This window comes from Tachyglossus aculeatus, chromosome 2 (genome assembly GCF_015852505.1).
Source record: "Tachyglossus aculeatus isolate mTacAcu1 chromosome 2, mTacAcu1.pri, whole genome shotgun sequence".
Classification (NCBI taxonomy): Eukaryota; Metazoa; Chordata; class Mammalia; order Monotremata; family Tachyglossidae; genus Tachyglossus; species Tachyglossus aculeatus.
Window position 1 is genome coordinate 175120098 of NC_052067.1, and position 72089 is coordinate 175192186.

General features: G+C 48.9%; 1 protein-coding gene and 1 pseudogene across 1 annotated transcript; both read right to left on the reverse strand.

Annotated features, from left to right (window-relative positions):
- Positions 1-5250: 5250 nt before the first annotated feature.
- On the reverse strand, positions 5251-12231 carry LOC119939204 (prolactin-inducible protein homolog). The gene is made up of 4 exons (XM_038759057.1): positions 12137-12231; positions 9620-9725; positions 5602-5719; positions 5251-5475 (listed from the first exon to the last, which is right to left on the reverse strand). Exons 1-4 carry the CDS (start codon positions 12229-12231, stop codon positions 5348-5350), a joined length of 447 nt encoding a protein of 148 aa, XP_038614985.1. The 3' UTR covers positions 5251-5347.
- Positions 12232-15056: 2825 nt separating this feature from the next.
- LOC119944200 lies at positions 15057-54600 on the reverse strand (annotated as a pseudogene).
- Positions 54601-72089: the final 17489 nt, after the last annotated feature.

Here is a 72089-nt window from a genome sequence, read left to right on the forward strand (position 1 = left end):
GGCCTGGAATGCCCTCCCTCCTCCAATCCCACAGACAATCCCTCTCACCCACTTCAAAGCCCTACTGACTTTCTAGACTGTGAGCCCACTGTTGGGTAGGGACCGTCTCTATATGTTGCCAACTTGTACTTCCCAAGCGCTTAGTACAGTGCTCTGCACACAGTCAGCGCTCAATAAATGTGATTGATTGATACTGAAGGCCTTTCTCCTCCAAGAGGTCTTCCCAGACTAAACCCCCCCTTTCCTCTTCTCCCACTCCCTTCTGCGTCACCTTGACTCGTTCCCTTTGTTCTTCCCCCCTCCCAGCCCCACACCGCTTATGTCCGTATCTGTCATTTATTTATTTCTATTAATGTCTGCCTCCCCCTCTAAACTGTAAGCTTCTTATGGGCAGGGAATGCATCTGTTGTCGTAGTGAACTTTTGCAAGCACTTAGTACAGTGCTCTACACACATTAAGCAGCATGGCTAAGCACACATTAGAGAAGCAGCGTGGCTCAGTGGAAAGAGCCCGGGCTTTGGAGTCAGAGGTCATGGGTTCGAATCCCGGCTCCGCCACATGTCTGCTGTGTGATCTTGGGCAAGTCACTTAACTTCTCTGAGCCTCAGTTACCTCATCTGTAAAATGGGGATGAAGACTGTGAGCCCCACGTAGGACAACCTGATCACCCTGTATCCTCCCCAGCACTTAGAACAGTGCTTTGCACATAGTAAGCACTTAACAAATGCCAATTATTATTATTATTATTATTAAGCTCTCAATAAACAAGTTGGAATGAATGAATGAGAAGCAGCATGGCATAATGGATAGAGGTCAGGCCTGGGACTCAAAAGGTCATGGGTTCTAATCCTGACTCGGCCACTTGTCTGCTGTGTCACCCTGGGCAAGTCACTTCTCTTCTGTTCCTCAGTTACCTCATCCTTACGTAAAGTGGGGATTGAGACTGTGAGCCCCACGTGGGACAGGGAATGGGTCTAACTTGATTTGCTTGTATCCACCCCAGCGCTTAGTACAGTGCCTGGCATATAGTAGGCACTTAACAAATAGCATCATCATCACGAATGAATACAATGCTCGGCATATAGTAGCGCTTATCCAGTAGCACAATGGTGGTTATTTGTGGATGGTGACAGAGGCAGTTGAAGGTACCTTGCTTTGCACATAGTAAGCGCTTAACAAATGCCAATTATTATTATTATTACCTTATGGCCCTGAGTTCATTAGCTGCGGCAGAGAGTCTCAAGATGATATGGACTCTGAGTCCGTCAGATGGGTGCAGGCAGACTGGCAAAGACTATCACTTATTGCCCCAATCTGGCCTAGGCACAATGCCAGCCTGCATTATACGAATCAGCATGGCCTAGTGGCAAGAATATCCCCCCATCTTACCTCCTTCCCTTCCCCACAGCACTTGTATATATGTATAAATGTTTGTACATATTTATTACTCTATTTATTTTACTTGTACATATCTATTCTATTTATTTTATTGTGTTAGTATGTTTGGTTTAGTTCTCCGTCTCCCCCTTTTAGACTGTGAGCCCACTGTTGGGTAGGGACTGTCTCTAGATGTTGCCAACTTGTACTTCCCAAGCTCTTAGTACAGTGCTCTGCACACAGTAAGCGCTCAATAAATACGATTGATTGGTTGATTGACGTGGGTTCTAATCACAGCTCCACTACTTAACTGCTGTGTGACCTTGGGCAAGTCACTTCTCTTCTCTTTGCCTCAGTTCCCCATCTGGAAAATAGGCATAAAGATAGTGCTCTGCAAGTAGTAAGCACTCAGTGGCCTAGTGGCAAGAGCACGGGTTTGGGAGTCAGAGGTCGTGGGTTCTAATCTCGAATTTTAGTACAGTGCTCTGCACACAGTAAGCACTCAATAAATACGATTGAATGAATGAATCTGCCACTTAATAATGGTATTTGTTAAGCACTTACTATGTGGCATGCACTGTTCTAAGCACTGGGGTAGATACAAGGTGATCAGGTTGTCCCACATGGGGCTCACAGCCTTCATCCCCATTTTACAGATGAGGGAACTGAGGCCCAGAGAAGTGAAGTGACTTGCCCAAAATCACACAGCTGACAAGTAGCGGAGCTGGAATTAGATCCCACGACCTCTGACTCCCAAGCCCGGCCTCTTTCCACTTGTCTACTGTATGATCTTGGGTAAGTCACTTAATCAATCAATCGTATTTATTGAGCGCTTACTGTGTGCAGAGCACTGTACTAAGAGCTTGGGAAGTACAAGTTGGCAACATATAGAGACGGTCCCTGCCCAACAGTGGGCTCACAGTCTTCTCTCGGCCTCAGTTCCCTCATCTCTAAAATGGGGATTGAGACGGTGAGCCCCAAGTGGGACAACTTGACTACCTTGTGTGTACCCCAGTGCTTAGAACAATGCTTGGCACGTAGCAAGCGCTTAACAAAAATACCATAGTAATTATTATTGTTATTACTAAGTAAACGCCAGGAGTGATGATGACTGATGACATTTAGCACAAAGTAAGTGTTTAACAAATACCCCAGTTGTTATTGCGATGGTCGTTTCTCAGACTCTCTCCTCACGGATGAACAGATAACCAGTGTGTGCTTGGCATTTCAAGGATCACCAGACACTGACGTAACCCTGCATGTTGGGTTTCATCCGTTCAGACAGCGCCGGGGACTGGGTGAGTTTCTGGAACGATGGCAGGCTCCCTCCTCATCTCATGGAGGGGTTCCCACCCTCCCAAGAGGTCGCCGTGCCCCTTAGCTGGCACCGGCAGTCAGGCCAGACCTCCGGGCCCCCCTCGGCCTCAGCCGGACAGTCGTTCCGTTCTCTCCCGTCCGTTCAGGAATCATGGCAGAGACCGCTTCCAGGCTGGATGTCTCTGACCGTCTTCCCTTCGGGCTCCCAGCTTCCTTCCGCTGCCACTCGGGGTTGTGCTAACTGTCCTCTGCCCAGATCATCTCCTGAAACGGGCCGTACGCCACTAGCCATCATGGCCGGGGGGTGACCGATGGGTAAAGTCACTTCTTGCCCTCCTGGCCTTCCACCCTAGAAGCTCCTAAGGGCGGAGCAGCGTGGCTTAGTGGAAAGAGCCCGGGCTTGGGAGTCAGAGGTCGTGGGTTCTAACCCCGGCTCTGCCACTTGTCTGCTGTGTGACTTTGGGCAAGTCACTTCACTTCCCTGGGCCTCACTTTCCTCATCTGGAAAATGGGGATGAAGACTGTGAGCCCCACGTGGTGCGACCTGATGACCTTGTATCTCCCCCAGCGCTTAGAACAGTGCTTGGCACATAGTAAGTGCTTAACAAAGCAGAAGCAGCGTGGCTCAGTGGAAAAAGCACGGGCTTTGGAGTCAGAGGTCATGGGTTCAAATACCGGCTCCACCACTTGTCAACTGTGTGACTTTGGGCAAGTCACTTAACTTCTCTGGGCCTCAGTTCCCTCATCTGTAAAATGGGGATGAAGACTGTGAGCCCCACGTGGGACAACCTGATCACCTTGTAAATTCCCCAGCGCTTAGAACAGTGCTCTGCACATAGTAAGCGCTTAATAAATGCCATTATAAAAAAAAAAAACAACAAATACCATCATGATGATGATGATGTGCGGGGCCGGGCCGTTGGATCCCAGTCCTGGCCCCCAAGCCCCCAGTGGGTAGGGCAGGGGTGGGGGCTGAAGTTGTTGCCACCCCTGCTGCTGCAGCTTGCGGGCTGCCGCCATGGACCCCCCCTACTGTGGCCGGCCCCCGGGGGATCCAGACCAGCTGCTGGAGAGAAGCGGGGCAGGCCAGTGCCATTGGGGGAAGACCACCGGGGCTGGCACACTGGCGGGGTGGGGGAAGGGGAGGGGAGGGGGTGATGTTGAACCCTGGTGAGGGGCATTGAGACAGGGGATGGGCCAGTGGGTCAGGGGGTGGGACTTGGGGTAGGGCCATGGAGTTGGGTCAGGAGCCAGGGTTAGGAGGCTGGTCAGAATCGGGGATGGTGGAGCTGAGACTCAGCCACGTGGCGGACACGCTGACCGGGAGCCGTGCGACCGGAGGCATTTCTAATGGCGAAAGGCGTCCCGTGTCCATCGCGGCCCAACTCCTCTGGGATCCAAGTGAGTGGCTGGCCTGCGAAGCCATCTCTGGGCACTTCAGGGGGCCCCAGAAAGCTGGCCCTTCTGCTTAGATGTGGGTACTTGGTGGACGCACTTGTCAGCTGTGTGACATTGGGCAAGTCATGCCGGTCTCACCTCCACAACATTGCCAAGATCCGCCCTTTCCTCTCCATCCAAACCGCTACCCTGCTCGTTCAAGCCCTCATCCTATCACCATCTGGATTACTGTATCAGCCTCCTCTCCGATCTCCCATCCTCTTGTCTCTCCCCACTTCAATCCATACTTCACGCCACTGCCCAGATTGTCTTTGTCCAGAAATGCTCTGGGCATGTTACTCCCCTCCTCAAAAATCTCCAGTGGCTACCAATCAACCTATGCATCAGACAGAAACTCCTCACCCTGGGCTTCAAGGCTGTCCATCCCCTCGCCCCCTCCTACCTTACCTCCCTTCTCTCCTTCTACAGCCCAGCCCACGCCCTCCACTCCTCTCCCGCTAATCTCTGCACCACGCCTCGTTCTCGCCCGTCCCGCCGTCAACCCCCGGCCCGCGTCCGGCCCCTGGCCTGGGATGCCCTTCCTCCGCACATCCGCCAAGCTAGCTCTCTTCCTCCCTTCAAGGCCCTACTGAGAGCTCACCTCCTCCAGGAGGCCTTCCCAGACTGAGCCCCCTCCTTCCTCTCCCCCTCCTCTCCCTCTCCATCCCCCACGCCTTACCTCCTTCCCTTCCCTACAGCACCTGTGTATACGTATATATGTTTGTACGTATTTATTACTCTATTTATTTATTTTACTTGTACATATCTATTCTATTTATTTTATTTTGTTAATATGTTTTGTTTTGTTCTCTGTCCCCCTTCTAGACTGTGAGCCCACTGTTGGGTGGGGACCGTCTCTATATGTTGCCAACTTGTACTTTCCAAGCGCTTAGTACAGTGCTCTGCACACAGTAAGCGCTCAATAAATGCGATTGATTGACACTAGAGCAGCGGCAGACTCCGTGGCAGTGGGATCTAACACACACACATACCCCCAAGGACCCCCGGGGTGCCCAGGCAGAGCAGTGCAGGTCGGGGACACACACGTGTGTACGCACACAATGCCCACAGACACACACACACACACACACACACGACACATGAGACGATTTTGCCAGATGTTTTATGGGCCAGGCCGACGGGGAGCCCTCCCGTGTCTCTGAGCTGTGGAGTGGAGGTGGGTTGGGGGCGGGCAGGGGGAGCAGAGGGTCCCGGCTCAAGCCAGGACCTCCACCATCTTCGACTTGATGTCGTAGTCATTGGTGACGGGCACCACGGCCAGATCCTCCGTGCAGATGTCCGTCTCCCAGACCGCCTGGGCCAAGGCCACCAGCTCCATGCGGCCTGCCGGAGACCCGACCCACACCGGCCGGGTCAGCCCAGGGGCCGGCTCCCGCCCCTGCCCCCACCTGTCCCTGTCCCCATCCCCCTCCCCTCCCATGATCCGCCCCAGGCCCCGGTGGCCCTCACGGTTGGCGCTGACATCCCAGAAGTAGGTGCGCACGTCTCCCCCGCACAGGCAGGCCGTGTACTTGAAGTTCCCGTGGGGGAAGTCCACCATCGTGTAATTCCGCAGCTGGACGCGGACCTGCGGGCGGCAGGGAAACCACCTCCGGCTTCTCTTCCCACCGCCATCCCCACCACCTTCCTCTCCGCCTTCCTCTCCGCCATCCGGGAAACTGAGGCTCAGGCCGTGGAGGGGGCTCCAGGCTCCTCCTCGGGAGCCGGAGGGGGATCAGAGAAGCAGCGTGGACCAGCGGATAGAGCCCGGGCTTGGGAGTCAGAGGTCATGGGTTCTAATTCCGCCTCTGCCACTTGTCTGCTGTGTGACCTAAGGCAAGTCACTTCACTTCTCTGGGCCTCAGTTCCCTCATCTGGAAAATGGGGTTAAGACTGTGAGCCCCATGTGGGACAGGGACTGCCTCCAACCTGAGTATCATGTATCTACCCCAGCGCTTACAACAGTGCCTGGCACATAGTAAGCGTTTAACAAATACCATTATTATTATTATTGTTATTATTAATAATTAAATGAGGATTGAGACTGTGAGCCCCATGTGGATCAGGGACTGTGTCCAACCCAACTATCTTGTATCTACCCCAGTGCTTAACAGTGCCTGGCACATAGTAAGCGTTTAACAAATACCACTGTTATTATTGGTAATAAGTATTAATATTGATAATATTGGTAATAATTGGTAATTGGTAATATTGGTAATTATTGGTAATATTATTGGTATTACTATTATTACCAATTTTTATTGGTAATAATTGTTATTGGCCTCCCTTCAAGGCCCTACTGAGAACTCATCTCCTCCAGGAGGCCTTCCCAGACTGAGCCCCTTCCTTTCTCTCCCCCTCGTCCCCCTCTCCATCCCCCGCATCTTACCTCCTTCTCTTCCCCACAGCACCTGTATATATGTATATATGTTTGTACATATTTAGTACTCTATGTATTTATTTTACTTGTACCTATCTATTATATTTATTTTATTATGTTAGTATGTTTGGTTTTGTTCTCTGTCTCCCCCTTCTAGACTGTGAGCCCACTGTTGGGTAGGGACTGTCTCTATATGTTGCCAGCTTGTACTTCCCAAGCGCTTAGTACAGTGCTCTGCACACAGTAAGTGCTCAATAAATACGATTGATGGATTGATTGATTGATTAATAGTAATAATAAAATGGGGAATGAGACTATGAGCCCCATGTCGGACAGGGAGTGTGTCCAACCTGATGAACTTGTATCTACCCTAGTGATTAGAACAGTGCTTGGCACATAGTAAGCGTTATTCTCTCTCTCTCTCTCTCTCTCTCTCTCTCTCTCTCTCTCTCTCTCTCTCTCTCTCTCTCTCTTTCTCTCTCTCCCTGGATTGAAGTTGCCGCTGCCCCCTTGAACCCTCCCCATCCCCATCTCCCACGGCTCCCCCAGGTTGGCATCACCCCCTGCAGCCAGCCCGGCCGGTCCCCAGCTTCCCCTGCCTTCGAAGCCTCCCCAAATCTGCCCCCGGCAGCCGGGATTCTCCAGTTGATTTCCAACCCTTGTCTTCTTCATCTAAGGCCTTCTGAGCTTACAGGCAGTGTGGCCTAGTGGAAAGAGGCCGGGCCTAGGAGCCAGAGTGCCTGGCTTCTCTACCCAGCTCTGCCTCGGCCTGCTGCGTCACCTTGGGCAAGTCACTTCATTTCTCTGGGCCTCAGTTTCCTCACCTGTGAAATTTATTTATATTTATTATTTATTTATTACTCCATTTATTTTACTTGCACATATCTATTCTATTTATTTTATTTTGTTAGTATGTTTGGTTTTGTTCTCTGTCTCCCCCTTTTAGACTGTGAGCCCACTGTTGGGTAGGGACTGTCTCTATATGTTGCCAACTTGTACTTCCCAAGCGCTTAGTACAGTGCTCTGCACACAGTAAGCGCTCAATAAGTACGATTGATTGATTGATTGATTGAAATGGGGGGTTCAATTCCTGCTCTCCCTCCTACAGTTCACAGTCTTCTAGATGGTAAGCTTAAGTCACTCTTAGTGACTACCAATTCTGTGGTATTGAACTCTCCCAAACACTTAGTACAGTGCCCTGCACACAATTGGTGCTCAGTAAATACCACTGTTTGACTGAGTGCCCAGCGAGAGACAGGGACTGTGTCTGACCTGATCATCTTAGAGAAGCAGTGTGGCTCAGTGGAAAGAGCCCGGGCTTGGGAGTCAGAGGTGGTGGATCCTAATCCCGGCTCTGCCACTTATCAGCTGGGTGACTTTGGACAAGTCACTTAGCTTCTCTGCGCCTCAGTGTCCTCATCTGTAAAATGTGATTAAGACTGTGAGCCCCACATGGGACAACCTGATTACCCTATATCTAACTCAGCGCTTAGAACAGTGCTTAGCAAATAGTAATCTCTTAACAAATACCATCATTATTGTTATTACTATCATCTACCTATTCCAGCCCTTACAACAGTGATTGGCAAATAGTAGATGCTCAACAAATACCGTATTATTATTTTGCTCTTCAATTAGAGTCAGTGATTTCACCGTGATGTACTCCCCTTCGGTCCTATCATACCCCCCGTCTTCTTCCTGCTTCCACTAGCTGTAAATCCCTCGTCTGTTGGTCTGCCCCATGAGGGCAGGGAGCCTGGGTTGGGCTTTAGGGGTCGACTCAATATGTCCAAGACTGAACTCCTTATCTTCCCTCCCAATGCCTGCCCTTTCCCTGACTTTCCCGTCACTGTGGACGGCACTACCATCCTTCCCGTCTCACAAGCCCACAACCTTGGTGTCATCTTCGACTCTGCTCTCTCGTTCACCCCTCATCCAATCCATCACCAAAACCTTCTGGTCTCACCTCCATAACATCGCCAAGATCCGCCCTTTCCTCTCCATCCAAACTGCTACCTTGCTGGTTCAATCTCTCATCCTATCCAGACTGGATTACTGCATCAGCCTCCTCTCTGATCTCCCATCCTCCTGTCTCTCCCCACTTCAGTCTATACTTCACGCTGCTGCCCGGTTCATCTTTGTGTAGAAATGCTCTGGGCATGTTACTCCCCTCCTCAAAAATCTCCAGTGGCTACCAGTCAACCTACGCATCAGGCAAAAACTCCTCACTCAGCTTCAAGGCTGTCCATCACCTTGTCCCCTCCTACCTCACCTTCCTTCTCTCCTTCTCCAGCCCAGCCCACACCCTCTGCTCCTCTGCTGCTGATCTCCTCACCGTGCCTCGTTCTCACCTGTCCCGCTGTCGGCCCCCAGCCCACGTCATCCCCCGGGCCTGGAATGTCCTCCCTCCCCACATCCACCAAGCTCGCTCTCTTCCTCCCTTCAAGGCCCTACTGAGAGCTCACCTCCTCCAGGAGGCCTTCCCAGACTGAGCCCCTTCCTTCCTCTCCCCCTCGTCCCCACTCCATCCCCCCCATCTTACCTCCTTCCCTTCCCCACAGCATCTGGATATATGTATATATGCTTGTATATATTTATTACTCTATTTATTTATTTATTTATTTTACTTGTACATATCTATTCTATTCATTTTATTTTGTTAGTATGTTTGGTTTTGTTCTATGTCTCGCCCTTTTAGACTGTGAGCCCACTGTTGGGTAGGGACGGTCTCTATATGTTGCCAACTTGTACTTCTCAAGTGCTTAGTACAGTGCTCTGCACACGGTAAGCGCTCAATAAATACGATTGATTGATTGATTGATTGATTTTGCTTTACTTCTATTTATTCTGATGACTTGACACCTGACCAGATGTTTTGTTTTGTTGTCTGTCTCCCCTTTCTAGACTGTGTGCCCATTGTTGGGTAGGGACCATCTCTACATGTTGCCAACTTGTACACCCCAAGTGCTTAATACAGTGCTCTGCACACAGTAAGCGCTCAATAAATACGATTGAGTGAATGAATGAAGGACTCCCAGGCCCAGAGACCAGCTGGGGGTTCTTCCGGTGGCCCCCCCACCCTCCGGGTTGCCGGCTGATTCAACTCACCGCCATGCACTCGCTCAGGTCCACGGTCACGCGCACTTTCACCGAGACCACCTGGCCCTGTGTCACCGACTCGGGCACAATCATTTCCAAGCTCAGGGGCTTCCTCCTGGCAGCAGCGGGAAGAAGGACGGACAGTCTGTCAGAGTAGGCTGGGGCCCGGGGCGGGGGGTGGGGGTCTAGCGGACAGAGCTCGAGCCTTAGAGACCGAAGCCATGGGCTTTCACCCCCACCCTACCATCGGCCTGCTGGGAGACCCTGGCCGAGTCACTTAACATCTCTGGGGGTCTCAGTTTCCTCTTACATAAACTAGGTATAATACAGGTGATCGGCTCCATGTGGGACAGAGACCGTGTCTGGTCCCAAAGCTTTGAATCAACCCCACAGTAGTGCCTAATGGCTGTGCTCATTCATCACTATGTTACCAACTTGTACTTCCCAAGCGCTTAGTACAGTGCTCTGCACACAGTAAGCGCTCAATAAATACGATTGATGATGATGATGATGATCTGTTCATCGAACAGCAGCGTGGCTCAGTGGAAAGAGCCCGGGCTTGGGAGTCAGAGGTCATGGGTTCTAATCCCGACCCCTCCACTTGTCAGTTGTGTGACTTTGGGCAAATCACTTAACATCTCTGTGCCTCAGTTTCCTCAACTGTACAATGGGGATTGACTGTGAGTCCCACGTGGGACAACCTCATCACCTTGTATCCCCCCCCCCCCCCCCAGTGCTTAGAACGGTGCTTTGCACATAGTAAGCGCTTAACAAATACCATCATTATTATTATTAGGACTGAGCCCCACGTGGGACAACCTGATTTCCTTATATCCCCCTCGGTGCTTAGAAACAAGCAGCATGGCTCAGTGGAAACAGCATGGGTTTTGGAGTCAGAGGTCATGGGTTTGAATCCCGACTCCACCACGTGTCTGCTGTGTGGCCTTGGGCAAGTCACTTAACTTCTCTGAGCCTCAGTTACCTCATCTGTAAAAATGGGGATTAAGACTGTGAGCCCCACGTGGGACAACTTGATCACATTGTATCCCCTCTAGCTCTTAGAACAGTGCTTTGCACATAGTGAGCGCTTAACGAATGCCATTATTATTATAATAATAATAATAGTCCGCTATGTGACCTTGGGCGAGTCTCTTATTTCCCTGGGCCTCGGTTCCCTCATCTGTAAAATGGGAATTCAATACCTGCTCTCCCTCCTAGTTAGATTGTGAGTCCCTTATGGGACAAGCACTGTGTCTGACCTGATTAGCTTGTCCCTACCACAGAGTTTAACAAAGCACTTAGCAAATACCGTTATTATTATAATTATTATTGTTATTATTATTATGAACCATTGAAGAAGCAACTGCCAGGCGTCTTCTCCCTGGAGCGAGCCGGAGAATTTATGTGTGGAACTGGTCTGTCGGAGGCTCGCTGTCCCCAGGGGAGAGGGGTGATGGGTCCGTCCCGGAAGGCCCAGCAGCGGGCCGGCCCTTGGGCCGGGCCTGGCATGGCTAATGGACTGAGCCCATTCCTTCCTCTCCCCCTCGTCCTCCTCTCCATCCCCCCCATCTTACCTCCTTCCCTTCCCCACAGCACCTGTATATATGGATATATGTTTGTACATATTTCTTACTCTATTTATTTATTTATTTATTTATTTTACTTGTACATATCTATTCTATTTATTTTATTTTGTTAGTATGTTTGGTTTTGTTCTCTGTCTCCCCCTCTTAGACTGTGAGCCCACTGTTGGGTAGGGACTGTCTCTATATGTTGCCAATTTGTACTTCCCAAGCGCTTAGTACAGTGCTCTGCACATAGTAAGCGCTCAATAAATACGATTGATGATGATGATAATGGAACCCAAGGTGGGCGATCCCCACACCTCACCCAGGCTGGGAGGTGCCTTGAACCCTGAGTTCCAGTGACTCACCCCCTTCCTCTTAGAGAAGGGCCTTCCCCCACCACCACTGGTCTCCCCACTGGGCTCCTCTCCCTGCCCCCTCCCTAAGAACAAAGGACTGCTTCATCTCCCAGGGAAACTAGAAAAGCAAGAGTCTGTGTGTACCTGGCAGGGGGTGGGGGGAGCGGACGGGGGCCAGACTACTCTGGCCAGGAAGCTGGCTGGGACGATGCCTGGATCCCCTTCCCAGCACTGCTGCCCTCGCTGAGTCCCTGGCCCTGCCTCAGTTTCCCCTCCCCTGACGTGGGAGGACCTGTTCGCCTCCTCTGCTTCCCTCACCTAGGTGAGAGGCACTGTGAGTAGGGGGACCAAGTGGGATCAGCAGGAGAGAGGCTGTGGGGGGAATTCAGCAGGCCGAACTCAGGAGCCAGGGAGCAGGGGAGGGCGGGGGGAGCTGAAGAAGAGGATAGAGCCCAGCCCAGCCCCCTCCTTTCTCCTGGGTGGCCCTTGGAGAGGAAGAGAAAGCAGGGGGTGGCCCCTCGCCCCTCGGAGGCTGGCACCGAGCTGAGCTCTCAGACGGGCCCCCTCGTCATGGAGTCGGTGGCGGGCCCCGGGGGTCTTACCCTTGGATAGGGCCCTGAGCCGTCAGTTGCAGGCAGAGCCCCAGGAGCAGAGCCGACCCCCACAGGGGTGTCACAGGGAGCCGCAGTCGCCACATCCTGGAGGTTCAGAGGCGGTCGAGATCCGGGGAGCCTGGCGCCCCTGAGGCCTGTGCCCACACTTATAGGCAGAGGAGGGCCCGGGCATGGCCAGGAAGGGTGCCCTTGGGGGGGTGGGGGTGGGGGGTGGGACCCACTGGCCTCAGGCAACCAATCACACCAAGTGTGGCGACCTGGGGGTGGGTGGGTGCTTGTCTTTCCACTGGAAAACTCTGAGATGGGAGCCCGATAAGATGGGCAGAGCCAGGCCCCTGCCCAAAGGGATCGGCTGTTCTTCCTTGTTCTCAGAAAACAGAGGCTTGAATAATAATAATGGTGGTCATTGTTAAGCACTTACTATGTGCCAAGCACTGTTCTAAGCACTGGGAAAGAATACGGGGAAATCAGTTTATCCCACGTGGGGCTCACAGTCTTCATCCCCATTTTACAGATGAGGGGACTGAGGCACAGAGAAGTTAAGCGACTTACCCAAAGTTACACAGCTGACAAGTGGAGGAGCCGGGATTAGAACCCACGACCTCTGACTCCCAAGCCGGGGCTCTTTCCACTGAGCCATGCTGCTTCTCATGGAAGGCCTACAGCACAAAGCCCAGGGACCTGGCCCCACCGAGCTACCCATCCGACCTTCCGCTCAGGCCAGGGAGGGGCGTCTCCTCCACTCCCCTTCACTTCCAGGAGGAGAAAGACCCAGCGACTGTCCGTCTCCCTCCACATCATCTGCTTCAAAGCTATCCCTCCTTACCAATCTACTCCCTTGACCCAGTCATCCCCAGATCGCACTCTTCTTTCCTCCCAAATCCACAGCCTAACTGTCCCTCGCTCTCGCCTCTATCGATCGATCAATCAGTGGTGTCTGTTGAGCATTTACAGTGTCAGAGGACTGTACTGAGCACTTGGGAGAGCACAATTCAACAGAATTGGATAGACATGACCCCTGCCCTCAAGGAGCTTTTATAGTCTAGTGCCTCTCCCACCTGAACAGTGCTTGGCACATAGTAAGCGCTTAACAAACACCATAATTATTATTACCTCTGTCCCTCACTCATGCTGTTCCAAGGTCAACCCTAGAGCATCTTTGGCATTATATATTTTATCACCCTTAACCTCTCTGAATGTGGGCATTTTTTTAATGGTAATTGTTAAGTGCTATTTTATCCTAACCAAACTACTTCCTCCAATATCCCTTTATGTGGGGGGGTTGCTAAGTGCTTACTATGTGCCCAGTACTATACTAAGTGCTGGGGTAAGTACAAGCTAATCAGATTGAACATAGCCCTTGTCCCACATGGGACTCAATCTTAATCCCCATTTTACAGATGAGGTAACTGAGGTCCAGAGAAGTTAAATGACTCGTCCAAGGTCACACAACAGACAAGTGGCAGAGCCGGGCTGAGTCCCAGGCGCAGGATCTATCCATTAATTAATAACAATAATAATTATGGTATCTGTTAAGTGTTTACTATGTGCCAGGCACTGTACTAAGCACAGGGGTGGATACGAGTAAATCGGGTTGGTCAGTCCCTGTCCCAGGTAGGGCTCACAGTCTCAATCCCCATTTTACAAACGAGGTAACTGAGGCCAAGAGAAGTGAAGTGACTTGCCCAAGGTCACACAGCAGAGCCGGGATTAGAACCCATGACTTTCTGACTCCTAGGCTAGTGCTCTATCCACTACATCGTGCTGCTTCTCAAGGATTATCATTGTTCTTCCTCCTGCTCCCACTATTTGTAAATCATTTTTGTCTGTCTCTCTCATTGGATTGTAATCATAATTGGGATATTCGTTAAGCCCCTACTGTATGCCAAGCACTGGATTACACGCTGGAGTAGACACAATTTATCAAGTTGGGCACAGTCCCTGTCCCAGGTGGGGCTCAAGTCTAAGAAGGAGAGGAAACAGGTATTGAACCTCCGTTTTACAGTTGAGGAAACTGAGGCACAGAGAAGTTAAGTGATCGGCCCCAGGGTTACACAGCAGGCAGGTGGCAGAGCTGGGGTTCAAAACACATGCTCTTCTGATTCCCAGGCCCGTGCTCTATCCACTAGACCATGCCGTTTCCTACTCCTCCTGGAGTCGCTGCCCGGCAACCCTCCCGCATAGTAAGCAGCATAAGAAGTGGATAGAACCCAGACTTGGGAGTCAAAGGGTCATGGGTTCTAATTCCGGCTCCTCCACTTGCCTGCTCTGTGACCCTGAGCACATCACTTCTCTGGGCCTCAGTTCCCTCATCTGTAAAATGGGACTGAGACTGTGAGCCCCATGTGGGCCAGGGACTGGATCCAACCCAAGCGTGGCTCAGTGGAAAGAGCACGGGTTTGGGAGTCAGAAGTCATGGGTTCAAAGCCCGGATCCGCCGCATGTCTGCTGTGTGACCTTAGGCAAGTCACTTAACTCCTCTAAACTTCAGTTACCTTACCTATAAAATGGGGATTAAGACTGTGAGCCCCACGTGGGACAACCTGATCACATCGTATCCCCCCAGTGCTTGAAACAGTGCTTTGCACATAGTAAGAGCTTAATAAATGCCATCATTATTATTATTATCCACCCCAGCACTTAGTACAGTATCTGGCACATAGTAAGCACTTAACAAATACCAGAATTATTATTACTATTATTATTATTGTTATTATACCACTTCCAGGCTCCCCTCCTGGGAACTCCTCCCGGGCTCCCTGCCCCAAACCCCCACCCTCGCCCCCTCCCCAGGGACCCCGGGGGCCCTCAGGGCCCTGCCATCCACTGTCCCCAGCCCCTCTGCCCTCACCTGCCCGAACCAGAGGTTATGAAAATGCAATCATCGATCCGATCGGACAAGCTGTTTTCACTGCTTCAGGAGCCAAGCCGAGCTCCGTGTTTTCCCAGTCAGCGGCCCCACCTGCCCCGTGCCCGAGGACGTCGAGTGGGCGAGGGAGGGGGACCCTGGGCAGGGGGGAATAATGATGGCATTTGTTAAGCGCTTACTACGTGCCAAAACTGTTCTAAGCACTGGGATACGTACAAGGTAATCAGGTTGTCCCATGTGGGGCTCACAGTCTTCATCCCCATTTTACAGATGAGGTAACTGAGGCCCGGAGAAGTTAAGTGACCTGCCCAAAGTCACACAGCTGACAAGTGGTGGAGCCGGGATTAGAATCCACGACCTCTGACTCCCAAGCCCGGGCTCTTTCCATCAAGCCACGCTGAAGGGGGACAAGGGACTGACCTTCCTAACATCGCTCCAAAAACCACGTCAATTGCGGAGGGCTTTGACCCATGACCGTGATTTGACAGTGGAGAGCTTGGAACTTGTGGTTGGCTCCTTACCAAGGAGAGAGAATCGTCCCGTTCCTCGACAGAGGCCTCCGATCTCTCAACCCCCTCCGCTTCTCCGGAGTCGTCATGCCCCATTTGGTCTTTGTACACGACCTGCCTGGGAAGGGTGTTAAATGTACGGAATGGCTGACGGAGATGATGGGCATGGGTGTCAATAAGGGAGGAAAGATAGTTTTGCTTGGCAGAGGGGTAGTCAGAGTTAAGGCAGGAAAGGATAAACTTGAAGTGAACAAGGTTGGCTTGGTGGTTAGACTTTCGCCAGCAGCGTTCGGCAACTTGAGCATAAGAGTGAAGGAGGCGGACAGTGGCAGTGATCCAGGGCTGTGGGTTAGTGGTGCGAGAGCGGCGAAGGGAAAGGGGAGAGAGTGAGCTGAGTTGAGTAGAGAGGGTGGAGTTGAGAGCAGTCATTTGGTCATCAAGATTGGGCAGAGAGCTGGGTGGGAGAGGGGAAGGGGAAGGGAAGGGGAGGATTGGGAAGGGCAGAAGGGATCAGGGGAATTGATAGTTCATGGTGAGGTCAGCGAGGTAAATGACAGCACAGTGAGTAGTTAACAATTAACACGCAGTAATAATAATAATAATAATGTTGGCATTTGTTAAGCGCTTACTATGTGCAAAGCACTGTTCTAAGCACTGGGGGGGTTACAAAGTGAACAGGTTGTCCCACGTGGGGCTCACAGTCTTAATCCCCATTTTACAGATGAGGTAACTGAGGCTCAGAGAAGTTAAGTGACTTGCCCAAGGTCACACAGCAGACATGTGGCGGAGCCGGGATACGAGCCCATGACCTCTGCCTCCAAAGCCCATGCTCTTTCCACTGAGCCACGCTGCTTCTCTGAGTAGCAGAGTATTGCGACTCTGCTGCAGTAGCAATAATGCAGTAGCACTAAGAAAATAAGTAGATGATGACACCACAGAGAGCAGTTAACAATTAACATGTGAGGGCAGCAATAAAATAAGCAGACAATGACATCACAGAGAGCAGTTAACCATTAACATGCGATAGCAATAATAAGCAGATGGTGACATCACAGAGAGCCGTTAACAGTTAACATTTGATGGCAATAAAACAAGCAGATGATGACATCACAGAGCAGTTAACAATTAACATTCGATAGCAATGATAAAATAAACAGATGATGACATCACAGAGAGCAGTTAACATGCGATAGCAATAACAAAATAAGCAGATGATGACATCATAGAGGGAGTTAACAATTAACATGCAGAAGCAACCATAAAATAGGCAGATGATGCCTGCAGCGGAAGGATGAATTGTCCATGGGTCAGTCAAATCAAATTAAAAAGGCTAATGGCAAGGAAAGTCCAGGGGCTCTTGGCAGAAATGTCTCAGAGGTAGTGGAGGATTCATTCATTCCCCACAGCACCTGTATATATGTATATATGTTTGTACATATTTATTACTCTATTTATTTATTTATTTTGCTTGTATATATCTATTCTATTTATTTTATTTTGTTAGTATGTTTGGTTTTGTTCTCTGTCTCCCCCTTTTAGACTGTGAGCCCACTGTTGGGTAGGGACTGTCTCTATATGTTGCCAATTTGTACTTCCCAAGCACTTAGTACAGTGCTCTGCACATAGTAAGCGCTCAATAAATACGATTGATGATGATGATGATGATAATAAATACGATTGATTGATTGATTCATTCATTCATTCATTCAATCGTATTTATTGAGCACTTACTGTGTGCAGAGCACTGTACTAAGTGCTTGGGAAGTACAAGTTGGTAACATATAGAGATGGTCCATACCCAAAGTGGGCTCACAGTCTAGAAGGGGGAGACAGACAACAAAACAACACATATTAACAAAATAAAATAAATAGAATAGTAAATATGTACAAGTAAAATAAATAGAGTAATAAATCTGTACAAACATATATACAAGTGCCGTGGGGAGGGAAAGGAGGTAGGGCTGGGGGGATGGAGAGGGGGAGAGGAAGGAGGGGGCTCAGTGTGGGAAGGCCTCCTGGAGGAGGTGTGCTCTCAGTAGGGCTTTGAAGGGAGGAAGAGGGCTAGCTTGGCGGATGGGCAGAGGGAGGGCATTCCAGGCCCGGGGGAGGATGTGGGCTGGGGGTCGACGGCGGGACAGGCGAGAACGAGGCCTTGTGAGGAGATTAGCGGCAGAGGAGCGGAGGGTGCTGGCTGGGCTGGAGAAGGAATGAAGGGAAGTGAGGTAGGAGGGGGCGAGGTGATGGACAGCCTTGAGACTTGTCCCACATGAGAAGCATCGTGGCTCAGTGGAAAGAGCCCGGGCTTTGGAGTCAGAGGTTGTGGGTTCAAATTCTGGCTCCACCAACTGTCAGCTGTGTGACTTTGGGCAAGTCACTTAATTCCTCTGTGCCTCAGTTACCTCATCTGCAAAATGGGGATTAAGACTGTGAGCCCCCTGTGGGACAACCTGAATGAATGCCCTCGATGGGCACCTTCCACAGGTCGATGAGGTGAGTCTGGGGGCGGACGTGAGGAGGGGAGTCAGGTTCAGCCCGGAAGGTGCCCTGTCTTCATGTTTTGTCACCTTTCTGCACGTTTTGTTTTGTTGTCTGTCCCCCTTTTCTAGACTGTGAGTCCCTTGTTGGGTAGGGACCATCTCTATATGTTGCCAACTTGTACTTCCCAAGCGCTTAGTACAGTGCTCTGCACACAGTAAGTGCTCAATAAATATGTCTGAATGCATGAATGAATCACTTTGTATCCTCCCCAGTGCTTAGAACAGTGCTTTGCACATAGCGCTTAATAAATGTTATTATTATTATTATTATTATTATTGGGCTCACAATCTATATTCCACCTAAACAGAGCTAGAGATCTTTCTCTGACCTGATCTTAGATAAAAACATTAGTCAAATGGAGGATGGAGTCCCATGGATGGCAGTTCTGGAGTAGGGCAGAACTGTTAAGTGGGGTCATGGAAAGCAGCGTGGCTCAGTGGAGAAAGCACGGGCTTTGGAGTCAGAAGTCATGGGTTCAAATCCCCGCTCTGCCAACTGTCAGCTGTGTGACTTTGGGCAAGTCACTTAACTTCTCTGTGCCTCAGTTACCTCATTTATAAAATTGGAATTGAGACTGTGAACCCCCGTGGGACAACCTGATCACCTTGTAACCTCCCCAGAGCTTAGAACAGTGCTTTGCACATAGCAAGCACTTAATAAATGCTATTATTATTATTATTATTATTATTATTATTATTATTGGAGAGGAGACGCCTGGGATGAGGAATAAACAGCCAAGTAGCATGGGTGGGCTGACTAGGTGCAAATGGTACTTCCCAAGCGCTTAGTACAGTGCTCCGCACACAGTAAGCGCTCAATTAATACGATTGATGATGATGATGATGGGGTTGAGTTAAAGTAACTCGGTGATAACAAAGGCCTTTTTCCCCGGGGAGGGGAGCGGGGGAATGGGGTGGGGGTGGAGGGCTCCTCAAAGAAAGTCGCTTATGAGGTTGGGGGGGATGGAGGCAGGGGGACACAATGTCTCACGATCAAGCAGGAGGACACAATGTCCCACGATCCCAGTTGGCTACTTGGACAGAGTGGAGGTGGCTTCGAGGGGTGAGTGTAGTGATGCTGGTGGGGGGCAGCCCAGGGGCCTCGGTGTCCTCGGGCGGGTGGGGATGCAGATGTCCGGGTGGGGGACGGCCAGGAGCCCGGCCAAGGGGCATGGGCACCCCATAGCAGGCTGCTCGGGGACAGAAGGACGGACCGATGGACAGAGGGAGGGAGGGAGGGAGGGTGAGGGAGCCCCGGCCCTCACGACGACGCCTGGAGGAGAGGGATCCTACCGGGAGCAGCAGGAGCCCAGTGCTTAGTATAATGCTCTGCACAGAGTAAGAGGTCAATTAGTACCACTGATTAGATAAATGCCTGGTAAATATACACCTCCCTTCTTTCCTCCCTGATCATCATCTTCAACCAGTCACTTTCCAGTGGCTTCTTCCTCACTGCTTTCAAACGTGCCCACGTATCTCTTATCCTAAAATCCCATGTTTCCCTTATCCTGAAATCCCATCCCTTGATGCCATGGCTCCTCCAGTTATCACCCCATCTCCCTCCTGTCATTTCTTCTCCAAACACCTGGAGTGAGTTGTTTACACCTGCCGCCTCCACTTCCTCTCCTCCAATTCTCTCCTCTACTCCCTCCAATCTGGCTACTGCCCCTGTCACTCCACAGAAACCGCACTCTCTAAGGTCACCGATGACCTCTTTCTGGACCAATTCAACCACCTCTACTCCAACCTAATCCTCCCTGGCCACTCAGCTGCCTTCGACACTGTGGACCTATGTTTTATCAATCAATCGATCATATTTATTGAGCGCTTACTGTGTGCAGAGCACTGTACTAAGCGCTTGGGAAGTACAAGTCGACAACACATAGAGACAGTCCCTACCCAACAGCGGGCTCACAGTCTAGAAACAGCGGGCTCACAGTCTAGAATGTTTTATCTCTCCAATCAACCCGTGCATCCATTCAGACACCAAATCCTTTCAGTTCTTCCTTCCCAACATCTCTGGAATGTTGTTCTCTCTGTCCAAACTGCTATTCATTCATTCAATAGTATTTATTGAGCACTCATTGCATGCAGAGCACTGTACCAAGTGCTTGGGAAAGTACAGTACAGCAACAGAGAGTAGTAGTAGTGATGGCATTTGTTAAGCGCTTACTATGTGTGAAGCACTGTTATAAGCCCTGGGGGAGATACAAGGTGATCAGGTTGTGCCAAGTGGGGCTCACAGTTTTAATCCTCATTTTACAGATGAGGTAACTGAGGCCCAGAGAAGTTAAGTGACTTGCCCAAAGTCACACAGCTGACAAGTGGCAGAGCAGGGATTAGAACCCATGACCTCTGGCTCCCAAATCTGCGCTCTTTCCACTGAACCACGCTGCTTCTCGTTAGCCACACTGCTTCTCATTACAGTCCCTGTCCACAACAAGCTATCACCCTGGTCCAATCATTTGTCATATCCACATCGACTATTGCATCAGCCTCCTCATGGGCCTCCCTGCCTCCTGGTTCTCCTCATTCTAGTCATTCATTCATTCGATCATATTTATTGAGCGCTTACTGTGTGCAGAGCACTGTACTAAGCGCTTCGGAAGTACCAGTTGGCAACATATAGAGACAGTCTCTACCCAACGACGGGCTCACAGTCTAGAAGGGGGACACAGACAACAAGACAAAACGTGTAGACAGGTGTCAAAACCATCAGAATAAATAGGATTATAGCTATGTGCACAGCATTAATAGAGTAGTAAATATGTACAAGTAAAATACATAGAATAATGAATATGTACAAATATATACAAGTGCTGTGTGGAGGGGAAGGAGGTAGGGCATAGGTGGGGGTGATGGGGAGGAGGAGAGGAAAAAGGGGGCTCAGTCTGGGGTCTATACTTCACTCTGCTGCCTGTATGATTTTTCTAAAAAATTCATTCCATAGGTCTTCTAGATTATGATAAATTTGTTGTGGGCAGGAAATGTGTCTAGCAACTCTGTTGTACTGTACTTTCCCAAGGGCTTGGTAAAGTGTCCTGCATGCAGTAAGTGCTCAGGAAAAGCCACTGATGATATATCCTGAAAAAGCCACATGGCCTACTGGAAAAAGCCAGGGCCTGGGCATCAGAGGACCTGGGTTCTAATCCCAGATATGCCAATATTTTGCTGTATGACCTTGGTCAAGTCACTTCACTTCTCTGTGTCTCAGTTCCCTCGACTGTAATACCCATTCTCCCTCCTACTTGTGAGCCCCATGAGGGACAGGGACTGTGTCTGACCTAAGTTCCTACCTAAGCGTGTAACAAATACCATTAAAAAAAATCCAATGGTTGCCCATCCCCTGCTGCATCAAAGAGAAACTCCTTACCATTGGCTTTAAAGCTCTCAATCAGCCCTCCCTTTCCTAGCTCACTTTACTGCTTTCCCACTTCAACCCAGCCCACACACTTCACCGCTCTTGCGCCAACCTACTCACTGTACCTCCATCTCGTCTTTCTCATCACCAACTCTGCAGCGTGCGGCAGGACTGACACAGAAGCAGAATGAATCAGAAAACAGGAAGCTCCTGGGAGAAATTGTAAAATGCATTGACGTCATACAAGCAAGTCCCTCCAAGTTTTTTCAAGTGAATATAGTTTGATAAAAAGAATACCAGAATTTACCAAGATATAAAAATGGAGAGTACTCATTTGCGGAAAATTTTGGCGATATTTTGGTATTTGACACAGTTTCCATTTGTGGACAGGAGCAAATACCTTTATCTGTATATATAATTTTAAATGCTCCTATCAGCATTTAAGCATGGTATAGTAAGAAGCGGTATAACATAGTGGAGAGACCAAGGGCCTGGGAGTAAGAAGGTCATGGGTTCTAATCCCGGCCCCACCACTTGTCTGCTGTGTGACCTTGGGCAAGTCACTTCACTTCTCTGGGCCTCAGTCACCTCATCTGTAAACTGGGGATTGAAACTGTAAGCTCCACATGGAACAGGGACTGTATCCAACTTGATTTGCCTGTATCCACCCCAGCACTTAGTAGAGTGCCTGGCACATAGTAAGTGCTTAACAAATACCACAATTATGATTATTGTTGTTATCATCTTGCATGTCTATGTGTATTTACCAGGCATTTATCTAATCAGTGGTATTTAGCATTTTTCTAAATCAGTGGTATTTACTGAGCTCTTACTCTGTGCAGAACATTATGCTAAGCACTTGGGGGAGTACAATACAACAGAGTTGGTAGGCATGTTCCCTGTCCACAAAGAGCTCACCTTCCAAAGGGGGACTAGATTATAACCCATTACTCCCATAATATAGAGATAGTTGGACTGAAACTTGATGGAAAAATAGCACCATTCTACCTTGGGACAATGGTTTAAAAATTTAGGGGATATAATCAATTTTCTCTTTTTGACAAGGCTTTGGGAGATGCAAGTTCTCAAGCTCTACTGTTCTCCATCCTCCCATCTCTACTCCATCCTAATCCTCCTCGACCTCTCAGCTAGCTTCGATACTGTCGACCACCCCTTTCTCCTGGAAACAACCAACATCGGCTTCACTGACACTGTCCTATCCTGGTTCTCTTCTTATCTCTCTGGCTGCCCATCCTCAGTCTCTTTCATGGGCTTCTCCTCTGCCTCCCACCCCCTAACTGTAGGGTTCCCTCAAGGTTCAGTTCTGGGTCCCTTTCTATTCTCCAACTACACCCACTCCCTTGGAGAACTCATTTGCTCCGATGGCTTCAACTACCACCTCTACAAAGATGGCACCCAAATGGACATCTCCAGCCCTATTCTCTCTCCCTCTCTGCAGATTCACATTTCCTCCTGCCTTCAAGACATCTCTGCCTGGTTGTCCTCCCAACACCTCAAACTTAACATGTACAAAACAGAGCTCCTTATCTTCCCTCCCAAGCCCTGTCCTCCCCGTGACTTTCCCATCATGTAGATGGCACCACCATCCTTCCTGTCTCACAAGCCCATAACCGTGGCATTATCATTGACTCCTCTCTCTCATTCAACCCACATATTCAACCCATCATTAAATCCTGTTGGTCCCACTTTCACAACATCGCTAAAATCTGCCCTTTCCTCTCCATCCAAAATGCTATCAAGTTAAATGTAATTATTCATCCTATTCCTCCTGGATTACTGCATCAGCCTCCCCGCTGATCTCCCTGCTCACTGTCTCTCCCCACTCCAGTTCATACTGCACTCCACTGCCACAATCATTTTTCTACAGAATCGCTCAGGACATGTTTCCCCACTCAAGAAATGCCAGTGGTTGCCCATCCACCTCCACATCCAACAAAAACTCCTCACCATTGGCTCTAAAGTACTAGATCACTTTGCCCCCTCCTACCTCACCTCGCTACTCTCCTACTACAACCCCATCCACACACTTCGTTCCTCTAATGCTAACCTTCTCACCTTCAAATCTCGATCTTGTCTCTCTCGCCGCCGACCTTTCGCCCACATCCTACCTCTGGCCTGGAATGCCCTTCCTCCTCGTATCAGGCAGATAATTGCTCCCCTCACTTCAAAGCCTTATTGAAGGCCCACCTCCTCCAAGAAACCTTCCCCGGCTAAACCCTCCTCTCCTCTTCTCCCACTCCCTTCTAGGTCTCCCTGACTTGCTCCCTTCATTCATCCCCTGTCTCCAGACTTCCAGGCCCTCAATCCCCACCAGGTCACATCCTCCCAGTACCCCCAGCTTCCCCACCACCCTCTTTCATTCAACTTTATTTATTGAGTGCTTACTGTGTGTACAGTAATGTACTAAGCACTTGGGAGACTATCACATAACAATGAACAGACATATTCCCTGCCCAGAAGGAGCTGGCTTCCATCTCCAGACCTCCAGTCCCACAGCCCCTGACATGGCACATCCTCCCACCTCCCATTTCCACTTCCATCCTCACAGCTCCCACAGGGCTTCTGTACCAATTGACTCACACCCCTCACCATTCCCGCCACTATCTCAGCATTTCCTTTTCCACATATCCCTTTTACCTTTCTCTTCCTCCTCCTACCTGGAATGTCTGCCTGCCTGTCCAGACTGGAAGCTCCTTGAGGGCCAGGACCATGTCTACTGTTGTCCTCTCCCAAGCGCGTAGTAAAGTGCTTGGCATACCATAGACTGGAAGCTCCTTGAGGGGAGGGATTGTTTCTTTTAACTCAATAGTGCTCTCCCAAGCACTCAATGCACTGCTCTACATAGAAATGGCACTCAGAGTCTCTCATTGATTGATTGGTTTGTTAGTTGGTTGGTTAGTTGGTTGTTTGAACGCCCAGAAGAAATTATATCTCCAGAGCACCAAGTCCTTCGAGTTGGAGATGATTTTCTCAGCCTTCTGCTCTCCACAGGCTCCTGACGTGGGGTCCAGTACCTTTTCTGGACATTGAGAGTGATCTCACCTCTCCTAAACCTGGTGACATAGCTGTAGGCCATTAGGCATTAGCGGGGTCACGTCCCTTTTAGCATGTCCCTGTCTCTTTGTATTTATCTAAGCAGCATGGTGTAATGGCTAGAGCATTGGCCTAGGAGTCAGAAGGTTGTGGGTTCTAATCCCGGATCTGCCACTTGTCTGCTGTGTGACTTTGCACAAGTCACTTCACTTTTCTGGGCCTCATTTGCCTCATCTGTAAAATGAGGATTAAGACTGTGAGCCCAGTGTTGGACAGGGACTGTGTCCAAACTGATTTCCTCGTGTCCACCCCAGCACTTAGAACTGTGCCTCACACAGAGTAAGCACTTAACAAATACCACAATTATTATTATTATTATTATTATTATTATTATTATTATTATTATTATTATTATCATTGTTATGTATAAATTCAAGGTGACACTACGGTACTATCCCAAGCATTTAGTACAGCGCTCTGCACATAGTAAGTGCTAAATAAATACCATTTATCCAATGTGTCCAAAAATTTCCAGACCCTGTGATACAAGGCATGCATATGTGACTTTTCCACAAATTTTATGTTAGAGACCTTTATTTAAGATGCTAAGAAGTGGTAGCATCTGAAAAAATCCTTCATTTCAACTGAAATTTTCAAGTATCCCATATAGTTGAAGATTTGGGGATTTTCCGTTAGCCCAACCTCAGATTGGTACCATGTTTAGAGAAGCAGCGTGGCTCAGTGGAAAGAGCCCGGGCTTTGGAGTCAGAGGTCATGGGTTCAAATCTCAGCTCCGCCAATTGTCAGCTGTGTCACTTTGGGTAAGTCACTCAATTTCTCTGTGCCTCAGTTACCTCATTTGGAAAATGGAGATTGACTGTGAGCCCCCTGTGGGACAACTTGACCACATTGTAACCTCCCCAGCGCTGAGAACAGTGCTTTGCACATAGTAAGTACTTCATAAATTCATTCTCAATCTCTTTTGCAGGCTCCTCCTCCCCCTCCCATCCCCTTACTGTAGGGGTTCCCCAAGGTTCAGTGCTTGGTCCCCTTCTGTTCTCGATCTACACACACTCCCTTGATGACCTCATTCGCTCCCATGGCTTCAACTACCATCTCTACACTGATGACACCCAGATCTACATCTCTGCCCCTGCTCTCTCCCCCTCCCTCCAGGCTCGCATCTCCTCCTGCCTTCAGGACATCTCCATCTGGATGTCTGCCCACCACCTAAAACTCAACATGTTGAAGACTGAACTCCTTGTCTTCCCTCCCAAACCCTGCCCTCTCCCTGACTTTCCCATCTCTGTTGACGGCACTACCATCCTTCCCATCTCACAAGCCCACAAGCTTGGTGTCATCCTCGACTCCGCTCTCTCATTCACCCCTCACATCCAAGCCGTCACCAAAACCTGCCGGTCTCAGCTCCGCAACATTGCCAAGATCTGCCCTTTCCTCTCCATCCAAACCACTACCCTGCTCGTTCAAGCTCTCATCCTAGCCCGTCTGGACTACTGTATCAGCCTTCTCTCTGATCTCCCATCCTCATGTCTCTCCCCACTTCAATCCATACTTCATGCTGCTGCCCGGATTTTCTTTGTCCAGAAACACTCTGGACATGTTACTCCCCTCCTCAAAAATCTCCAGTGGCTACCAATCAATCTGCGCATCAGGCAGAAACTCCTCACCCTGGGCTTCAAGGCTCTCCATCACCTCGCCCCCTCCTACCTCACCTCCCTTCATCAATCATCAATCGTATTTATTGAGCGCTTACTATGTGCAGAGCACTGTACCTCCCTTCTCTCCTTCTCCAGCCCAGCCCGCACCCTCCGCTCCTCCGCCGCTAATCTCCTCACGGTGCCTCGTTCTCGCCTGTCCCGCCATTGACCCCCGGCCCACGTCATCCCCCGGGCCTGGAATGCCCTCCCTCTGCTCATCCGCCAAGCTAGCTCTCTTCCTCCTTCAAGGCCCCACTGAGAGCTCACCTCCTCCAGGAGGCCTTCCCAGGCTGAGCCCCTTCCTTCCTCTCCCCCTCGTCCCCCTCTCCATCCCCCCCATCTTACCTCCTTCTCTTCCCCACAGCACCTGTATATATGTATATATGTTTGTACATATTTATTACTCTATTTATTTATTTATTTTACTTGTACATATCTATTCTATTTATTTTATTTTGTTAGTATGTTTGGTTTTGTTCTCCGTCTCCCCCTTTTAGACTGTGAACCCACTGTTGGGTAGGGACCGTCTCTATATGTTGCCAACTTGTACTTCCCAAGCGCTTAGTACAGTGCTCTGCACACAGTAAGCACTCAATTAATACGATTGATTGATAAATGCCATTATTATTATTATTATTATTATTATTATTATTATTATTATTATTATTATCATTATGAAGTTTGTAAGTGCAGCCTGGGACTGGGGTGGATAGGTTTCTATGCACAAACACACACACACATACACACATATGTGGACCTGAGTCTGAACGTTCCCATGGACTTGTGCCCGGGTGGGGGCAAGTGCAGTTGGTTGCCACTGGAAAACTTGGTCTGTCCTCGTGTGCTGGCCAGGTTGGACCCTGGGGCCTTGGGAGGGGTAAGGAGAAGGAGCCCACGGAGTTTGAGGGTCCCAAGCCCAGCTGGAGGGGGGCAGGACAGACGGATGGATGGATGGAGGCGGGGGGCGGGGGTGGGAAGGCCACATTCTCCCAGGGTGGTGCCAGGATAATAATAATATCCCAGACTTCCCAGACTGAGCCCCCTTTTTCCTCTCCTCCTCCCCATCCCCCCTGCCCTACCTCCTTCCCCTCTCCACAGCACCTGTATATAGGCTTGTACAGATTTATTTCTCTATTTATTTTACTTGTACATATTTACTATTCTATTTATTTTGTTAATGATGTGCATCTAGCTCTATTTCTATTTATTCTGATGACTTGACACCTGTCCACATGTTTTGTTTTGTTATCTGTCTCCCCCTTCTGGACTGTGAGCCCGTTGTTCATTCATTTATTCATTCAATTGTATTTATTGAGCGCTTACTGTGTGCAGAGCACTGTACTCAGCGCTTGGGAAGTGCAAGTTGGCAACATATTGATATGGTCTCTACCCAACAGCGGGCTCACAGTCTAGAAGGGGGAGATAGACAACAAAACAAAACATGTTAATAAAATAGAATAAATATGTACAAGTAAAATAAATAAATAAATAGAGCATTAGATACGTACAAACATATATACATATATACAGGTGCTGTGGGGAGGGGAAGGAGGTAAGGTGGGGGGGGATGGGGAGGGGGAGGAGAGAAGAGGGAGGAGGGGGCTCAGTCTGGGAAGGCCTCCTGGAGGAGGTGAGCTCTCAGTAGGACTTTGATGGGAGGAAGAGGGCTAGCTTGGGGGATGTGCGAAGGGAGGGCATTCCAGACCAGGAGGAGGATGTGGGCCGGGGGTCGATGGCGGGACAGGTGAGAACGAGGCACGGTGAGGAGATTAGCAGCGGAGGAGTGGAGGGTGCGGGCTAGACTGTAGAAGGAGAGAAGGGAGGTGAGGTAGGAGGAGGCGAGGTGATGGACAGCCTTGAAGCCGAGCGTGAGGAGTTTTTGCCTGATGCATAGGTTGATTGGTAGCCACTGGAGATTTTTGAGGAGGGGAGTAACATGCCCAGAGAGTTTCTGCACAAAGACTATCCAGGCAGCGGTGTAAAGTATGGATTGAAGTGGGGAGAGAAACGAGGATGGGAGATTGGAGAGGAGGCTGATGCAGTAATCCAGTCAGGACAGGATGAGAGATTAAACGAGGAGGGTAGCGGTTTGGATGGAGTGGCAAGGGTGGATCTTGGTGATGTTGTGGAGGTGAAACTGGCAGGTTTTGGTGATGGATTGGATGTGAGGGGTGAACGAGAGAGCGGAGTCGAGGATGTCACCAAGGTTGCGGGCTTGTGAGACGGGAAGGATGGTAGTGCCATCAACAGTAATGGGAAAGTCAGGGAGAGGGCAGGGTTTGGAAGGGAAGATAAGGAGTTCAGTCTCGGACATGTTGAGTTTTAGATGGCGGGCAGACATCCAGATGGAGATGTCCTGAAGGCAGGAGGAAATGCGAGCCTGGAGGGAGGGAGAGAGAGCAGGGGCAGAGATGTAGATTTGGGTGTCATCAGCGTAGAGATGATAGTTGAAGCCGTGGGAGCGAATGAGTTCACCAAGGTTGTGAGTGTAGATAGTAGGGGACCGAGAAGGGGACTGAGAACTGAGCCTTGGGGAACCCCTACAGTAAGGGGATGGGAGGGGGAGGAGGAGCCTGCAAAAGAGACTGAGAATGAATGGCCGGAGAGATGAGAGGAGAACCAGGAGAGGACGGAGTCTGTGAAGCCAAGGTCGGATAGCGTGTTGAGGAGAAGGGGGTGGTCCACAGTGTCGAAGGCAGCTGAGAGGTCCAGGAGGATTAGGATAGAGTAGGAGCCATTGGATTTGGCAAGCAGGAGGTCATCGGTGACCTTTGAGAGGGCAGTTTCCGTGGAATGTAGGGGACGGTCAAGGAGAGAGTTGGCGTTGAGGAATTCGAGGCAGCGCATGTAGACGACCGTGGGTAGGGACCGTCTCTATTATGTTGACAACTTGTTCTTCCCAACGCTTAATACAGTGCTCTGCACACAGTAAGTGCTCAATAAATATGATTGAATGAATGAATGAATGAATAATAATCATAATAATGATGGTATTTGTTAAGTGCTTACTATGTGCAAGGCACTGTTCCAAGTGCTGGATTAGATACAAGATAATCGTGTTGGACCCAGCCCCTGCCCACATAGGGCTCAGGGTCTTAATCCCCATTTTACAGATGAGGGAACTGAGGCCCAGAGAAGTGAAGTGAGTTCACCCAGCAGACAGATGGCAGAGGTCCTTCTGAATCCCAGGCCTGGTCTTATTCCAGTAGGCCATGCTGCCTTCAAGCCCCATCTGCAGCCCTGCTCTAGCTTCCCTTCTGGCCGCCCTCCAGCCCCCTCTGCACCGCCCCCCCCGACTTCCTCTCCCCCACGACCTGGCCCTCTCTCGACCCCCGCTTTGTCCCACCGTCCAGTTCCCCTCTCACCCCCCTGGCTCCATTCATTCATTCATTCAATCGAATTTATTGAGCACTTACTGTGTGCGCAGCACTGTACTAAGCGCTTGGGAAGTACAAATCATCAACATATAGAGATGGTCCCTACCCAACAACGGGCTCACAGTCTCTACCTCTCCTCTGGCCCCTCTCCGGTCCCCTTGTCTGCCCCCGCCCCGGGCACCACCTCCTGTCTCGCCATGGTCTGGGTTTTGGAGAAGAGCAGGGGCCGCCCAGCCCGAGCTGAGGCCCTTCTGACCGGGCCAAGCTCACCTTGCCTCTGGACCAGGGTGGAAGCCAGTGCCCACCAGCCTGCCAGCCTGCCAACCTGTCAGCTGGCCCAGAACCAGAGATTGAAGCCCAGGGACCCAGCGTCCCAGCTCAGAGACTGGGGGAACTGGGGGAGCGAGACAGGTGTCTCCCCCCTGGGTTCCTGGAGAGGGGGGCAGGATGCCACCCCGCTCTCTCCCCTCCAACCTTCACATGTGCCTGTCCCGCCATCGACCCCCGGCCCACGTCATCCCCCGGGCCTGGAACGCCCTCCCTCTGCCCATCCGCCAAGCTAGCTCTCTTCCTCCCTTCAAGGCCCTACTAAGAGCTCACCTCCTCCAGGAGGCCTTCCCACACTGAGCCCCTTCCTTCCTCTCCTCCTCGTCCCCCTCTCCATCCCCCCATCTTACCTCCTTCCCTTCCCCACAGCACCTGTATATATGTATATATGTTTGTACGTATTTATTACTCTATTTATTTATTTATTTTACTTGTACATATCTATTTATTTTATTTTGTTAGTATGTTTGGTTTTGTCTCCCCCTTTTAGACTGTGAGCCCACTGTTGGGTAGGGACTGTCTCTATATGTTGCCAATTTGTACTTCCCAAGTGCTTAGTACAGTGCTCTGCACACAGTAAGCGCTCAATAAATATGATTGATTGATTGATGATTGATGATGATGATGTGCCACCCCCACTCCTCCTCCCCACCACTTCCTGCTCTGCCTGATTGCCCGAAGGGTGGATGGAGCCCCAGGCCTGCTCTGACTGACCTGCTCAGTGCATCTGTACCCAATGGATGCTCAATAAATAATAATAATAATAATAATAATAATAATGGCATTTATTAAGCGTTTACTATGTGCAAAGCACTGTTCTAAGCGCTGGGGAGGTTGCAAGGTGATCAGGTTGTCCCACAGGGGGCTCACAGTCTTCATCCCCATTTTACAGATGAGGTAACTGAAGCACAGAGAAGTGAAGTGACTTGCCCGAAGTCACACAGCTGACAATTGGCGGAGCCAGGATTTGAACCCATGAACTCTGACTCCAAAGCCCGGGCTCTTTCCACTGAGCCATGCTGCTTCCGCGTGGTGGATCGAGCCCGGGCCTGGGAGTCAGGAGGTCATGGGTTCTAATCCCGGCGCTGCCACTTGTCTGTTGTGTGGACCTGGGCAAGCCACTTCACTTCTCCGGGCCTCACTTACCTCAGCTGTAAAATGGGGATGGAGACTGTCAGCTCCACGTGGGACAGGGACTGTGTCCAACCCGATTTGCTTGTATTTACCCCAGCGCTTAATACAGTGCCTAACACAGAGTAAGCACTTAACAAATACCATTATTATTTGCTGCACATCACACCCAATGGAAACTCAATGAATTCCATTTACTGCCCATCGCACACACTGAGTGCTCAAGAAATACCATTTCCTTCCAGTTCTTTATGCCTCCTTAAATCCCAGCTCCCCCAACAAGCTTTGGACTCTCTCCTGAACCAAATCATTCCTTCAGTTGTCTCGAGCCCACACCACCTTACTTCCACCCTCTTCAGCACTCAGGCAGAGATGCCTGCTCAATTTATTTATTTTGAGCCCTTGTGGTACAAATTTTCATTCTGGTCTACCCAGTTGGAGTATAAATTCCTTGCGGGCAAGTACCTATGTCACTTTTTTATTCTGTTCTTTTTAAATGCCTAGTGCCGAGTACCACACCAAGTGGACACTCAATAAATGCAACTACTACCACGATGATGACGACAATGACTACTACTACTGAGCCCGTTGTTGGGTAGGGACCGTCTCTATATGTTGCCAACCTATACTTTCCAAGTGCATAGTACAGTGCTCTGCACACAGTAAGCACTGAATAAATACGATTGAATGAATGAATGGCCTAGCGGATAGAGCACGGGCCCAGGAGACAGAAGGTCATGGGTTCTAATCCCAGCTCCTCCAACAAGCCTTCCTTGATAACTCTCTCCTCAAACATATCATTCCTTCTGCTGTCTCTAGCCCTCACCACCTTACTTACACCCTCAATCAATCAATCAATCGTATTTATTGAGAGCTTACTGTGTGCAGAGCACCCTCCTTCGCACTCATGCAGAGATGCCTGCTCAATTTATTTATTTTGAGCCACTTGTCTGCTGTGTGGCCTTGGGTAAGTCACTTCACTTCTCTGGGCCTCAGTTACCTCATCTGTAAAATGGGAATTGGGACCGTGAGCCGCACATGGGACAGGGACTGTGTCCAATTGCATTTGCTTGTATCCTCCCCAGCGGTTAGTACAGTGCCTGGCACGTAGTAAGCACTTAACAAATACCACAATTATTATTATTATTACAACTACTACCGCTTGTGCTTCTCTCTGCCCTAAGAGCCTGCCCCTGTGGAACTAGTACCTCCAGTCTCCTTCTGTGTGACCACAACCCATCAACCAGTGGTATTTATTAAGTTCCTACTGAGTGCAGAGCACTGTACTAAGTGCCAGAGAGAGAGCCCAGAAGCAAAATGCTCTGCGCTTCCTGACCCTCAAGAAGCTTAGCATCTAGTTAGCATCCAGCATGGGGAGACAGTCAGGCACTTTCTTGAGGGTAGGGATCTTGCCTTGAACTCTCCTAAGTATTTACTCACAGTAGAAGCTCAGTTAGTGCCACAGATTGGTGAATTATTTATGAAAGGAGAGAACAAGCTGGCTGTGGGCAGGGAATGAGCTTACCACATGGAGATGAAGCGTGGCTCAGTGGAAAGAGCCCGAGCTTTGGAGTCAGAGGTCATGGGTTCAAATCCTGGTTCTGCCAATTGTCAGCTGTGTGACTTTGGGCAAGTCACTTGACTTCCCTGGGCCTCAGTTCCCTCATCTGTAAAATGGGGATTAAGACTGTGAGCCCTCTGTGGGACAACCTGATCACCTTGTAACCTCCCCAGCGCTTAGAACAGTGTTTGCATGTAGTAAGCGCTTAATAAATGCCATCATTATTATTATTATTACCAGTTCTTGGTTGGTAGCACTTAACCCAAGCACAGTACAGTACTCTGCATGCAGTAAATGCTTAATAAATATGGTACAAGAAACAAGGAAATGGCAGGATGCAGTACAACCATGTCAGGAGGAAATCACGGAATAAGTGATTCTATGTATGGATTTACATATGAGAAGCAGCGTGTCTCAGTGGAAAAAGCACGGGCTCGGGAGTCAGAAGTCATGGGTTCAAATCCCAGCTCTGCCAATTAATAATAATGATGGTATTTGTTAAGTGCTTACTATGTACCATCCCCCTCATCTTACCTCCTTCCCTTCCCCAGAGCACCTGTATATATGTATATATGTTTGTACATATTTATTACTCTATTTATTTATTTATGTATTTTACTTGTACATATCTATTCTATTTATTTTATTTTGTTAGTATGTTTGGTTTTGTTCTCTGTCTCCCCCTTTTAGACTGTGAGCCCACTACTGGGTAGGGACTGTCTCTATATGTTGCCAACTTGTACTTCCCAAGCACTCAGTACAGTGCTCTGCACACAGTAAGCACTCAATAAATACAATTGATGATGATGATGTACCAAGCACTGTTCTAAGTGCTGGGGGTGGGGGTTACAAGGTAATCAGATTGTCCCACATGGGGCTCACAGCCTTAATCCCCATTTTACAGATGAGGACACTGAGGCCCAGAGAAGTGAAGTGACTTGCCCAAAGTCACACAGCTGACAATCGGTAGAGCCGGAATTTGAACCCATGACCTCTGACTTCAAAGCCCGTGCTCTTTCTACCAAGCCACACTGTTTCTCGTGGTCAGCTGTGTCAGCTGTGTGATTTTGGGCAAGTCACTTAACTTCTCTGTGCCTCAGTTACCTCATCTGTAAGATGGGGATTAAGTCTGTGAGCCTCATGTGGGACAACCTGATCGCTTTGTATACTACCCAGCGGTTAGAACAGTGCTTTGCACATAGTAAGCACTTAACAAATGCCATCATTATTATTATTATTAGTTAAGGGCCCACATGTGCCGGGTGCTAGAAGATGGGAGCCACATGGATGCTGGGCTGAAGGGACAGGGCTTCTGGGTTCATTCATTCATTCATTCATTCAATCGTACTTATTGAGCACTTACTGTGTGCAGAGCACTGTACTAAGCTCTCGGGAAGTGCAAAATGGCAACAGATAGAGATGGTCCCTACCCAACAGTGGGTTCACAGTCTAGAAGGGGGAGACAGACAACAAAACAAAACGAGTAGACAGTTGTCAATACCATTAAAATAAGTAGAATTATAGCTATATACATGTCATTAATAATGTAAATAGAGTAATAAGTATGTACAAATATACACAAGTGCTGTGGGGAGCGGAAGGTGGTAGGGCAGAGGGAGGGAGGGGGTGATGGGGAGGGAAAAGGAAGAGAGGAAAAAGTGGGGGCTTGGTCTGGGAAGACCTCCTGGAGGAGGTGAGCGCTCAGTAGGGCTTTGAAGGGAGGAAACTTGGAGGACGTGAGGAGGGAGGGCATTCCAGGCCAAGGGAAGGACGTGGGCCGGGGGTTGACGGCGGGACAGGTGAGAACAAGGCCCAGTGAGGAGGTTAGCAGCAGAGGAGCGGAGGGTGTGGGCTGGGCTGGAGAAGGAGAGAAGGGAGGTGAGGTAGGAGGGGGCGAGGTGATGGAGGGCTTTGAAGCTGAGAGGGTTTGAAGGGTTTTGAAGGCTCTTGCCAACGTCTCCCCCTTCTAGACTGTGAGCCTGTTGTTGGGTAGGGACTGTCTCTATATGTTGCCAACCTGTACTTCCCCAAGTGCTTAGTACAGTGCTCTGCACACAGTAAGCACTCAATAAATATGAATGAATGAATGAATGAATGAATGGATGGTTGAAGGGAATTTGAAGGGTTGAGGGGATGGAGTGTTGGGCTGACGGGACAGGGGTGCTGGGTGCTGGAGCCCAGATTCTCCCCCTGGCTGGGAGGAGGTTTACACTTTCAAAGGGGCAAGATATTATATAAAGTAAGTCACCCAAGGGCTTTGGGTGTTGGGTTGGTGTTTTATCAGGGCAGTGTGGCTTAGTGGAGAGATCCCAGGCTTGGGAGTCAGAGGTCGTGGGTTTTAATCCCGACTCCCCCACCTGTCAGCTGTGTGACTCTGGGCAAGTCACTTAACTTCTCTGTGCCTCGGTTACCTCATCTGTAAGATGGGGATGAAGACTGTGAGCCCCACATGGAACAACCTGATTACCTTGTAACCGCTCCAGTGCTTAGACCAGTGCTCTGCACATAGTAAGCGCTTAATAAATGCTATCATTATTACCCCAGTGCTTAGAACAGTGCTTGGCACATAGTGAGCACTTAACAAAAATCATCAAAAAAAAATTAATCTGTGTCCTTGACGGGGCCCTGTTGGTTGAACTTGTGTCAGGCGCTGGGGCTGGGGAGGCCAGTTGGCAGGATTGTCTTCCCGGTGGTTAGTCAGTTGATGTCAAATGTTTTTGTTGCGCATCATTTCCTCCTGCCAACGCTTCCTGGAGTGGCCAGATTTGTTGGCATGTGAGAAGCAATGTTGGCACCCTGCAGAGGCCCGAGTCCTGGGGGGCTCCCCAGTTCAGCTGGATTAGGGAAATCAGGCCCGTGAGGCGCGGGCAGGAGAACATGGGGCATGAGTCGGGGCGTGGCGTGAGCAGTATGGCCTAGTGCCTGGAGCCTGGGCCTGGGAACCAGAAGGACCTGGGCTCTGTTCCCGGCTCTGCCACGTGTCTGCTGGGTGACTTTGGGCTGGTCACTTCACCTCTCTGGGCCTCAATTACCTCATCTGTAAAATGGGGATTAAGACTGTGAGCCCAATGTGGTAAACTCGTGCTCTAGATCATAAACTCGTTCTGGGCAGGAAATGTTTCTGTTTACTGTTATGTTGTAGTTTAGTCCCTTTTAGACTGTGAGCCCACTGTTGGGCAGGGACTGTCTCTGTATGTTGCCAACTTGTACTTCCCAAGCGCTTAGTACAGTGCTCTGCACACAGTAAGCGCTCAATAAACACGATTGATTGATTGATTGTACCCTCCCGAGCATTTAGTAGGGTGCTCTGCACTCGGAAAGCATTCAATAAATCCGACTGAATGAATGAACCAATGGGATGGGGTGCTGGAAGGAGTTGGGAGGGCAAGATCATCCCGAGGTCCATCATCCTGAGCTCCCCAGAGCCTTTTGGCCTTGGCTCTGCCTTGGTCTCCTGAGTGACCTTGAACAAGTCACTTCCTTCTTGGGACCTGTCCCATTTTAATAACAATAATAATAATAATAATAATAATAATAATAATAATAATAGTATTTGTTAAGTGCTTACTATGTGCCAAGCACTGTTCTAAGCACTGGGTGGGGGGGATACAAGGTGATCAAGGTTGTCCCACGTGGGGCTCACAGTCTTTGTCCCCATTTTACAGATGAGGGAACTGAGGCCCAGAGAAGTTAAATGACTTGCCCAAGGTCACACAGCTGACAAGTGGTGGAGTCGGGATTCAAACCCATGACCTCTGACTCCCAAGCCCAGGCTCTTTCCACTGAGCCACACTGCAAGCGCCATGTGTGATAGCAACTGTTTCTGATCTCAAAAACTTGATCTTACCCCACTGCTTGGCACACAGAAAGCATTTAATAAGTGTGCCAATTATTAGGTATACATCTATAAATTATATATTATTTACTTATATCAATTTCTGCCTTCCCCCTCTAGACTGTAAGATCATTGTGGACGGGGGACTTGTCTACCAACTCTATTATACTCTCCCAAACACTTAGTACAGTGTTCTACACACAGTAAGCTCTCAATAAATAGCATTGATGTTGATGTTGATGATTAAATTCAGTCCCTCAGGCTTAGGCATAGACTGCACATCTACTGTGTGCAGAACATTGGACTAAGCACTTGGGTGGGAACAATGGAAGGAGAAAATGTGATAACCACTCAGTCAGTGGCATGAATACTTACTTTGTGCCAAATCATAATAATTTGTTCGTCATTTACTATGTCAGGCACTGTTCTAAGCCCTGGGGTGGATGGATACAAGCTAATCAGGTTGAACACAGTCCGTCCCACGTGGGGCTCACAGTCTCAATCCCCATTTTACAAATGAGATAACTGAGATACAGAGAAGCGAAGTGACTTGCCCAAGGTCACACAGAAGATGTGGCTTCTAGCTTCCAGACCTGGGCTCCATCCACTAGGCCACACTGCTCTTGGCCACGCTGCTTCTCTTCATTCAGCAGAACACTCCACTAAGCAGCTGGGAGATTACAGTAGAGTTAGTAGACATGATCCCTGCCCTCAATGATAGTTACAATCATTTTGGTATTTGTCAAGCATTGCACTAAACCCTGAGGTGGACACAAGATCATCAGGATGGACAGAATCTCTGGTCCACATGGGGTTCACAGTCCAAGTAGGAAGGAGAACAGATTTTGAATCCCCATTTTCAGATGAGGAAACCGGGCCCCGGAGAAATGAAGTGATTTTCACAAGGTCGCAGAGCCAGAATTATGAATCGATCAATCACTCAATCAGTGGTATTTATTAAGTGCTTATTATGTGCTTATTATCTTGTATCTACCTCAGCGCTTAGAACAGTGCTGGGCACATAGTAAGCGCTTAACAAATACCAGCATTATTTGGGACCTGTCCCATTTTACAAATGAGGATAATAATAATAATAATGGTGGTATTTGTTAAGTGCTTATTATGTGCCAAGCACTGTTCTAAGCACTGGAGGGTTACAAGGTAACCAAGGTTGTCCCACGTGGGGCTCACAGCTGACAAGTGATGGAGCTAGGATTTGAACCCACGACCTCTGACTCCCAAGCCCGAGTTCTTCCCTCTGACCCATGCTGCTTCCCATTATTATGTGCAGAGCACTGTACTGAGTGCTTTGGAGAGGATGATACAGCAGAGTTGTTAGAAAGGTGCAGACCTCAGATCTTCTGTCACTCAGGCATGTGATCTTTCCACTTGTCCACATTGCTTCTCTAAGGTGATGCCCCAGGGAACGTGGGACAGGACAAAAGAGTCGGTGGACACAGTCCCTGCCCTCAGGGAGCTCTCAGTCTAATGAAGGAAACCAACACTGAAATAAATTACAGGTAGGAAAAGCAGCAAAATTTAAAGATCAATCCACCAATCAGTCAATGGAATTTATTGAGTGCTTATTACATGCAGAGCACTGTACTAAGCATTTGGAAGAGTAAAATACAGCAGAATTAGCAAACGTTCCTTGCCCATAGTGAACTTACAGACTAGAGGGGGAGACAAAGATATGGATAAAATTGCTGTGGAACAGAGAGAAGTGGATACTATGAAGCAGTGTAGCTCAGTGGAAAGAGCAGGAGCTTTGGAGTCAGTGGTCATGGGTTCAAATTCCAGCTCAACCAATTGTCAGATGTGAGACTTTGGGCAAGTCAGTTAACTTCTCTGTGCCTCAGTTGCCTCATCTGTAAAATGGGGACTAAGACTGAGAGCCCCCCCGTGGGACAACCTGATCACCTTGTAACCTCCCCAGCGCTTAGAAACTGCCCTCTCAAAGGTCACCAATGACCTCCTGCTTGCCAAATCCAACAGCTCCTACTCTATCCTAATCCTCCTCGACCTCTCAGCTGCCTTGGACACTGTGGACCACCCCCTTCTCCTAAACACGCTATCAATCCTTGGCTTCACAGACTCTGTCCTCTCCTGGTTCTCCTCATCTCTCCGGCCATTCATTCTCAGTCTCCTTTGCGGTCTCCTCCTCCCCCTCCCATCCCCTTACTGTAGGGGTTCCTCAAGGCTCAGTTCTTGGTCCCCTTCTGTTATCTATCTACACTCACTCCCTTGATGAACTCATTTGCTCCCACGGCTTCAACTATCATCTCTACGCTGATGACACCCAAATCTACATCTCCGCCCCTGCTCTCTCTCCCTCCCTTCAGGCTCGGGTCACCTCCTGCCTTCAGGACAACTCCATCTGGATGTCTGCCCACCATCTAAAACTCAATATGTCCAAGACTGAACTCCTTATCTTCCCTCCCAAACCCTGCCCTCTCCTGACTTTCCCATCACTGTTGACGGCACTACCATCCTTCCCATCTCACAAGCCCGCAACCTTGGTGTCATCCTTGACTCTGCTCTCTCATTCACCCCTCACATCCAATCCATCACCAAAACCTGCCGATCTCACCTCCGCAACATTGCCAAGATCCGCCCTTTCCTCTCCATCCAAACCGCTACCCTGCTCATTCAAGCTCTCATCCTATCCCGACTGGATTACTGCATCAGCCTCCTCTCTGATCTCCCATCCTCCTGTCTCTCCCTACTTCAGTCTATACTTCACTCTGCTGCCAGGATCATCTTTGTCCAGAAACGCTCTGGGCATGTTACTCCCCTCCTCAAAAATCTCCAGTGGCTACCCATCAACCTACGCATCAGACAAAAACTCCTCACTCTCGGCTTCAAGGCTCTCCATCACCTCACCCCCTCCTACCTCACCTGGCCCCCTCCTACGTCACCTCCCTTCTTTCCTTCTACAGCCCAGCCTGCACCCTTCACTCCTCTGATGCTAACCTCCTCACTGTGCCTCGTTCTCACCTGTCCTGCTGTCGACCCCTGGCCAGCATCCTCCCCCTGGCCTGGAATGCCCTCCCTCCGCACATCCACCAAGCTAACTCTCTTCTTCCCTTCAAAGCCCTACTGAGAGCTCACCTCATCTAGGAGGCCTTCCCAAACTGAGCCCCCTCCTTTCTCTCCCCCTCCTCCCCCTCTCCATCCCCCCGCCTTACTTCCTTCCCTTCCCCACAGCACCTGTATATATGTATATATGCTTGTACATATTTATTACTCTATTTATTTATTTATTTATTTATTTTACTTGTACATATCTATTCTATTTATTTTATTTTGTTAATATGCTTCGTTTTGTTCTCTGTCTCCCCCTTCTAGACTGTGAGCCCACTGTTGGGTAGGGACTGTCTCTATATGTTGCCAACTTGTACTTCCCAAGCGCTTAGTACAGTGCTCTGCACACAGTAAGTGCTCAATAAATATGATTGATTGATTGATTGATTGATTGTCTGTCTCCCCCTTCTAGACTGTGAACCCACAGTTGGGTAGGGACTGTCTCAATATGTTGCCAACTTGTACTTCCCAAGCACTTAGTACAGTGCTCTGCACACAGTAAGCGCTCAATAAATGCGATTGAATGAATGAATGAATGAACAGTGCTTTGCACATAGTAAGTGCTCAATAAATGCCATCATTATTATTATTATTACCCAAGTGTTCAAGTGACAGCAAAAGGGTTCTAATCCCGGCTCCTCCACCTCTCTGCTGTGTGGCATTGGGCAAGGCACTTCACTTCTCTGGGTCTCAGTTTCCTCAATAGTGAAATGGGGCTAATACTGTAAACTCCATGCGGGACAGGGACCGCGTCCAACCCGATTCATTGTATCCACCCCAGCACTTAGTACAGTGCCTGGTGCATAGTAAGCACTTAACAAATACTCCACTTATTATTATTAAGATGAGGAGAGCAGTGGTGTGAAGGGGGTGGGAGGGAAGGTGAGGGCAAAGGGTCGACAAGGAGACAGAGGAGACGGAGTGACCGAACAGGGACGGATGACGGCAGCGCTGACTCCGGCAGATGGCCGGGTGGACCAGGTGACCCGACGAGGTGACGCAGGGCCACCGTGGCCACTGCCAAGGACAATCTTGTGGTCACGGAGCTAATCCCGGGCCCCGCCCTGCTGGAAGCAGCAACAGCAGAGGAGTCAAAGGCCGCAAGTCGGGCAGGGCCGCAGAGCGGCCCTCTGGTTACCAGCCTGCCCCCTGAAGCAGTGGCCTGCTCCACCCCAGCCCGGCAGAATGTGCAGGATTTCTCATGCCCCTGCTTCCATCTTCCCTCCACCCCCTGCACCCCTGACCTGGTGGTACCTCCTCCTCTGCACCCCTGCTCCCCGGGGTTAGAGGTGGAGGGGCTTCCTGGGATAGGGGGCAGGGAGATGTTGGGACAGGGAATGGCGGGGATGGGATGTCAGAATGGGGTGGGTGGCGGGACGGGTGGAGGGTGGGATGGGAGCTGGGGTGAGTGAAGGGCAGGATGGGGAATGGGATGGGTGGATTGTAGGGGAGGCAGGACGGGTAGAGGGCAGAATGAGGGAAGGGGTGAGTAGATCATAGGGGAGGTGAGATGGATGGAAAGAAAAATGGGAGATAATAATGGCATTTATTAAGCATTTCTATGTGCAAAGCACTGTTCTAGGCGCTGGGGAGGTTACAAGGTGATCAGGTTGCCCCATGGGGGGCTCACGGTCTTAATCCCTATTTTACAGATGAGGGAACTGAGGTACAGAGAAGTTAAGTGACTTGCCCAAAGTCACACAGCTGACAAGTGGAGGAGTCAGGATTTGAACCTATGACCTCTGACTCCAAAGCCCATGCTCTCCAAAGCCCAGACTGAGCCCCTTCCTTCCTTTCCCCCTCGTCCCCTCTCCATCCCCCCATCTTACCTCCTTCCCTTCCCCACAGCACGTGTATATATGTATATATGTTTGTACATATTTATTACTCTATTTATTTATTTATTTATTTTACCTGCACATATCTACTCTATTTATTTTATTTTGTTAGTATGTTTGGTTTTGTTCCCTGTCTCCCCCTTCTGGACTGTGAGCCCACTGTTGGGTAGGGACTGTCTCTATATGTTGCCAACTTGTACTTCCCAAGCGCTTAGTACAGTGCTCTGCACACAGTAAGTGCTCAATAAATACGATTGATTGATTGATTGATTGATTTCCACTGAGCCACGCTGCTTCATGATGGGGTGGTGGATTGTAGGGGAGGCAGATGGGTGGAGGGCAGGATTGGGGATGGGGTGGGTGGATTGAAGGCAAGGAGAGATGGAGGGAAGGTGGGCCTGGGGGACAGGAGATCGATGATGGAGGGTGGTTCATTCATTCATTCAATCGTATTTATTGAGTGCTTACTGTGTGTAGAGCACTGTACTAAGCGCTTGGGAAGTACGAGTCAGCAACATATAGAGATTGTCCCTACCCAACAACAGGCTCACAGTCTAGAAGGGGGAGACAGACAACAAAACAAAACATGTAGACAGGTGTCAAAACCATCAGAATAAATAGAATTATAGCTATATGCACTTCATTAACAAAATAGAGTAGTGAATGTGTACAAGTAAAATAAATAGAGTAATAAATCTGTACAAATACATATAAGTGCTGTGGGGAGGGGAAGGAGGGAGGGCAAAGAGGGGGATGGGGAGGAGGAAAGGAAAAATGGAGCTCAGTCTGGGAAGGCCTCTTGGAGGGGGTGAGTTCTCAGTAGGACTTTGAAGGGAGGAAGAGAGCTAGTTTGGTGGATGTGTGGAAGGAGGGCATTCCAGGCCAGGGGAAGGATGTGGGCTGGGGGTCGATGACAGAACAGGCGAGAATGAAGCCCAGTGAGGAGGTTAGTGGCAGAGGAGTGGAGGGTGCGGGCTGGGCTGTAGAAGGAAAGAAGTGAGTTGAGGTAGGAGGGGGCGAGGTGATCGAGAGCCTTGAAGCCAAGAGTGAGGAGTTTTTGCTTAATTCGTAGGTTGACAGGCAACCACTGGAGATTTTTGAGGAGGGGAGTGACATGCCCAGAACGTTTCTGTACAAAGATAATCCGGGTAGCAGAGTGAAGTATAGACTGAAGAGGGGAGAGACAGTAGGAAGGGAGATCAGAGAGGAGGCTGATGCATGGTGGTGGTAGTGGAAGGTAGTGGTGTGGCGGGGGAGAGGCGGGCTCTCTGGGCTCTGGAGGGCAGCAGGCAGGGCCGCCATCAAGGGTGGGCTCAGCTGAGCCAGGGACTACGCCGGGGCCTGGCCTGGCTCTCCTCCTCACCATATACAGGTCCTGAGCCAGCACGGCTGGACGACGGTTCCCGGGAGGGGAGGGAACGACTCCTGTGCTGGAAGGATCTGCTCCCCCCTGGGTGATTATTATTATTATTATTATTATTATTATTATTATTATTATTATTATGTTATTCGTTAAGCACTTACTATGTGCCTCACGCTGTTCTAAGCACTGGGGTAGATACAACGTAATCAGGTTGTCTCACGTGGGGCTCACAGTCTTAAACCCCATTTTGCAGATGAGGTCACTGAGGCACAGAGAAGTTAAGGGGCTTGTCCAAGATCACACAGCAGACAAGTGGCAGGGCAGGGATTAGAACCCACATCCCCTGACTCCCAAGCCCCTGCTCTCGCCACTAAGCCATGCTGCTTCTTGCTCAGCACTCAGGGGGCCTCACCACTCAGACCCCGAGTGCAGGTGGTCAGGAGGGACTGCCTGTCCCCTGCTGTGGAATCCCCTAGGACCAGCCAGGTGACCCTCCCCAAGTTTGTACATATTCATTACTCTATTTATTTATTTGTTTATTTATTTTACTTGTACATATCTATTCTATTTATTTTATTTTGTTAGTATGTTTGGTTTTGTTCTCTGTCTCCCCCTTTTAGACTGTGAGCCCACTGTTGGGTAGGGACTGTCTCTATATGTTGCCAACTTGCACTTCCCAAGCGCTTAGTACAGTGCTCTGCACATAGTAAGTGCTCAATAAATGCGATTGATTGATTGATTGGCCACTGGCCATCAACATCCTCTAGCTAGGGGCTGATGGGAAATTCCAGCCTCCAACACTCTGCTCCCCCATCCTGGCTCAGCCTGGGATTGCCCCCTGGCCCCTGCCAGTCCAATAGTATTCAATCAATCGATCAGCTTATTGAGCACTTACTGTGTGAAGAGCGCTGTACTATGTGCTTAGGAGAGTACACTACAACAGAATCTGCAGACATGTTCCCTGTCCATAACGACCTTACTGTTTAGGAGGGGAGACCCCTCCTACCATCTGTCCCGTCTCATAGGCCCACAACCTTGGTGTCATCCTCAACTCCGCTCTCTCGTTCACTCCTCACATCCAAGCCGTCACCAAAACCTGCCGGTCTCAGCTCCGCAACATTGCCAAGATCCGCCCTTTCCTCTCCATCCACACCGCTACCCTGCTCATTTAAGCTCTCATCCTATCTCAGCCTCCTCTCTGATCTCCCATCCTCGTGTCTCTCCCCACTTCAATCCATACTTCATGCTGCTGCCCAGATTGTCTTTGTCCAGAAATGCTCTGGGCATGTTACTCCCCTCCTCAAAAATCTCCAGTGGCTACCAATCAATCTGCGCATCAGGCAGAAACTCCTCACCCTGGGCTTCAAGGCTGTCCATCACCTTGCCCCCCTACTACTACTACCTTGGGTTCCCCAAGGTTCAGTGCTTGGTCCCCTTCTGTTCTCAATCTACACTCACTCCCTTGGTGACCTCATTCGCTCCCATGGCTTCAACTATCATCTCTACGCTGATGACACCCAGATCTACATCTCTGCCCCTGCTCTCTCCCCCTCCCTCCAGGCTCGCATCTCCTCCTGCCTTCAGGAAATCTCCATCTGGATGTCAGCCCGCCACCTAAAGCTCAACATGTCGAAGACTGAGCTCCTTGTCTTCCCTCCCAAACCTTGTCCTCTCCCTGACTTTCCCATCTCTGTTGATGGCACTACCATCCTTCCCGTCTCACAAGCCCGCAACCTTGGAGTCATCCTCGACTCCGCTCTCTCATTCACCCCTCACATCCAAGCCGTCACCAAAACCTGCCGGTCTCAGCTCCGCAACATTGCCAAGATCCGCCCTTTCCTCTCCATCCAAACCGCTACCCTGCTAATTCAAGCTCTCATCCTATCCCGTCTGGACTACTGCACTAGCCTTCTCTCTGATCTCCCATCCTCGTGTCTCTCTCCACTTCAATCCATACTTCATGCTGCTGCCCGGATTATCTTTGTCCAGAAATGCTCTGGGCATATTACTCCCCTCCTCAAAAACCTCCAATGGCTACCGATCAATCTGCGCATCAGGCAGAAACTCCTCACCCTGGGCTTCAAGGCTGTCCATCCATCACCTCGCCCCCTCCTACCTCACCTCCCTTCTCTCCTTCTACTGCCCAGCCCGCACCCTCCGCTCCTCCACCGCTGATCTCCTCACCGTACCTCGCTCTCGCCTGTCCCGCCATCGACCCCCGGCCCACGTCATCCCCCGGGCCTGGAATGCCCTCCCTCTGCCCATCCGCCAAGCTAGCTCTCTTCCTCCCTTCAAGGCCCTGCTGAGAGCTCACCTCCTCCAGGAGGCCTTCCCAGACTGAGCCCCCTCCTTCCTCTCCCCCTCGTCCCCCTCTCCACCCCCCCGCCTTACCTCCTTCCCTTCCCCACAGCAACTGTATCAGCATGCTCACAGTCTAGAAGGGGGAGACAGACAACAAAACAAAACATATTAACAAAATAAAATAAATAGAATAAATATGTACAAGTTGGGTAATAATTATGTACAAACATATATACATATATACAGGTGCGGTGGGGAGGGGAAGGCGGTAAGGCGTGGGGGTGGGGAGGGGGAGAGGAAGGAGGGGCCTCAGTCGGGGCCCCCTCAGTATTGCTGTACCGTGCCCTCCCAAGCAGTACTCTGTACACAGTAGGTACTCAATAAATATTGAATGGAGCTCAGGAATGGAAAGATCCGCCCAATCAGGTCTATCCCGTTATAGGTCTGCCCATCTGCCCAGCCCACAGCCGCCAACTGAGGCAGCCTGGCTCCTGGCTCCAGCTCGGTGGGCTGACAATAATAATAACAATAATAATAATAATAATAATAATAATAATGGTATTTGTTAAGCGCTTACTATGTGCAAAGCACTGTTCTAAGCACTGGGGGGATACAAGGTGATCAGGTTGTCCCACATCGGGTTCACAGTCTTAATCCCCATTTTCCAGACGATGCATCAATCAATGGTATTATTATGCACTTACTATGTGCAGAGCACTCTACTTAGTTCTTGGGAGAGATGGTAGATCCAATCCTTGCCCATAAAGGAATTTACAATCTGGTTTTGGGTGGGGGGGGCCAGAGGTTAAAATTGAGAAGCAGAGTGATGATGATGATGATGGTATTTGTCAAGCGCTTACTATGTGCCAAGCACTGTTCTAAGCACTGTGATAGATACAAGGATATCAGGTTGTCCCAAGTGGGGCTCACTGTCTTAATTACCCATTTTACAGATGAGGTAACTGAGGCACCAAGAAGCTAAGTGACTTCCCCAAAGGCAAACAGCTGACAAGTGGTAGAGTCAATAATGGTCTAGTGGATAGAGGACAGGCCTGGGAGTCAGGAGGACCTGAGTTCTAATGCCACTCTACCACTTGTCCCCTATATAACCATGGGCAAGTCACTTAACTCCTCTGTGCCTTAGTTGCCTCATCTGTAAAATGGGGATTAAGAGCCCGTTGTTGGGTAGGGATTGTCTCTATCTGTTGCTGAATTGTACTTTCCAAGTGCTTAGTACAGTGCTCTGCACACAGTAAATGCTCCATAACTATGACTGAATAAATGAATGACCGGGATCGGGTCCAATCTGAATGGCACATAGTAAGCACTTAACAAAAACCACAGTTATTATTCCTAGAGCCTAGTACAGTGCCTGGCACATAAAAATCACTTCACAAATACCACAATTGTTATTACTATCACTATTAGGGGCAGCCACAGTGTACAGGGATATGGACATAAGCACTGTGGGGCTGGGGGTGGGGTGAGCATCAAAGTGCTTAAGGGGAACAGACCCATTTGCGATGTAGAAGAGGGGGGAATATGGTGGGGAAATAAGAGGTTAGTCAGGAAAGACATCTTGGAGGAGATGGGATTTTAGGAGGACTTTGAAAATGAGGAGAGGGCTGTGTCTGACAGATATGAAAGAGGAGGGAGTTAAGGCATTCATTCATTCATTCATTCAATCGTATTTATTGAGTGCTTACTGTGTGCAGAGCACTGTACTAAGCGCTTGGGAAGTACAAGTTGGCAACAAGTTGGCAGAAGGGAAGATGTGGCCAAAGGGTCAACGGTGAGATGGATGAGATTGAGTTATAGTAAATTCATTCATTCATTCATTCATATTTATTGAGCGCTTACTGTGTGCAGAGCACTGTACTAAGCACTTGGGAAGTACAAATTGGCAACATATAGAGATGATCCCTACCCAACAGCAGGCTCACAGTCTAGAAGGGGGAGACAGACAACAAAACAAAACATATTAACAAGATATAATAAATAGAATAAATATGTACAAGTAAAACAAATAAATAGAGTAATAAATATGTACAAACATATATACATATATACAGGTGATACATAACCCAGGCCTGTGTTCAGTCCATTAGACTACAACTGTTTACATAGGATGAGTAGAACTGATGCAGCAGGGGGGAGAAACTTCCTAAATAAAAACCTATGTTTTCCTACAAGCAAACACTAAAATTTGAAAAAGACATGGAATCATCAACGTACTCAGTAGCCACCTAAAAGGCAAACACTTCGGGCGTGTTGACTTGTTTCCAGGTGACTCACCCGTAACCAATAATCATCCACAGTCCATATCCTTAGTACGGTCCAAGCGCTTAGTACAGTGCTCTGCACATCGTAAGCGCTCAATAAATACGATTGATGATATCCTGCTGGCAAAATCACTTGAGGCTGCTAAGAGGTAAGAGCCAGCGCTATCAAATTCAATGCTTGTAATTCCTGCATTACTGCCGGCAAAGGAGTCCTTTAACTCGCACCTATCTCCAAATACTTCCTAAAGTTTAACCCTCCTGTCCATGCCTCCTGTTGCCAATAACCTGGAACTGGGATTGAACTGCACAGCATTCACCTCTCCGTCATGTGCATTAAAATAGTACGCTGCTTTTGTGGGCACCCTCACTTCTTTCCTGGAACCAGGACGTGCACCCGTGTTATCTTGGGGGACAGGAGAGGAAGACATAGAACGTCTCCCGAAGATATTAGTGAGAGAATCCAGCCTGCTGGAAGAGTCGCTTAGTGGTCATTCGACTGGAGGCTCGTGCCGGAGATGTCTCCTCGGCTGGGTCCGTCACTTCATCCACGAGCAGCGTGGCTCAGTGGAGAAGAGCCCGGGCTTTGGAGTCAGAGGTCATGGGTTCAAACCCCAGCTCCGCCAATTCTCAGCTGTGTGACTTTGGGCAAGTCACTTAACTTCTCTGTGCCTCAGTTGCCTCATCTGTAAAATGGGGATTGAGACTGTGAGCCCCGCGTGGGACAACCTGATCACCTTGTGACATCCCCAGCGCTTAGAACAGTGCTTTGCACATAGTAAGCGCTTAATAAATGCCATCATCATCATCATCATCATCACGAGCACTTCAATATCATCCTCCTGTTCGACAGGAAGTGGTTCCTTTGCAGCTTCCGCTAGCTCTTTCTGAAGCTTGGCTTGCTGTCTCCTTGAGTCCTTTTTATTTTCCGCATTTAAGCGATTGGCTTCCTGGGCCTTCTCTGCCACCCAACGGGTGACCAGCTCTCGGTTGTCTTCAGTAGTTTTCCTCAGCTTCTCTTCCAAAGCTGGGAACGTGATCTGCAGGGCGTCATACTCATCCTTTAGGGTCTGGTTTGCTCTTTCATGGTCCTGCAGCTTGTTGCGAAGCTCCTGGCACTCTGTCTCTAATTCGGCGATCTTCCGCAAATATTATGAGGAGCAGCATGGCTCAGTGGAAAGAGCACTGGCTTTGGAGTCAGAGGTCATGGGTTCAAATCCCGGCTCTGCCTATTGTCAGCTGTGTGACTTTGGGCAAGTCACTTCACTTCTCTGGGCCTCAGTTACCTCATCTGTAAAATGGGGATGAAGACTGTGAGCCCCCGGTGGGACAACCTGATCACCTTGTAACCTCCCCAGCACTTAGAACAGTGCTTTGCACATAGTAAGCACTTAATAAATGTCATTATTGTTATTATTATTAAATATTCTGCAATTTTGGCTTCATTTTCTTGCATCTCTTTGTCCTTCTGTTGCATTTGGTTATTCAGGTCAATTACTGACTGGGCCCACTCCCCACGTTTCTTATGAAGTTCAGTTAGTTCTTCTTGATGTTTTATCCTCATTTGAGCCATTTCTTGCAGTTGTCTATTTTTCCACATTCCATCATGCCCCTGGCTGATTTCATGCTTGCTTTGTACGTCATACTTTTCAGCTTGTAGCTTGCCAGCCAATCCTGACTGGAGATCAAGGCCCTACTGAGAGTTCGCCTCCTCCAGGAGGCCTTCCCAGACTGATCCCCTTCCTTCCTCTCCCCCTCGTCCCCCTCTCCATCCCCCCCATCTTACCTCCTTCCCTTCCCCACAGCACCTGTATATATGTATATATGTTTGTACATATTTATTACTCTAATTTATTTTACTTGTACATATCTATTCTATTTATTTTATTTTGTTAGTATGTTTGGTTTTGTTCTCTGTTTTCCCCTTTTAGACTGTTAGCCCACTGTTGGGTAGGGACTGTCTCTCTATGTTGCCAACTTGTACTTCCCAAGCGCTTAGTACAGTGCTCTGCACACAGTAAGCGCTCAATAAATGTGATTGATTGATTGATTGATTGATTGATTGAGATCTGATTCTCCAGCAGCTTGTTGTACTGCAGGATGATCTCCTCGAAGGCTTACCTGTGCAGCTGGTCCCTCTGCCACAGCTCGTCCGCAATGTGGTGCCTCCAGCCAGGGAGGCTGGTGGCCCTGAGCCCGGCCGCCACGTCGCCGAGGCCACGGGCCCGTGGGCAGGGAGGGCGGACGGTCACTGGCGCCGGGTCTCCCTCGGCCGGGGCCCGGCCTCCCCAGTGCCACCTTAGCCCTCCCTGTTTAGTTAGCCCTAAACTAAATAGTTTAGTGTTCCCACAGACAACGACTCTCCCCGCCTTCAAAGCCTTCTTGAAAGCCCAACTCCTCCAAGAGGCCTTCACTCACCAATGCCCCCTTCCTATTCTCCCACTCCCTTCTGCATCGCCCTGACTTGTGTGGTTCAGTGGAAAGAGCACGGGCTTGGGAGTCAGAGGTAATGGGTTCTAATCCCGGCTCCGCCACTTCTCAGCTGTGTGACTTTGGGCAACTCACTTAACTTCTCTGTGCCTCAGTTACCTCATCTGTAAAATGGGGGTTAAGACTGTGAGCCCCCTGTGGGGCAACCTGATTACACTGTATCCCCTCCAGCGCTTAGAACAGTGCTTGACACATCATCATCATCATCATCATCAATCATATTTATTGAGCACTTACTGTGTGCAGAGCACTGTACTAAGCGCTTGGGAAGTACAAGTTGGCAACATACAGAGACAGTCCCTACCCAACAGTGGGCTCACAGTCTAAAAGAGAAGCAGCGTGGCTCAGTGGAAAGAGCACGGGCTTTGGAGTCAGAGGTCATAAGTTCGAGTCCCACTCCCCCACACGTCTGCTGTGTGACCTTGGGCAAGTCACTTAACTTCTCTGAGCCTCAGTTACCTCATCTGTAAAATGGGGATTAAGACTGTGAACCCCACGTGGGACAACCTGATCACTTTGTATCCCCCCCCAGTGCTTAGAACAGTGCTTTGCACATAGTAAGCGCTTAATAAATGCCAACATAATAAAAGGGGGAGACAGGGAACAAAACCAAACAGACTAACAAAATAAAATAAATAGAATAAATATGTACAAGTAAAATAAATAGAGTAATAAGTATGTACAAACATATATACATATATACAGGTGCTGTGGGGAAGGGAAGGAGGTAAGATGGGGGGATGGAGAGGGGGACGAGGGGGAGAGGAAGGAAGGGGCTCAGTCTGGGAAGGCCTCCTGGAGGAGGTGAGCTCTCAGTAGGGCCTTGAAGGGAGGAAGAGAGCTACCTTGGTGGATGGGAAGAGGGAGGGCATTCCAGGCCCGGGGGATGACGTGGGCCGGGGTCGATGGCGGGACAGGTGAGAACGAGGTACGGTGCTTTACAAATGCCATTATTATTATTATTATTATTATTATTATTATTATTATTATTATTCATCCCCCTTCCCAGCCCCACACCACTTATGTCCAGATCTGTCATTTATTTATTTATGTTAATGTCTGCCGCCCCCTCTAGGCTGTAAGATCATTTACTGTGGGCAGGGAATGTGTCTGTTTATTGTTATATTCATTCATTCATTCTTTCATTCAATCGTATTTACTGTGCACTTACTGTGGGCAGAACACTGTACTAAGTGCTTGGGAGAGGACAATACAACAATAAACAGTCACATTCCCTGCCCACAATGAGTTTACAGTTTGAAGACATCAATGCAAATAAATAAAATGACAAATATGTACATAAGTGCTGTGGGCCTGGGATGGGGGAAGAATAAAGGGAGCAAGTCAGGGGGTGCAGAAGGGAGTGGGAGATGAGGTTGTACTTCCCAAGCACTTAGTACAGTGCTTTGCACACAGCATGAAGTATGGATTGAAGTGGGGAGAGACATGAGGATGGGAGATCAGAGAGAAGGCTGAGACAGTAGTCCAGACGGGATAGGATGAGAGCTTGAACGAGCAGGGTAGCAGTTTGGATGGAGAGGAAAGGGCAGATCTTGGATACTGCCGGGAAGGATGGGAGAGTAGCAGAGAGTGTTGAGAGCTGGAGGGTTGTAGAAAGTGGGGGAGTGACTTTGGGGAGGTCGGACCTGATGGATTTAATTTTGTTAATGAAGTAGGAGGCCAGATCGTTGGGGGTGAGGGAAGGAGGAGGGGGGTTGCAAGATGATCAGGTTGTACCACGTGGGGCTCACAGTTTTAATCCCCATTTTACAGATGAGGTAACTGAGGCACAGAGAAGTTAAGTGACTTGCCTGAAAGTCACACAGCTGACAATTGGCGGAGCAGGGATTTGAACCCATGACCTCTGACTTCAAAGCCCAAGCTCTTTGCACTGAGCCATGCTGCTTGTATTATCTTCTCCCAAGCACTTAGCACACTGCTCTGCACAGAGTAGACTGTAACCCTTTACCATCAATCAGTTCACCCCCTATCATACCTCACTGATTTCCCACTACGACCCAATCCGCACACTTTGCTCCTCCAATGCCAACCTACTCTCTGTACCTCATTTCGTCTATCTCGCCGCCAACCCCTCACCCACGTCCTGGCTCTCTCTTGGAACTCCCTGCCCCTTCACATCTGACAGATGATCACCCTCCCCACCTTCAAAGCCTTATTAAAATCACATTTTCTCCAAGAGACCCTCCCCAACTAAGCCCTCATTTCCCCTTCTCCCTCTCCCTTCTGCATCACTCTTGCACTTGTATCTGAACCCTTAAAGTACTTTATAGTCACCTCACCCTCAGCCCCACAGGATTTAAATACCTACCTGCAATCTATTTTAATGTCTGCTTCCCCCTGTAGACTGTAAGCTCCTTGTGGGAGAAAACTTGTCTACCACCTCTGATGCTTTTTCCCAAATGGTTAGTACAGTGCACTGCACACAGTAAGTGCTCAATAAATGCCACAGATTGATTGATTGATAATAGTAGTAGTGGTAGTAGTAGTAGTAGTAGTACTAGTAGTAGTAGTAGTAGTAATGCTATTTACTGAGAACTCCCTGTGTGCAATGCACTGTACTACTCCCTTGGGAAGTGTAAAAAGAACCACGAGACACTTAATCTGCCCAAAAGGAGCTGCCACTCAATGTAGGACTCTGAGACAGAGATGGACATTCCCCTGGTTTCTGTTTAGAGTGGGCCTGGCACCATTGTCTCCCTAAGGTGTCTAGAGGTGTAGTCAAGCATTTGGTACAGTGTTTGCCCACAGAAATATTCAATTTATCCCACTGATTGGTTAATTAACAGGGCCTGTCTCACAGCCAACCCCTGGCCCACATCCTACCTCTGGCATGGAATGCCCTTCCTCCTGAAATCTGCCAAACAATAACTCTTCCCCTCTTCAAACCCCTACCGAAGGTGCACCTCCTCCAAGAGGCCTTCCTGGACTAAGCCCCGCTTTTCCTCAGCTCCCCCTCCCTTCCGTGTCACCACGACTCGCTCCCTTTGCTCTCGCCTCCTCTCCCTGCACTACAGCACTTATGTATATATAATAATAATAATAATAATAATGATAATAATGGCATTTGTTAAGCCCTTTCTATGTGCAAAGCACTGTTCTAAGCACTGGGGAGGATACAAGGTGATCAGGTTGTCCCACGTGGGGCTTACAGTCTTAATCCCCATTTTACAGGGGAGGTAACTGAGGCACAGAGAAGTTAAGTGACTTGCCCAAAGTCACACAGCTGACAAGCGGCGGAGCCGGAATTTGAATTCATGACCTCTGACTCCAAAGCCCGGGCTCTTTCCACTGAGCCATGCTGCTTCTCTAGATGTATGTATCTATAATTCTATTTATTTATATTGATGCCTGTTTACTTGTATTGATGTCTGTCTCCCCACCTCCCCAGACTGTGAGCCCACTGTAGGCAGGGATTGTTTCTCTTTATTGCTGAATTGTACTTTCCAAGTGCTTAGTATAGTGCCCTGCACACAGTAAGTGCTCAATAAATATGATTGAATGAATGAATGAATGAATGAATGAATGAATGAATGAACAGGGGCTAGGCCTGGGTGTCTGAAAGGGAAGGAGAAAGGCAGGGAGTTAGGGAGAGAGGGAGGGAGGAAGGAGTGGGGCTGGGGAGAGGGCCTGGTTGGAGTGTCGAGGCCAGGGTATCCAGAAGGATATTAACCTAGGTGTCGCTGGGCTCTGGGTGACCTGGGCCCTGGCCTTCATCATCATCATCATCATCAATTGTATTTATTGAGCGCTTACTATGTGCAGAGCACTGTACTAAGTGCTTGGGAAGTACAAATTGGCAACATATAGAGACAGTCCCTACCCAACAGTGGGCTCACAGTCTAAAAGGGGGAGACAGAGAACAAAACCAAACATACTGGCCTTCAAGCTCTCCTGGGGGCAGCGAAAGTGAGGAAAGGCCTGCTGAGGAGCAGCATGGACTTGTGGATAGATCATATAGAGCCCGGTCCTCAGAGTCAAAAGAACCTTGGTTCTAATACCCGGCTCCGCCACTTATCTGCTGTGTGGCCTTGGGCAAGTCACTTCACTTCCCTGGACCTCAGTTACTTCATCTGTAAAATAGGGATGCGTTGCCTCATCTGTAAAGTGGGACATGGTCTGTGTACAATGTGATTAGCTTGCATCTAACTCAGAGCTTAGTACAGTGGCTGGCACATAGTAAATGCTTAACAAACGCCAGAATGAAGGTAGGGGCTGGGGTGACTGACTGGGGCCCTGCTCAGGGCATGGATGGACAGGGGGTGCCCCTAGGACCTGAGGGAGATTGGAGAGGGGCTGAGTGTGAGTGGCCAGGGTGGAGGAGACCCACAAAGGGCTGGGTGTGAGAGAGACTGGAGAGGGGCTGGTTGGGAGGGACTGAGGTGAGGGAGGGCGGGAGGGGCTGGGTGTGAACTGACAGGGTGAGGCAGGCTGGCAGGAGGCTGGGTGTGAGGGGCTGGCATAACAGAGGCTGGTAAGGAGCTATACTACTAATAATAATAATGGCATTTGTTAAGCACTTACTATGTGCAAAGCACTGTACTAAGTGCTGGGGAGGTCTCACGTAAGGTTCACAGTCTTAATCCCCATTTTACAGATGAGGTAAATGAGGCACAGAGAAGTGAAGTGACTTGCCCAACGTCACACAGCTGACAATTGGCAAAGCCGGAATTCGAACCCATGACCTCTGACTCCCAAGCCCGGGCTCTTTCCACTGAGTAAGGAGCCAGGGTGAGGGAGGCTGGCGAAGGACTGGATGTGAGGGGCCCAGGTGAGGGAGGCCGGCAAGGGGTTGGGCATGAGGGGACAGGTGGGGCCGCGGAGAGGGCAGGGGCAGTTCCCACCTGGCGCAACTTTGGGCGCTGGGGACGGGGCCTGAGGAGCCGCGACCTGGCCTCCCGTCATCATCATCATCATCATCAATCGTATTTATTGAGCGCTTGCTGTGTGCAGAGCACTGTACTAAGTGCTTGGGAAGTACAAATTGGTAACATATAGAGACAGTCCCTACCCAACAGTGGGCTCACAGTCTAAAAGGGGGAGACAAAACCAAACATACTACAAAATAAAATAGAGTAGATATGTACAAGTAAAATAAATGAATAAATAGAGTAATAAATATGTACAAACATATATACATATATACAGGTGCTGTGGGGAAGGGAAGGAGGTAAGATGGCGGGGATGGAGAGGAGGAAGAGGGGGAGAGGAAGGAAGGGGGACCTGCCATTGGTCCGAGCCCTGGAGGGGTTCCCCTCTGGGAGCACTCGCCCCAGGGCTGTGCACGGGAATTTGTGGCTTCTCTCAAGTCAGGCTGCTAGACGGGGGGGCCTGGTTTCCCCCACTGCGGCCATCAACCCAGACTTGTGGTAGAGAAGCAGCATAGCTTAGTGGCTAGAGACCAGGCCTGAGAGTCAGAAGGACCTTGTCTCCTGTGTAACCTGGGGCAAGTTGCTTCACTTCTCTGAGCCTCAGGTACCTCATCTGTACAATGGGGATTAAGACTGCAAGCTGCACGTGGGACAGGGCCTGTTTCCAACCTAATTAGCTTTTATCTACAGCAGCGCTTAGATAATGTGCTTAACACATCGTTAGTATTTAAAGAATACCATCATTATTATGAATCACTATGTGTCCCCAGCATCGATCTTAGCCCCGGAGAGGGCCCTCCAGAGGCTCTCCCCCAAGGGCTCCGCACGTGTCCTTGTAGTATCCATGCCTGGCCCGAGCTGAATATCAGACCTGGGGCTCGGTCGTGGCAGGACACTGACCCCCTGCCTGGCTTTGGGCAGTCCACAGGACCTAAAAGGGGATTGTTCCGCAGAGCGACCTCAGGCCTGGTGCCCTCCCCAGCCTCAGCCCTGCCGACAGCCCACCCCCAGGACGGTGGGCAAAGAGTTAAGCGAGCACCTGGGATCTGGGCTTTTCTGGAAATGCAGGATCCGTGGTGGGGGCCTCCCCATGTGGACCTCATCCCGAAAACATTCCCTGGCAGCGGCTCCAGCCAGATGTCATTCCCCCCCAGCCCGCTCTGCCAGTTCCCCTGGTGCTGCCCGGCCTGGCTTGGCCCCGGCCCCAGTGCAAAGGCCCACTCTGCGTGTGCATCCGGACCCCTGGCAGGGCATACCCCCCCGTCTACACCACTGTGCCCGTGGGCATCCAGACCCACAGGTACACACTCCTACCTAATAATAATAATAGTGATTCTGGTATTTGTTAAGCGCTTACCCCATTCCAGGCACTGTACTAAGCCCTGGGGTGGATACAAGCAAATGAGGTTAGACCCAATCCCTGTCCCACAAGGGGCTCACGGTCTTCATCCCTGTTTCACAGATGAGGAAACTCAGGCATAGAGAAGTGAAGTGACTTATCCAAGGTCACAGAGCAGAAAAATGGTGAAGGTGGGATTAGAACCCACTACCTCCTGATTCCCAGGTCTATGCCATCCTCTACACCGTATACTCCGTTGTGCATGTTTGGACATGCACACTCCTGGGCACACATGCGTACCCATCATAGTGTGCATGAGTGCATCCAGACACACAGGCACACACCACGTGTAAACTGTTCTCCATCTACACTCACTCCCTGGGAGAACTCATTCGCTGCCATGACTTCAACTACTATCTCTACGCAGATGATACCTAAATCTACACTTCTCCCTGATCTCTCTCCCTCCCTCCAGGCTCGCATCTCTACCTGCCTTCAAGACATCTCTACTTGAAATGTCCAAAATAGAGCTCCGAACCCTGTCCACTCCCTGACTTTCCCATCACTGTAGACGGCACCACCATCCTTTCGGTCTCACAAGCCTGTAACCTTGGTGTTATCCAAGAGCAACGAGTAGCAGCGTGGCTTAGTGCCTTACTTAACGTCTCTGAACCTCAGTTACCTCATCTGTAAAATGGGGATTAAGAATAATAATAATGGTATTTGTTAAGCACTTACTATGTGCAAAGCACTGTTCTAAGCACTGGATTAAGACTGTGAGCCCCATGTGGGGCAACCTGATTACCTTGTATCTACCCCAGCGCTTAGAACGGTGTTTGACACACAGTAAGCACTCAACAAATACCATTATTATTATTATTATTATTATTATTATCCTTGACTCCTCTCTCTCATTCAATCCACATATTCAATCCATCACCAAATCCTGTTGGTCCCATCTTCACAACATCGCTGAAATCTATCCTTTCCTCTCCATCTGAACTGCTACTGTATTAATACAGTCACTCATCCTATCCTGCCGAGATAACTGCATTAGCCACCTTGATGACCTTCATTCATTCTTTCATTCAATCATATTTATTGAACGCTTACTGTGTGCCGAGCACTGTACTACGTGCTTGGAAAGTATAATTCAGCAATTAAGAGAGACAACACCTGCCCATACCAGACTTACGGTCTAGAGGAGGGAGACAAACATCAAAACAAGTAAACAGGCATCAAAATAAATAAATGGAATTCTAGATCTATACTTAAGTGCTGTGGGGTGGGGAGGGGGGGAGAAGAGCAAAGGGAGCAAGTCGAGGTGACATGGAAGGGAGGGGGAGCTGAGGATGAGGGGGCTTAGTCTGGGAAGGCCTCTTGGAGGAGGCATGCATTCAGTAGGGCTTTGAAGGGGGAAAGACTGATTGTTTGGTGGATTTGAGGAGGGAGGGCATTCCAGGCCAGAGGTAGGATGTGGGCCAGGGGTGGACGGCGGGACAGGCAAGAACAAGGCACAGTGAGTAGGTTAACGGCAGAGGAGAAGATGGTGTGGCCTGGGATGGAGAAGGAGAGAAGGGAGGTGAGGTAAGAAGGGGCAAGGTGATAGAGAGCTTTGAAGCCACTAGTGAGGAGTTTTTGTTTGATACGGACGTTGATAGGCAACCACTGGAGATTTTTGAGGAGGGGGAGGGGACATGCCCAGAGCGTTTCTGTACAAAGATAATCTAGGCAGCAGAGTGAAGTATGGTCTGAAGCGGGAAGAGAGCGGAGGTTGGGAAATCAGAAAGAAGGTTAATGCGGTAATCTACTCGGGATAGGTTGAGAGATTGAACCAGCAAGGTAGCGGTTTGGATGGAGAGGAAAGGGCAGACCTTGGCCATGTGAAGGTGAGACCGGCAAGATTTGGTGACGGATTGGGTATGTGGGCTGAATGAGAGAGTGGAGTCAAGGATGACACCAAATTTGCGGGGTTGTGAGATGGGAAGGATGGTTGTGCCATCCACAGTGACGGGAAAGTTCGGGAGAGGACAGGGTTTGGGCAGGAGCAGTAATAACTTGACACCAGTCCACATTTTGTTTTGTTGTTTGTCTCCCCCTTCTAGATGGTCAGCCCGTTGTTAGTTAGGGACCGTCTCTATATGTTGCCAACTTGTACTTCCCAAGTGCTTAGTACAGTGCTCTGCACACAGTAAGCGCTCAATAAATACAATTGAATGAATGAATAATAATAATAATAGTAATAATAGCTATGGTATTCGTTAAGTGCTTACTATGTGCCAAACACTGTTCTAAGCGCTGGGGTAGATACAAGGTAATCAAGTTGTCCCATGTGGGGCTCACAGTCTTAACTCCCATTTTACCGACGAGGTAACTGAGGCACAGGGAAGTTAAGTGACTTGCCCAAGGTCACAAAGTAGACAAGTGGTGGAGCCGGGATTTTAACCCACATCCTCTGACTCCCAAGCCTGTGCTCTTTGTCCTGAAAGCAGGAGGAGATGCAAGCCTGGAGGAAGGGAGAGAGAACAAGGGGAGGAGATCTAGATTTGGATGTCATCCACATAGAGATGATCATTGAAGCTGTGGGAGCCAATGAGTTCTCCAAGTGAGTGAGTGTAGATGGAGAATAGAAGGGGACCAAGGGATCCCTACAGTTAGGGGACTGGAGGGGGAAGGGGAGCCCTCCAAGCCTGCTGTCTCTCCCCACTCCAGTTCATAATTCACTCTGCTGCCTGGATCATCTTTCTACAAAAGCATTCAGGACACATTACCTCCCTCCTCAAATATCTCCAGTGGTTGTCCATCCACCTCTGTATCAAAAACCCCTCACCATTGGCTTCAAGGCTCTTCATCACCTCGCCCCCTCCTACCTCACCTGGCTTATCTCCTTCCCCATCCCAGCCTGCACCCTCCATTCCTCTGGTGCCGCTAACCTTCTCACTGGGCCTCCATCTCGCCTGTCTCACCATCGACCACTGGCCCACATCCTGCCTCTGTCCTAGAACGCCCTCCCTCATCAAATCCTACGGACAATTATTCTCCCCCCTTCAAAGCCTTACTGAAGGCCCATCTCATCCAAGAGGCCTTCCCAGACTGAGGGCCACTTTTCCTCATCTCCCACTAATAATAGTAATGATTTTGGTATTTGTTAAGCACTTACTATGTGCCAAGCACTGTTCTAAGCACTGGAGGGGGGCAGTACAAGGTAAACTATGTTGTCCCACATGGGGTTCAAAGTCTTAATCCCCATTTTACAGATGAGGTAACTGAGGCACAGAGAATTGAAATGACTTGGCCAAAGTTACACAGCTGACAAGTCGCAGAGCCGGGTTAGAACCCACAGCCTCTGACTCCCAAAGCCATGATCTTTCCACTGAGCCACACTGCACCAACTCCCTTCTGCATCTCCCTGACTTGCTCCCTTTGCTCCTCCCCCGACTCCCAGCCTCACAGCACTTATGCCCAGAACTGTCATTTTATTTATTTGTATTGATGTCTGTTTTCCCACTTCTAGACTGTGAGCTCATGTGGGCAGGAAATGTCACCGTTCATTGTTGTATTGTACTTCCCCAAACATCTAGTACAGTGTTCTGCACACAGTAAGCACTTAATAAATATGATTGAATGAATTAATGTACACCAGTTTGCATGTGTGCCTCCAGAACAGTGAGCACATACATATCTAAGCAGCGTGGCTCAGTGGAAAAGAGCCCGGGCTTTGGAGTCAGAGGTCATGGGTCCAAATCCCGACTCCGCCAATTGTCGGCTGTGTGACTTTGGGCAAGCCACTTAACTTCTCTATGCCTCAGTTACCTCATCTGTAAAATGGGGATTAAGACTGTGAGCCCCCTGTGGGACAACCTGATCACCTTGTAACCTCCCCAGTGCTTAGAACAGTGCATTGCACATAGTAAGTGCTTAATAAATGCCATCATTATTATTATTATTATTATCTACATGAGTGTCCATGTGTGTTTCCAAATCCACAGGCACACCCATAAATATGTGCGTGTGTGTGTGTGTGTGTGTGTGTGTGTGTCTGTGTGTGTGTGTGTGTGTGTGAGACTTGAGAAGAAAAATAAATCAGGGAAGACCTCCTGGAGGAAATGGGAGTCCAGATTTCAGAACAGTTTCAAATCAATCGATCAGCGGTATTTACTGAGCACTTAGTGTGTGCAGAGCACTGTACCAAGTACTTGGGAGAGTACAGTACTACAGAATTGGTAGACACGATCCCTGCCCACAATGACGAATCAATCAATCAATCAATCAATCGTATTTATTGAGCACTTACTGTGTGCAGAGCACTGTACTAAGCGCTTGGGAAGTACAAGTTGGCAACATATAGAGACAGTCCCTACCCAACAGTGGGCTCACAGTCTAAAAGGGGGAGACGGAGAACAAAACCAAACATGCTCACAAAATAAAATAAATAGAATAGATGTGTATGAGTAAAATAAATAAATAAAAAATAGAGTAATAAATATGTACAAACATATATACATATATACAGGTGCTGTGGGGAAGGGAAGGAGGTAAGATGGGGGGGTGGAGAGGGGGAAGAGGGGGAGAGGAAGGAAGGGGCTCAGTCTGGGAAGGCCTCCTGGAGGAGGTGAGCTCTCAGTAGGGCCTTGAAGGGAGGAAGAGAGCTAGCTTGGCGGATGGGCAGAGGGAGGGCATTCCAGGCCCGGGGGATGACGTGGGCCGGGGGTTGATGGCGGGACAGGCGACAACGAGGTACGGTGAGGAGAGTAGTGGCAGAGGAGCGAAGGGTGTGGGTTGGGCTGTAGAAGGAGAGAAGGGAGGTGAGGTAGGAGGGGGTGAGGTGATGGACAGCCTTGAAGCCTTGAATCAAGCAAAAACTCCTCACTCTCAGCTTTAAAGCTCTCCATCACCTCTCCCCCTCTTCCTACCTCACCTCCCTTCTTTCCTCCTACAGCCCAGCCCGCACCCTCCACTCCTTTGACACTAACCTCCTCACTGTACCTCCTATTCGCCTGTCCCGCCGTCGACCCCCGGCCCACGTCCTTCCCCTGGCCTGGAATGCCCTCCCTCCACACACTGCCAAGCTAGCTCTCTTCCTCCCTTCAAAGCCCTACTGAGAGCTCACCTCCTCCAGGAGGTCTTCCCAGACTGAGCCCCCTTTTCCCTCTCCTCCTTCCCATCCCCTCCACCCTACGTCCTTCCCCTCCCCACAGCACTTGTATATATTTGTACAGATTTATTACTCTATTCATTTTACTTGTACATATTTACTATTCTATTTATTTTGTTAATGCTGTGCATATAGCTTTAATTCTATTTGTTCTGATGATTTTGACACCTATGTGTTTTGTTTTGTTGTCTGTCTCCCCCTTCTAGAGTGTGAGCCCGTTGTTGGGTAGGGACCGTCTCTTTATTTTGCCGACTTGTACTTCCCAAGTGCTTAGAAAATGTGTGCAAAATAAAATGGGAAAACAGTTTAAAAGAGAAACTTGAACCAAATGTCCATCTCCCTGAGACAGCCATACCTACTTCTCAGATTTGTCCTGGTGGAGAACATGTAGGGGCTTTGGAAGAAGTAAATTAGTTCTGTGTTATCACAGCTGCCCCAGCCTTGAATTATCCCATGAATAGACTGAGCGAGCTGCAATGCAGAAAGGCTGGATCGGCACAAACGCTTTGGGATTGGGAGTCGTGGCAGTAAAGGAGCACACAAAGCGAAACCATAATCTTTTATAATCATAACCATAATCATAACCATAGTCTTTTATTAGCTTGGTCTCCACCCTCGTAGCAACAGTGCTCTGATGAGGTAGCTCCAACCCATGCTACCAGCTATGAAGAAGTCTAGAAAGCCAAGTACTAATATAACCTCCTCACACACAAAGACCCCAACAAAGCTGAATGTCCACAAGCAAATTATAAATGGAAAATTTTAGATTATTAGAGAAGTATGATATAATCTTTCATTTCATAATTGACTTTCCATCATTTTAACTTATTGCTCAGCCCCTTTCCCTAATGAAACTTTTATATGTTCAATTGGAAAACAGAAAATGAATTATTTGGAATACAATTATATCTTGATCCAGAGGTATTGAAAAGATACTAGACAGTGAGATTTTTAACCCATGGAGATTTCACTATGAAATCACATGGTGTTTTAAGGCTACTTGCATACCAGAACAATTAACTGTAAAACCGCTGTACTGTAAATTCACTCTATGCAGCTTCTTTTTAGTGTTATTTTGAATTCATTCAATCGTATTTATTGAGTGCTTACTGTGTGAAGAGCACTGAACTAAGTGCTTGGGAGAGTATGATACAACAGAGTCGATAGACGTGTTTTCTGACCACAAGGAGCCTGCAGTCTAGAGGGGAAAAAATATGTTTATATAAATAAATAACAGGGGAGGGAGGATGTGGACAAGGGGTTGGTGCTGAGATAGATGAGAGAGGTACAGTCAGAAGGATGGTGTAAGAGGAGTGAAGTGTGTGGACTGTGTTGCAGTAAGAAATCAGCGAGGTAAGGTAGAAGGGGAAGAACTGATTGAATGTTTTAAAGCCAATGGTGAGGTGTTTTTGTTTTGTGCGAAGGTGGACAGGCAATCACTGGAGGTTCTTGGATATGGACTGAATGGTTTTTTTAGAAAAATGATCCTAGCAGCAGTGTGAAAAAAAGACTAGAGTAGGAGAGACAGGAGGCACAGAGATCAGCGAGGAGACTGATGCAGTAGTCAAGGCAGGGTATGCCAAATTATTGGATCAACACAATAGCAGGTCCGATAATGATAATAACAGTAATTGTGGTGTTTGCTAAGTGTTTATTATGTACGAAGAATTGTACTAAACACTGGGGTAAAACAAGATAATCAGGTCTCACAGTCAAAGTAGTAGGGAGAACAGGTATTGCATCCCCAATTTGCAGATGAGGGACTGAGGCACAGGGAAGGTAAGCGACTTTCTTAAGGTTGCACACAAAACAGGTGAGGGACAGAGCCAGGATTAGAACCCAGGTCCTCTGACTCCCAGGCCCAAGCTTTTCCCACTAGGCCACGCTGATTCTCAGAAAGATGGAGAGGAAAGGGATGTTGATGGATTTAAGTGATGTTGTAAAAGTTGAACCAACAGGATTTGGTGACAGATTGAATGTGTGAGATGAATGAGAGAAATGAATCGAGGATAATGCCAAGGTTATGGGCTTGTGAGATAGGGAGGATAGTAGTGTTGTCTACAGTGATGGGGAGAACAAGGTTTGGGTGGGAAGATGAGGAGTTCTGTTTTAGACATGTTAAGTCTGAGGAATCAGTGGGACATCCAAGTAGAGATGTTTTGGGGACAAGAGGAAATGCAAGACTGCAGAGGAGAGAGGTCAGGACTGGAAAGGTAGATTTGGGAATCAGCCTCCTAGAGATAGTAGTTGAAGCCATAGGAGCAAATGAGTTCTCCAAGAGAGTGGGTGTAGATGGAGAATAGATGTCCCCTTCGATTCAGTTCTACAGAAATGAGCCTTGAGGGACTCCTACTGCTACAAATTAGGAGGCAGAGGAGGAGCCAGTGTAAAGCGACTGAGAGGGAACTGTCAGAAAGATAGGAGAACTAGGAGAGGACAGTGTCAGTGAAGCCAAGGTTAGATAGTGTTCCACACTGTCAGACAGGTGAAGTGTCAAGAAGGATTAGGATGGAGTAGAGACCACTGGCTTTGGCAAGAAGGAGGTCATTGATGACCTTAGAGTGGGCAGTTTCCGTGGAGTGAAGGGGGCAGCCCCATCCCCCCGCCTTACCTCCTTCCCCTCACCACAGCACCTGTATATATGTAATAATAATAATAATAATAATAATAATAATAATAATAATGGCATTTATTAAGCGCTTACTATGTGCAGAGCACTGTTCTAAGCGCTGGGGGGATACAAGGTGATCAAGTTGTCCCACGTGGGGCTCACAGTCTTAATCCCCATTTTACAGATGAAGGAACTGAGGCGCAGAGAAGTTAAGTGACTTGCCCAAGGTCACACAGCAGACATGGTGGAGTCGGGATTCAAACCCATGACCTCTGACTCCAAAGCCCGTGCTCTTTCCACTGAGCCATGCTGCTTCTCTATATATTTGTGTATATATTTATGTATATACATATACATAATGTGTATACATGTGTACATTATGTATACATAATGTGTAATGTGTATACATATTATCTATGTATATATTTATATATGTTTGTACGTATTTATTACTCTATTTATTTATTTTACTTTTGCATATTTATTCTATTTATTTTATTTTGTTAATATGTTTTGTTTTGTTGTCTGTCTCCCCCTTCTAGACTGTGAGCCCGCTGTTGGGTAGGGACCATCTCTATATGTTGCCAACTTGTACTTCCCAAGCGCTTAGTACAGTGCTCTGCACACAGTAAGCGCTCAATAAATACGATTGAATGAACGAATGAATGGCCTTACAGTCTAGAGGAGCTAGAGATGGGGAGAGCTGAAGTCTGGTGGATTTGAAGGGGGAGTTACAGATCAGGGAAAGGGCATGAGCAAAGAGGTCAGAGGTAAGAGAGATGAGAATGAGGCACAATGACTGGGTAAGTTTAAGAGGAATAAAGAGTGAGAGCTGGGATGTAGTGAGAGGAAAGAGTGGACAAGTAGGAGAGAGAGACCTGAGGGAGGGCACTAAGGCCAGTAATAATCTTAGTAGACGTTATTATTTTAATCATCATCATTATGTATTTTCTTGAGTGCTTACTGAATAGAGTACTGAATAGAGTTAGAGAAGTAGCGTGGCTCAGCGGAAAGAGCCCAGGCTTGGGAGTCAGTGGTCGTGGTTCTAATCCCGGCTCTGCCACTTGTCTGCTGCGTGACCCTGCACAAGTCACTTCACTTCTCTGGGTCTCAACTCCCTCATTTGGAAAATGGGGAATAAGATTGTGAGCCCCATGTGGGACAACCTGATGACCTTGTATCTCCCCCAGTGCTTAGAACAGTGCTTGGCACATAGTAAGCGCTTTACAAATACCATTATTATTATTAATAAATACAATTGATTGACATTTATTAAGGATTTACTATATACTAAGCTCTAGTTAACAGATCAGAAACTGACTCTGCCCAAGTTGGGGCTCACAATTTATTTTATCCCCACTTAACAAGTAAGAAAATTGAGAGGGAAGACGTGGGTTGAGCTTTTTCTTAGAAAAACGATCTGCACGGCAGAGTAAAGTATGGACCGGAGTGGGGAGAAACAGGGGCCAGGGATGTCAGAGAGGAAGCTGATGCAGTAATCCAGGCGGGATAGGATAAATGCTTGGATTAACATGGTAGCAGTTTGGATTGTTGCCAACTTGAACTTCCCAAGCACTTAGTACAGTGCTCTGCACACAGTAAGTGCTCAATAAATACGATTGAATGAATGAATGGAGAGGAAAGGTCAGATCTTAGCGATGTCATGAAGGTAGAACTGACAGGATTTGGTGACTCACTAAATACGTAGATTGGATGAGAGAGATGTGTCGAAGATAATGCCTAACTTATTTGTGAAGCACGGAGGATTGGGAGTGCCGTCTACAGTGAGGGGAAAGTCAGAGGAAGGATGGGGCTTGGGTGGGAAGATGAGGAGTCGTTTTGAACATGTTAAACTGGAAGTGATGGGAGATATACTGAAGGAAGGAGGAAATCCAAGACTTCAGAATAATGATAATAATGGCACTTATTAAGGGCTTACTTAAAAGTCACTTCTTTTAGACTGTGAGCCCACTGTTGGGTAGGGACTGTCTCTATATGTTGCCAATTTGTACTTCCCAAGCGCTTAGTACAGTGCTCTGCACATAGTAAGCGCTCAATAAATGCGATTGATGATGATGATGATGATGTGCAAAGCACTCTTCTAAGCACTGAGGAGGTTATCCCACGTGGGGCTCACAGCTTTAATCCCCATTTTACAAATGAGGTAACTGAGGCACAGAGAAGATAATAATGGCATTTAGTAAGTGCTTACTATGTGCAAAGCACTGTTCTAAGCGCTGGGGAGGTTACAAGGTGATCAGGTTGTCCCACGGGGGGCTCACAGTCTTAATCCCCATTTTACAGATGAGGGAACTGAGGCACAGAGAAGTTGAGTGACTTGCCCAGTCACACAGCTGACAATTAGCAGAGCTAGGATTTGAACCCATGACCTCTGACTCCAAAGCCAGGGCTCTTTCTACTGAACCATGGAGACATCAGGGCTGGAGAGGGAGATTGGGGAATCATCCCTGTAGAGATGGTGGTTGCCGCCTTGGGACCTTCCCCCCTTCAGTCCTCAAACCCTACTTGCGTCAGAGCAGCATCGCCTAGTATGAGAAGCAGCATGGCCTAGTAGCAAGAGCACGGGCTTGGGAGTCTAAGGATATAGGTCCTAATCCCAGCTCCGCCACTTCTCCGCTGTGTGACCTTGGGCAAGTCACTTTACTTCTCTGTGCTTCGGTTACCTCATCTGTAAAATGGGGATTAAGCCTGTGAGCCCCATGTGGGTCAGGAATTGTGTCCAACCAGATTCCAGTGCTAAGAACAGTGTTTCCAGTGCTTAGAACAGTGCCTCCAATGCTTAGAACAGTGCTTTGCCCTTAGAGAAGCAGCGTGGCTCAGTGGAAAGAGCACGGGCTTTGGAGTCAGAGGTCAGGGGTTCGAATCCCACTCCGCCACATGTCTGCTATGTGACCTTGGACAAGTCACTTAACTTCTCTGAGCCTCAGTTATCTCATCTGTAAAATGGGGATTAAGACAGTGAGCCTCACATGGGACAACTTGATCACCTTGTATCCCCCCTAGCGCTTAGAACAGTGCTCTGCACATAGTAAGCGCTTAACAAGTCATCATTATTATAGTAAGTGCTTAATAAATGCCATCATTATTATTATTATAACCTTGTGTCTACCCAAGTGCTTAGAATAGGGCTTGGCACGTAGTAAGTGCTTAACAAATACCGTAATTATTATTATTATTATCCAAGGAAGCGTTTTGAGGATACAGTGGAATGGAACCTCGGACAGTGCTGCATCCCTGCTGAAAACGGAAAGCCAGAGGCTGAGAACAGACCAGAATGGCCTACTGCCATCAAAAAGGGAGTCGTTCTTTCTCTCAGAAAAATCGTCATACGGAAAGAGAGGCAAAAGAGAAAACATTCATTCATTCAATCGTATTTCTTGAGTGCTTACTGTGTGCAGAGGACTGTACTAAGCGCTTGGAAAGTACAGTTCGGCAACAAATAGAGATAATTCCTACCCAACAATGGGCTCACAGTCTAGAAGTGAGGAGATGGGCCACAAAACAAGTAGATGGGCATCAATAGCTTCAATATAAATATATAGATTGTAGAATTATAGATATATACGCATCATTAATAAAATAAACAGAATAATAAATATGTACATATATACACAAGTGCTGAGGGGCGGGGAGGGGGGTAGAGCAGAGGGAGTGAGTCAGGGAGATGAGGAGGGGAGGAGGAGCAGAGGTAAAGGGGGGCTCAGTCTGGGAAAACGGGGGCTTAGTCTGCACCAGTACTGCAAGCAACAGTCAAGGCCACATGACAAAGGTCAGCCCTGTCTGTGTTCACAATGCGGCTGGGACCGGGAGCCCTTCACTGGCCTCCTTAGCCATACGAGGGCTCATGGGTGACCATCTGCTTCCAATATGAAGGACAATTCTAGGCTTTGATGAAGCCAACAGCCAGCCTTAGCCTTTTTCTAACTAACCCCGTTCTCAGCCCTCCTGTCCACGTGGCTCTTTGTTTCTTATGGTGTTTGTTAAGCACTTACTATGTGCCAGGCACTGAACTAAGTGCTGGGGTAGACACAAGCTGATCAGGTTGGGCACGGTCCCTGTCCCACATGGGGCTCAGAGTTAGAGGATATTGATTTGTACTTTTAAGTTCTGACGCAGCATAGCCTAGTGGAAAGAACAGGAGGCTGGGAGTCAGAGGACCTGGATTCTAATCCCCGCTCTGCCACTTGTCTACTGTCTACTTGTCTACTGTCAGGGAAGCAGTGTGGCTTAGTGGAAAGAGCACGGGCTTGGGAGCCAGAGGTCATGGGTTCTAATTCCAGCTCCATCACTTGTCAGCTGTGTGACTTTGGGCAAGTCACTTCACTTCTCTATGCCTCTGTTCCCTCATTTGTAAAATGGGGATTAAGACTGTGAGCCCCACATGGGACAACCTGCTAACCTTAATAATAATAATAATAATGGCATTTATTAAGCGCTTACTATGTGCAAAGCACTGTTCTAAGTGCTGGGGAGTTTACAAGGTGATTAGGTTGTCCCACGGGGGGCTCACAGTCTTAATCCCCATTTCACAGATGAGGTCACTGAGGCACAGAGAAGTTAAGTGACTTGCCCAAAGTCACACAGCAGACAAGTGGTGGAGCCGGGATTTGAACCCATGACCTCTGACTCCAAAGCCCGAGCTCTTTCCACTGAGCCATGCTGCTTGTATCTTTACCAGTGCTTAGGACAGTGCTTGGCACATAGTGAGTGCTTAACAAATGCCATCATTATTATTATTGCTATTGTGTGACTTTGGACAAATCATTTAACTTCTCTGTGCCTCAGCTTCCTCCACTGTAAAATGGGGATTCCATGCCTGCCCCCTCTCCTACGTAGATTGTGAGCCCCGAGTGGGGCAGGAACTGTATTCAACCTGATTACCTATCTACCCTGGTGCTTAGAATAATAATAATTATTATTATGGTATTAGAACTGTACTTGGCACATAGTAAGCACCTAACAGAAACAATGACATTAGCACAATAACCCGTTGTTGGATAGGGACTGTCTCTATATGTTGCCGACTTGTGCTTCCCAAGAGCTTAGTACAGTACTCTGCACACAGTAAATGCTCAATAAATACGATTGAATGAATGAATCAGTGTTAACTCCTGCAATATTCTTTTTCTTCCTCCCCCTGCTCCCACTATCTGTAAATCATTTTTATCTGTAACTAAACTTTGATTACAGCTTCCTTGATGGTGGGGATTAATCAAGCCTCCTATTGTACTCCCTCAAGCGTTTAACATGGTACTCTGTCCACAGTAGACTTTAAGCTGCTTGCGGGCAGGGATCGGGTCTGCTAACTTTATTTTGCTCTCCCAAGTGCTTAGTACAGTGCTCTGCTTACAGTGCTCTGCTTACGGACAGGGATCCTGCCTACTAACTCTACTGTCCTTTCCCAAGCTGTTAGTACAGTGCTCTGCATACAATGGACTGTAAGCTCCTTGAGATGAAGAAGATAATATTTGTTAAGCACTTACTGTGTGTCAATCATTATTCTAAGTGCCTGGGTAGATAGAAGCTAAACACCTTGGACACCTTGAAAGCAGAAGTTGATTGTGTCTACTAACTCTTTGGCACTCCGCCCAGTGTCAGCACAGTTCTCTTCCTGTAATAGATATTTTATGCATACTATCATTGCAATATGTGTTAAATGCTTATTATGTGCTAAGCACTGCAGTAAGCACTAGTAATGATCAGGTTGGACGCAGTCCCTATCCCAAGTGGGGTTCCCAGTTGAAGTGCGAGAGAGAATGGGTATTGAATCCCCATTTTCCCAATGAAGAAACTGAGGCCCAGAGAATTGAAGTGGCTGATTAAAAGGCATCAATCAATCGAGCAATCCATCCATCAGTGACGGCTTACTGTGGGCAGAGCAATATACCAAGCGCTTGGGACATTATAGTATAAGAGAGTTAGTAGAAACATTCCCTGCCCACAAGGAGCTTCCAGTCTAGAGTCATTCAGTAGTATTTATTGAGTGCCTACTGTGTGCAGAGCACTGTACTAAGCACTTGGGAAAGTACAATGCAACAATAAACAGTGACATTCCCTGTCCACGACGAGCTCACAGTCTAGAGTGGGAGAGACAGACAGCAAAACAAATAAATGAAACTACAGATATGAACTTAAGTGCTTTGGGGCTGGGAGGGCGGAAGAGCAAAGGGATAAATAAAATTACAGATATGTGCTTAACTGCTCTAAGGCTGGGAGGAAAGGGAGCAAGTCAGGGCGATGCAGAAGGGAGTGAGAGATGAGGAAAGGTGGGGCTTAGTCTGGGAAGGCCTGTTGGAGGAGATGGGCCTTCAGTAAGCAGGGGAGAGTGGTTGTCTTTCGGATTAGAGGAGGGAGGGCGTTCCAGGCCAGAGGCAGGATGTGGGCTAGGGATCAGCGACCAGACAGACGAGACGGATGCCCAGTGAGAAGGTCAGCACTAGAGGAGCCAAGTGTGTGGGCTGGGTTGGAGAAGGAGAGAAGCTAGGTGAGGTAGGAGGGGGAAAAGTGATGGACAGCTTCAAAGCCAATGGAGAGGAGTTTTTGTTTGATGCAGAGGTGGATGGGCAACCACTGGAGTTTTCTGAGGCGCAGGGTGACGTGTCCGGAATATTTTCCTAGAAAAATGATCCAGGCAGCAGAGTGAAGTATGGACTGCAATGAAAAGTCTCTCCTCCACACCCTAGCCTGCTCCTCTCCAGGATAATAATAATAAAATAATAATAATAATAATAATGTTGGTATTTGTTAAGCACTTGCTATGTGCCAAGTACTGTTCTAAGCACTTGGGGGGATACAAGGTAATCAAGGTTGTCCCATGTGGGACTCACGGTCTTAATCCCCATTTTTTAAAGATGAGGGAACTGAGGCACAGAGAAGTGAAGTGACTTGCTCAAAGTCACACAGCTGACAAGTGGCAGAGCTGGGATTAGAACCCATGACCTCTGACTCCAAAGCCTGGGCTCTTTCCACTGAGCCACGCTTCTTCTGTACTGGGTACTTGGAGGTGTCAGGGGTTTCAGGGGTTTCTCAATCAATCAACCCATCAGTCGAGGTTTCTGTACCTTTATCTCATCTATCTCACTGCTGACCCCTTTCCCAAATCCTCCCTCTGGCGTGGAAATCAATCAATCAATCAATCAATCAATCAATCAATCGTATTTATTGAGCGCTTACTGTGTGCAAAGCACTGTACTAAGCACTTGGGAAGTACAAGTTGGCAACATATAGAGACAGTCCCTACCCAACAGTGGGCTCACAGTCTAAAATCCCTCCCCATTCACATCTGACAGACAATCACTCTCCCCACCTTCAAAGCCTTAATAAAATCATATCTCCTCCAAGAGGCCCGCCACCATCAAGTCCTCATCGCCTCTCCTCCCTCTCCCTTCTACGTCCCCTTTGTACCCTCCACCCCACAGCAGTTGTGTCCAGATCCATAATTTATTCGAATGTCTGTCTCCCACTTTAGACTGTAAGCTGCCTGTGGGCAGGGAATGTGCCTACCAACTCTATTATATTTCTAGACTGTGAGCCCACTGTTGGGTAGGGACCGTCTCCATATGTTGCCAACTTGTACTTCCCAAGTGCTTAGTACGGTGCTCTGCACACAGTAAACGCTCAATAAATACGACTGATTGATTGACATTCTCCCAAACACTTGATAGAGTGCTCTGCCCACAGTAAGCACTCAATAAATAGCACTGGTTGATTGACTGATTCAGGGAGTGAGTGTTTGGAGTCTCAGGGAGAGGTGAAATGGGGTATGGAAATGGGAATGGGGGGGTCTCAGGGAGTGGGTGAACAGGGGCCTCAAGGAGGGACAGTTGGGGGGGTCTCGTGACGGGGTGGGTGGGGATCTCGGGGAGGGGTGGACAGGGTTCTTGGGGAGGGAGGTCTTGGGAAGTGGGTGGTTGGGGCCCCAGGGAGTGGGGGGTCGGAGGATTTGTGGAAGGGGTGGATGGAGGGCGGTCAATATTCCACAGTCATGGTGACCCCTTCGTCGGCCCCGCCTGCAGTGCAGCTGAGCTGAGTCTCCCTGGCCAGGGACTCCAGAACTCAAGCAGGAGACTGTGAGGGGGGCCCCGGCCGCCGTCGTGGAGGCCGCCATGAAGCTCCAGCGTGAAGTGGAGGTGGTGAACCGGCAGCTGCGGGCCTTCGGGCCGAGGCACAGGGGCCGAGGCGCCTGGGCCGGGCTGTCCCCGGGTCACCAGACGGACAAGGGGTCGCCTCGGCCCGGCTGCTGCGGGCGGGGCGGCCCCAGAGGCCTCCCTGGTGGCGGCGGCATCTACCCGG

What these genes read in the sequence shown, in the direction of transcription:
- LOC119939204 (XM_038759057.1), bottom strand. Translation starts at nt 12,231, where the DNA reads ATGTGGCGACTGCGGCTCCCTGTGACACCCCTGTGGGGGTCGGCTCTG. An exon ending in GCTCAGGGCCCTATCCAAGG is followed by an intron (nt 9,726 to 12,136) that starts GTAAGACCCCCG and finishes CGCTGCTGCCAG; the next exon opens with GAGGAAGCCCCTGAGCTTGG. An exon ending in ACCTGAGCGAGTGCATGGCG is followed by an intron (nt 5,720 to 9,619) that starts GTGAGTTGAATC and finishes TGCCGCCCGCAG; the next exon opens with GTCCGCGTCCAGCTGCGGAA.